The 60,948-nt window shown below is 37.8% G+C and overlaps 1 long non-coding RNA gene across 1 annotated transcript; it reads left to right on the forward strand.

The window, feature by feature from the left end:
- Positions 1-27,759: 27,759 nt before the first annotated feature.
- Positions 27,760-60,726, forward strand: LOC129657165 (uncharacterized). Its single transcript, XR_008716569.1, has 3 exons — positions 27,760-27,807; positions 59,986-60,116; positions 60,427-60,726. It is a non-coding gene; the product is annotated as an uncharacterized LOC129657165 (long non-coding RNA).
- Positions 60,727-60,948: the final 222 nt, after the last annotated feature.

Consider the following 60,948-nt stretch of genomic DNA (forward strand, 5'->3'; position numbering starts at 1 on the left):
TTTAATCATAATTACCAAAACTTGGAAGCAACAAAGATGTCCTTCAGTAGGTAAATGGACAAATTCCAGCCAAGGGAATATTGTTCAGTGGTAACAAGAAATGAGCTATTAAGTAATGAAAAAACATGGATGAATCTTAAATGCATATTGCTAAGTGAAAGAAGCCAGTCTGAAAAGACCACATACTGTGTGATATCAACTATGTGACATTCTGGAAGATGCAAAACTATAGAGACAGGAAAAATGTCAGTGGCTGGCAGAGGTTAGAGGAGGAATAAATAGATGTATCACAAAGGATGTTTAAGGCAGTGAAAATACTCTGTATGATACCATAATGAAGACTCATGTTATTTTAGATTGTTCAAATGCATGGAATGTATTGCACCAAAAATGAACTTTCATGTAAACTGTGGCCTTTGGGTGTTTGTGATGTGTCAGTGTGGGTTCATCAATAGTAACAAATGTACCAGCCTTGAGGGGAATGTTGATAATGCAAGAGGCTATGCTTATATGGGAACAGGAGGTATATGGGAAATGTCTGTACTTTCCTCTTACTTTTGCTGTGAATCTAATGCAACTTTTTGTTTTTTAAAAAAAGTCTTAATAAAAACAAGTATGCTATGAAAGGAGAACCTGGGACATTCATTCATTTACTCAGCATGCAGGCATTAGATGAATGAGTACTATGTGTCAGACACAGAATAAAGTGCACAATAACGATCTTTGCTATAAAACATCTTACTGTCTAGCAAGGTTCAGAAAATTAGTGCACAAAAATAAAGTAATATGATTCAACACATACACAGAACTGGTATAGTCCAATGAGTGCTATTCCATCAAAGGTGAAGTCTGGGAAAATTACCAATTTATTTGTGGGATGCTATTTCCTCAAACCATTTTGAGAAATTATCTTCTGAAACTTCCTTTAGAGGCTTTGACACATCGTAAACATTTTTAGTGGGATAGATTTACAGTTTTAGAATGAATAAATGAAATGACTTTTCAAAATAGTCAACTACTTCTCTATTATTAATTTTTTTGGACAAGATTAAATTATTATGCTCTGACTATAGATTTGTTCATGTTTTCTGTTTATTTTCCATTTATATATTCCCAGACTGTGTTATTGGTATCATGCAACTTCATATTTTCTACAAATTCTTGAAGAGTTAAATCATTTTATGAAACTTACACAGTGTTATATGTCAATTATATCTCAATAAGGCTTTAAAAAATATGGATGGATTATCTCCTTTTTTGGTGTGAAATATCCGTCTCTCTCCCTTTTAAGGCTTAACTTGCTTTGTGCATATTAATTATTATTGTATGCCAACAACCATGGATTCAAACAAATGCCAACCAAAAATATTTGGAAAAAAATTCTCCAGAAACTTCCAAAAAGCAAAACTTGAATTTACTGAGTGCCAGCAACTATTTATGTACCATTTATATTGTATTAGGTGTTATCAATGGTCTAGAGATAACTTAAAATATATGGAATGAACAAGGTAGAGATTGTTGTCTTAAAAATACTGCCTAGATAATAGGGGCAACTTGGGAAAGGAATATATGGGAACTTTCTATATTATCTTTGCAAGTTTTTTGTCAATGTAAAACTATCCTAAAATTAGTGTTTGTTTAATAAAACAGAAAAAATAAAGTATATGGGAGGATGTATATAAGTTATATGCAAATACTATACCATTTTATATAAAGGACTTGACCATCCACAGATTTTGGTATATGAGGGATCCTGCAACCAGTTCCCCAAGGATATTGAGGGATGAATCAATATAGTATAATTTATTGTTTTATATTTGTTTTAAAAATAGCCATAGCTGACCTTTACACTTTTTAGTTAGCTATAGAGTTGCCATCTTTTAATTGGAGGTTTTGGCCCACGGGGATTTTTTAATCTGTAGATCTATTGAGATTGTTATCTGCAGTTTTATATTGTGCTTTATATTTGATGTATTATTCTTTTGTATCTTTTCTTTATTCCCTTTGTTTCTCCTTTGTTCCCTTTGTTTCTTGCAAGCATGCTAAGTCACTTCAGTCATGTCTGACTCTTTGTGACACTATGGACTATAGCCCTCCAGGCTTCACTGTCTATGGATTCTCCAGGCAAGAATACTGGAGTAGGTTGCCGTGCCCTCCTCCCGGGTGTCTTCCCAACCCAGGGATCGAACCTGAGTCTCTTATGTCTCCTGCATAGGCAGGCAGATTGTTTACTACCAGTACCACCTGGGAAACTCTTTCTCCTTTTACAGTTGGCTTAATTTTACAAAATATTTTCATTCTTTTACTGGTTACCTCTAACTTTTACAGTATAAATATTTAAATTGATATTTTCCTACCCAAATCCAAAGTTTATATCCTCTTCCTGAATGAGATACCTTAGCAATAAAGTTTGGGGACTTTAAATTGAGACATCTCTGAAGAAACATCTCAGCTTCCAGGCTTTTTTTGACATTGACTGAAATTGGGTAGCTGTTGCAACTGCACCTCAGTCCAGGTTCTCCCTCTGCCCAAATTCCACTTTCCTTGCTTCCTCGTAGCATCTGCAGAAAGTTTCCTGAACACAAATCATAGCAACTCAGAATGTGCTCCTGGAGAAGCTAACCCACAACACTAAGGTTGTCCTCTGAGCAGTTTTATATAGTTTATAATGGTTTTAAAACAATGGACAGAGGATGAGATGGTTAGATCATATCACTGACTCAATGGACATGAGTCTGAGCAAACTCCAGGAGAGAGTGAAGGACGGGGAAGCCTGGTGTGCTGCAGTCCATGGAATCACAAAGAATTGGACACAACTTGTCAACTGAACAACAAATAATGGTCTTCACCTATTTGAGCATAAGCGGAGTCTTTACATAATTGACTGTCCCTCAGTTTGATTTGGGCTTCCCTGGTGGCTCAGATGGTAAAGTGTCTGCCTATAACACAGGAGACCCGGGTTCAGTCCCTGGGTCGGGAAGATCCCCTGGAGAAGGAAATGGCATTTTGATTTGACATAAATTCTCCCTTCAGATTTGATGGTCTTACAGCATGAACAAAAAACAGTAAAAGTCCAATTTAAATGGCCAAATTTCTAACAGATTGTTTAAAGATTAAGTTCATTTTTGTGTTTAACATTATTTACAGAGATTTCATGTTCTGCACAAAGTACACATAACAAGGGCAAATCAGCAATGATACAAAGTGAAATAATTTGATTTTCAACAATAACAGACGGTGGCCACCTACTGTTTGTGTTAAATAAGGATCGTGTTCAGTAATGCCATCATTTACGAAACGAGAGATAGTTCCCCATTTTCCACAATATGCAGAATAAGCATAAATGAATAAAGACATGACAGGTTTGGTGATTAAAGGAATGGCAAAGTTCCAAATTCACCACCTGAGTGAGTTCATTATAAGTTGTCGCTCTGTATCCTAGTGGTACAGGGACGTCAGTATAGATTAAACACAGCTATTTATAGTTACTGTCCTTTTGACATAAGGACTACCTAGTGGGACAATACCTGCTTGACTTTACAAAAGAAAATGTAAAAGAATAGGCATAAAAACATACTGAAAATTAAAAAGTAGATTAAATATTATTTTACTATATTACATAGTCCAGCACCAGTTGTAACTAAGATGTCGGAATAATGGATGCTTAACAAAGGTCCATCTAGTCAAGGTTATGGTTTTTCCAGTGGTCATGTATGGATGTGAGAGTTGGACTGTGAAGAAAGCTGAGCGCCTAAGAATTGGTGCTTTTGAACTGTGGTGTTGGAGAAGACTCTTGAGAGTCCTTTGGACTGCAAGGAGATCCAACCAGTCCATTCTGAAGGAGATCAGCCCTGGGATTTCTTTGGAGGGAATGATGCTAAAGCTGAAACTCCAGCTGAAACTGCTTTGGTCACCTCATGTGAAGAGTTGACTCATTGGAAAAGACTCTGATGCTGGGAGGGATTGGGGGCAGGAGGAGAAGGGGACGACAGAGGATGAGATGGCTGGATGGCATCACTGACTCGATGGACGTGAGTCTGAGTGAACTCTGGGAGTTGGTGATGGACAGGGAGGCCTGGTGTGCTGCGATTCATGGGGTCGCAAAGAGTCGGACACGACTGAGTGACTGAACTGAACTGAACTGAATTCTCCATAACCTAAAAAATGTCTTCTAAACCTAAGTAAATTATTTCTGAAATAAACCTGAATTATTATGCAAATATAATGTGAATCTGAATTCATTCCAAAGGAAGCTATGAATTGAGTGACAAGAATACTGGACTTTGAGATTCTGTTTACCAAGGATACAGTACTGTTCCCCAAAGGCAAGTTACTTAACATCCTTGACACTGAATTTCTTCACTGTAAAATATGTGATACCTAAATTATTGTGTTATTTTAGTGGATCTAGTAAAATTTAGTAAAAGTCTTTCTTCCTAGAACAAACTGGGTGCCTAGCAAATACTTGTTTAAATAGCAACATTATTTAAAATAAGGAAATATTTATTTATTGCCAATTTTCTTCCAAAACAAGAGTGTACTTTACAGTGATGCATAAAATATGACAAAAGAGAATACAGTGGGTCAGAGACGATAGAGACTTTAAACAACCAGGTAGAAAAAAGAGGAGTCAAGATAAGACTACAGTGATAACTAAAAGGGCCTACTAGAGACCTCAAATTTAGCTCTTTCTGGAACTCACATACAAAAGTAGATATCACTCGGTACACAGATCTTTGCTCAGTAACAGTAATGATCACCCGTTCTTGGTATTAAGAGCTGGCAAAGATTTCTCTTGAGGTTGTTCATAAAGAGGACAATGTTGGAAGTAATAAACAGCCTCCTCAATGGTATCCTTAAAATAGATGCAGTGACAACAACTTTATAGAACAGTTTCTAGGTGGGTCCCTTTCATTACTCCAAGGAGTAACTCAGTAAACATACTTCTGTGGAGGACAAGCCAAGGGCAAGGCCATTAAGTCTTGCTTATTTTCTGAAGGGCACTGAGAAATATAGGGGCAAACGAAGCAATTGCATTCTAGGTAACTGGCTTAACATGGGGATATGTTTTAGGATATCTGAGAGCAGGAAGGGCCTGTGCCCTTCACGTCAGTTATCTTGAACACTGTTTTTCTTACAAAAAAATTTTAAACAGGTGAAAAGAGAAGTCAGCTTAAATTGTAATCCTTGGAAAATGCAACAGAAGCTATTTTTTCTTACTCGTTCTTCTCATTTCACAAATGTTTGAGCACTGATTAAGAGCCACATTAAGGGGCTTCCCTGGTGGCTCAGAGGTTAAAGCGTCTGCCTCCAATGCGGGAGACCCAGGTTTGATCCCTGGGTCAGGAAGATCCCCTGGAGAAGGAAATGGTAACCCACTCCAGTATTCTTGCCTGGAGAATCCCATGGATGGAGAAGCCTGGTAGGCTACAGTCCATGGGGTCGCAAAGAGTCGGACACGACTGAGCGACTTCACTTAAGAGCCACATATTGTACTGGGGATACACACTTTAGTATTGTAGTTCTGAAAACTATGTTAATGTGTATGTATATGTATATGTCTACATCTGACTCTACATCTGCATTTATGCCTGTGCCTATTTCTATATCTATATATCTCCCCCAACACATAGATTTCTGGGTAGAAATATCAACTGTTGGTATCTGTCATCATCAAATTTAATACAGATAAAGAGGCAATGGCAATTGAGTTCCATAAATTTATGAAATTATCAGTCTGTACTGTATTAACATTCTTATAAGGACCTGTAAATAGTGTGACTGGCTTCCCAGGTGGCTCACTGGTAAAGAACCGCCTGCCAGTGCAGAGGTCGCAGGAGACACAGGTTTGATCCCTGGGTAGGAGAGATCCCTTGTAGAAGGAAATGGCAACCCACTTGAGTATTCTTGCCTGGGAAATCCCATGGACAGAGGAGCCTGGAGGGCTGCAGTCCATAGGATTGCAAAGAGTCGAACACAACTGAGTGATTGAGCACAAAACAGTTTAACAGAATACGTGCATCAGTGGAAAGTTATTGTGTTTGGTACAAAGAAGAGAGATGGCTACTGTTTCTTTCTCTTGCAGTATTATCAAAATTCACCCCACCATTCTAGACAGATAGTTTCTTTCAGGTCAATTAAACATGAAATATTTTAAGAAGTGGCTTTCTAGGAAGTGAAGCTTATCCCTTTAATTTATAATGAAAGTGAATTCCCTTAGACGTAAACATTTATAAAATGGGATAGATGTGTTATGTGGACAACATTAAACATGTGAAAATTTCTAATGACTTGTTTCAGCAATATCTGCCAAGACCACTTAGGTGAGTTGATGTTTTATCCTCATCTATGTTGTGCAAAAATAATGAAATTTTGTATACTTGGTCTACCTTAAGTCTGTTGTCTTATTTTTTACTCCTATCATATGAGTCTAATTATAGCCCCTATTAGTTGGGAAGTCAGTCCAGCCTTTTAAAAACTATACAAAATGGGTTAAGAAGATCTGAGAGAGTATGGAACAGACTCCCTTATGAGGGCTGCATGTGTTTAGTGCATAGATTCAATTGCATCAATTTCAACTATTCAAAACAAAATTCTGTCTTTTTTCACTTGATGGGCTTCACACAGATAGTTGGATGTATTGGTTAAAGGAAATTTGGATAAATTAAGCTCCATCGTAGTCATACTTCCAATTTTTTCTTATTGAACTTAGAGTCTTGCTACTTATTTTACCAAGGAATAAAACAAGTAAACTAATAGAACTTTTTAAGAAGTAGAAGTTACTAAGGGAGATAAAGATTCTTAATATAGTAATTATAATGATAATAGTTACCATAATTACATTGAAGTCAATAATGGTAGCTTGTTGGCTAGCATGTATCAGACACAATGTTAAGCACTTTATCATAAAAAGTTCATTTTCAGTTCAGTTCATTTGCTCAGTCATGTCTGACTCTTTTCAACCCCGAGTGCAGCACACCAGGCTTCCCTGTCCATCATCAACTCCCAGAGCTGGCTCAAACTCATGTCCATCGAGTCAGTAATGCCATCCAACCATCTCATCCTCTGTCATCCCTTTCTCCTCCTGCCTTCAATCTTTCCCAGCATCAGGGTCTTTCAGATCAGATCAGTCGCTCAGTCGTGTCCGACTCTTTGCAACCCCATGAATCGCAGCACACCAGGCCTCCCTGTCCATCACCAACTCCCGGAGTTCACTCAGACTCATGTCCATCGAGTCCGTGATGCCATCCAGCCATCTCATCCTCTGTCGTCCCCTTCTCCTCTTGCCCCCAATCCCTCCCAGCATCAGAGTCTTTTCCAATGAGTCAACTCTTCGCATGAGGTGGCCAAAGTATTGGAGTTTCAGCTTTAGCATCATTCCTTCCAAAGAAATCCCAGGGCTCATCTCCTTCAGAATGGACTGGTTGGATCTCCTTGCAGTCCAAGGAACTCTCAAGAGTCTTCTCCAACACCACAGTTCAAAAGCATCAATTCTTTGGTGCTCAGCCTTCTTCACAGTCCAACTCTCACATCCATAAATGACCACAGGAAAAACCATAGCCTTGACAAGACTTTAATCCTCCACAAATACATAGGGTCGAAACCATTTGTCTAAAAATGTCGTTAGAGTTTTAAAGAATTTTAAAGAATGAGACCATTTTATTCAGTATAAAATTCTAGGGGCAAGTTGTACAGTTTTACTGATGATAAAATGTAAATATCACTTTAAAGATGGTTGATGTGTCTTATTTTCCATTTAAAAGAATGTGTACACCTGGCTTCTTTCATTTGGTACAATGTGAGATTCATATATCTTTCATATATCTATATATCTTGTAGCATAAGAATATGCTACAAATTGTTTGCTTTATAATTCATTTTCTTGCGTGATAGGTATTCGAGTAGGTTTTAGCATCTAAAACCCTTGAGAAATTTGTATGCAGGCCAGGAAGCAACAGTTAGAACTGGACATGGAACAACAGACTGGTTCCAAATAGGAAAAGGAGTTCGTCAAGGCTGTATATTGTCACCCTGTTTATTTAACTTACATGCAGAGTACATCATGAGAAATTCTGGGCTGGAAGAAACACAAGCTGGAATCAAGATTGCCGGGAGAAATATCAATAACCTCAGATATGCAGATGACACCACCCTTATGGCAGAAAGTGAAGAGGAACTCAAAAGCCTCTTGATGAAAGTGAAAGAGGAGAGTGAAAAAGTTGTCTTAAAGCTCAACATTCAGAAAACGAAGACCATGGCATCCGGTCCCATCACTTCATGGGAAATAGATGGGGAAACAGGGGAAACAGTGTCAGACTTTATTTTTCTGGGCTCCAAAATCACTGCAGATGGTGACTGCAGCCATGAAATTAAAAGACGCTTACTCCTTGGAAGGAAAGTTATGACCAACCTAGATAGCATATTCAAAAGCAGAGACATTACTTTGCCAACAAAGGTTCGTCTAGTCAAGGCTATGGTTTTTCCTGTGGTCATGTATGGATGTGAGAGTTGGACTGTGAAGAAGGCCGAGCGCCGAAGAATTGATGTTTTTGAACTGTGGTGTTGGAGAAGACTCTTGAGAGTCCCTTGGACTGCAAGGAGATCCAACCAGTCCATTCTGAAGGAGATGAGCCCTGGGATTTCTTTGGAAGGAATGATGCTAAAGCTGAAACTCCAATACTTTGGCCACCTCATGCGAAGAGTTGACTCATTGGAAAAGACTCTGATGCTGGGAGGGATTGGGGGCAAGAGGAGAAGGGGATGATAGAGGATGAGATGGCTGGATGGCATCACGGACTCGATGGACGTGAGTCTGAGTGAACTCCGGGAGTTGGTGATGGACAGGGAGGCCTGGCGTGCTGCGATTCATGGGGTTGCAAAGAGTCGGACACGACTGAGCGACTGATCTGAATCTGAATCTGAGTAAAATTTCTATGAACATTCTCATGCAATTCTGTTAATGGATATAGGTTTTCATTTCTCTATGCCAAACCTAGCAATACAGTTGATGAGTTCTAGAGGAGGTGTGGGCTTCCCTGCTGGCTCAGTGGTAAAGAATCCACCTGCCAATGCAGGAGACATGGGTTCAATCCTTGGATCAGGAGATCCCCTGAAGAAGGAAATGGCAACCCACTCCAATATTTTTGCCTGGGAAATCACATGGACAGAGGAGCCTGACGGGCTATAGTCCATGGGCTCACAAAAGAGTCAGACACGACTTAGTGACTAAATAACAATAAGGGTGGGTTTATGTTTTACATTAAAAAACAAACTGTTGATACTTTTCCCAAAGAGATCATACCATTTTACACTCCTATCAATGTATAAGTTTCAACTGCCATATATCCTCACCAATATTTAGGACCATCAATCTTTAACTTTAGCCACTCTACTGGATATGTTTGGTGTTTCTTTGTTTTTAATTTGCATTTATCTGATGACTTACAATGTAGATATACTTTCCTGTGCTTCTGCTGTGCTGTACTCAGTCACTTCAGTTGTATCTGACTCTTTGCGACCTAGGGACTGTAGCCTGTCAGGCTCCTCTGTCCATTGGATTCCATGGTATTTTTAGATAAAAATTGAGGGAATTTATTGCCAGCATATATTCTTTAATCTTTGAATGTCAAGGAAATTTATTGATTTTTTAATATCTCTTTTGGGATGTTTGTTTGAATATCTTGCCCTCTTTTAGTTTCGTTGATTGTTTCTTTTTTATTATTGAATGGTGAGAATTTTTTTAATGGTTTCTATTGACTGGCTGAATTTTTAATTTGGATGAAATTATTTATCATTTTCTTCCTTTAGGATTGGTGCTTTCTGTGTCCCCTTTAAGAATTTGCCTATGCTCAGGTCATGAAGATATTCTCTGATTCCTGTCTTCTAGTATGTTTACAGTTTGGCCTTTATGTTTAGTTTTTTTTAGGTCTAGGTCCATAATCCATTTTGAATAATTTTTTGTATAATGTAAGGTAGACATTGAAGTTTTTTCCCATACAGATACCTAGTTGTATCAGCAACATTTATTGAGACCTCTGTTTCCATTGCTTTGGTTTCTGTCAAATATCAACTGAACATATAAATGAGGGTCTATTTCTGGTGTCTCTTTTCTGTTTCATTGATCAAATTTTCTGTTCTCATGCCAATATCATTATGCAGTTTTGATTATTATAAATTTATACTAAGCAACATTTTACCTAGAGTCAGAAGCCATTTCACATAACATGTAAGGCTCTTTCAACAATAAAATTCCATTTACCTCTTTCTTTTGTCCTGTTATCATTTCTTCTAAGGGATTCTTGCCCACAATAGTAGATATAATGCTTATCTGAGTTAGATTCACCCATTCCAGTCCATTTTAGGTCACTGATTCTAAAATGTTGTTCACTCTTGCCATCTTCTATTTAACCACTTCCAATTTACCTTGATTCATGGACCTAAATTCCAGGTACCTATGCAATACTGTTATTTACAGCCTCAGACTTGACTTCCATCACCAGTCACATCTTGGGTGCAATCTCAAAAATGACAGAATGATCTCCATTTATTTCCAAGGCAATCCATTCAATACCACAGTAATCCAACCAGTAATGCTGAGGACGCTGAAATTGAATGGTTCTAAGAAGATCTACAAGAATTTCTAGAACTAATACTCCAAAAAAGACGTCCTTTTCATTATAGGGAACTGGAGTACAAAAGCAGGAAGTTAAGAGATACCTGGAGTAACAAGCAAATTTGGCCTTGGAGTACAAAATGAAGCAGGGCAAAGGCTAACAGAGTTTTGCCAAGAGAACACACTGGTCATAGCAAACACCCTCTTCCAACAACACAAGAGAACACTACACACATGGACATCACCAGGCAGTCAATACCAAAACGAGATTGATTATTTTCTTTGCAGCCAAAGATGGAGAAGCTCTATACAGTCAGCAAAAACAAGACCGGGAGTGGACTGTGGCTCAGATCATGAACTCCTTATTGCCAAATTCAGACTTAAATTGAAGAAAGTAGGGAAACCACTAGACCATTCAGGTATATGACCTAAATCAAATCCCTTATGATTATACAGTCGAGGTGAGAGATAGATTCAAGGGATTAGATCTCATAGAGTGCCTGAAGAACTATGGAAAGAATCATGACATTGTACAGGAGGCATTGATCAAAACCATCCCCAAGAAAAAGAAACACAAAAAAGGCAAAATGGTAGTCTGAGGAGGCCTTACAAATAGCTGAGAAAAGAAGAGAAGCTAAAGGCAAGGAGAAAAGGAAATATATACTCACTTGAATGCAGAGTTCCAAAGAAGAGCAGAGAGAGATAAGAAAGCCTTCCTCAGTGATCAAAGCAAACAAATAGAGGAAAACAATAGAATGGGAAAGACTAGAGAACTCCTCAAGAAAATTAGAGATACCAAGAGAAAATTTCATGCAAAGATGGGCACAATAAAGGACAGAAATGGTGTGGACCTAACAGAAGCAGAAGAGACTAAGAAGAGGTGGCAACAATATATAGAAGAACTACACACAAAAAAAATCTTCATGACCCAGATAACCATGATGGTGTGATCACTCACCTAGAGCCAGACATCCTGGAGTCCAAAGTCAGGTGGGCCTTAGGAAGCATCACTGCAAACAGAGCTAGTGGAGATGGAATTCCAGTTGAGCGATTTCAAATCCTAAAAGATGATGCTGTGAAAGTGCTGCACTCAACATGCCAGCAAATTTGGAAAACTCAGCAGTGGCCACAGGACAGGAAAAAGTCAGTTTTCATTCCAATCCCAAAGAAAGGCAATATCAAAGAATGTTCAAACTACTGCACAGTTGCACTCTTCTCACATGCTAATAAAGTAATGACAAATTCTTGTCATTTATTTGTAAAGACAAATTCTTGTCTTTATTTGTAATGACAAATTACAAATGAAGTAATGTCAAACTTCAACAGTATGTGAACCGTGAACTTCCAGATGTTCAAGTTGGATTTAGAAAAGGCAGAGGAACGAGAGATCAAATTTCCAACATCTGTTGGATCATAGAAAAAGCAAGAGAGTTCCAGAAAAAACATCTACTTCTGCTTTATTGACTACACCAAAGGCTTTGACTATGTGGATCACAAAAAACTGTGGAAAATTCTTCAGGATATGAGAATACCAGGCCACCTTACCTGCCTCCTGAGAAATCTGTACAGGTCTAGAAGCAACAGTTAGAACTGGACATGGACAACAGACTGGTTCCAAATAGGGAAAGGATTACATCAAAGCTGTATATTGTCACCTTGCTTATTTAATTATATGCAGAGTACATCATACAAAATGCCAGGCTGTATTAAGCACAAGCTGGAATCCGGATTGCTGGGAGAAATACCAATAACCTCAGATATGCAGACGACACCACCATTATGGCTGAAAGTGAAGAAGAACTAAAGAGCCTCTTGATGAAAGTGAAAGAGATAGTGAAAAAGTTGGCTTAAAGCTCAACATTCAGAAGACTAAGATCATGGTATTTGGTCCCATCACTTCGTGGCAAATAGATGGGGAAACAATGTAAATAGTGGCAGACTTTATTTTTAGGGGCTCCAAAATCACTGCAGATGGTGACTGAAGCGATGAAATTTAAAGACACTTGCTCCTTGGAAGAAAAGCACAGACATTAATTACTTTGCCAGCAAAAGTCTGTCTAGTCAAAGCTATGGTTTTTCCAGGAGTTGTGTGGATGTGAGAGTTGGACCAAAAGAAAGCTGAGCACCGAAGAACTGATGCTTTTGAACTGTGGTGTTGGAGAAGACTCTCAACAGTCCCTTGAACTGCAAGGAGATCCAAACAGTCAATCCTAAAGGAATCAGTCCTGAGTATTACTTGGAAGGACTGATACAGAAGCTGAAACTCCAATAATTTGGCCACCTGATGCAAAGAACTGACTCCTTGGAAAAGACCCCGATGCTGAGAAAGACTGAAGGCAGGAGAAGGGGATGACAGAGGATGAGATGGTTGTATGGCATCACCGACTCGATGGAAATGAGTTTTAGCAAGCTCCAGGAGTTGGTGATGGACAGGGAAGCCTGGCATTTTGCCGTCCATGGGGTCGCGAAGAGTCAGACACGACTGAACGACTGAACTGAGCTGAACTGTTGTCATATATATTACATCATTATGTTTAAGCCCCACAATTCAGTGATAATTTTATTTTTAAAAAGCATGTATCCTGTAATGAATAAGGAAATTAAAAAATGGTTCAGTTCTCTATATTTCCTCAGGTACCATCTCATGTGCTCTTTATTCCTTCCTATAAATGTGACTTGTGGTCTTGCTTCATTTTCTTTCAGCCTGAAGAATTTTCCTTGTAATTTTAGAGAATATATGCTGGCAATAATTCCCTCAATTTTTATCTAAAATTACCTTTATTTTGCCAATATTTTTGAAATATATTTTGCTAGATATATAATCCTGGCATAACAGTTTTTTCTTTTAACATATAAAATTATTCCATTATTAGCCCTGTTCTCACTTATGTAATGTGTCATTATTGGCTGCTATTATCATAATTATCTTTTTGTCTGGTTTTTAGTAGTTCTGTTGTGTTCTATTCATGTATGATTAGTTTTTTAACTTATTCTTGGAGTTTACTTTGTTTCTTGGGTATTTAAGATTATATTTCTTGGACTAAATATGAATAATTAAGATCATTTTTTCTTTGATATTATTTCTATCCTATTTTCTCTCTCTTCTTTTTCTCTGAGATTCTAATTATACATAAATTAGTGTGCTTGATATTACTAATATTAGGATCTGTTATTTTTGGTTTGAATATTTTTCTCTGGGTTCTTTTGGTTGAATATTTTCTTGATCAGTCCTCTGATGATTTACTACGTCATCTTTAATCTGCCAGTAAGTCATCTATTATATTTTTTTATTTCAATGTTTTACATATTAGTTCTTTAATTTTCACTTAGTTCTTCTTTGTAGTTTTCATTTTCTGCTAATATTTCTCACTCATTTTTTTAAAATATTTTCTTGAACATATAATGCCTGCTAATTCCAACACCTGCATAATCTCTAGGTTGTTTTATAGTGACTATTTTTAATTACGTGCCTTGTTTTCCTCTTTTATTCACATTTCTCTGAAAAAAATTTAACTTACATTCTAGAAATTGAGGATCTTCTATACAGACACTGGATTTTGTTATCTTCCTCTAAGGAGTGTTTATTTTTGTTCTATCAGGTATCTTTACTGGACTCAAATTCCAAACTGAATCTCTTCTGTAGAGGGCAGCAGAAGAAATTTCTACTATTCTTTCAGCCTTCTAGATGATACTTTTCCCTGTGATCTCTGGGTTCTCTCTGTCTCCCTCAAGCGCATTCCAGGTGCCAGCCAAGGATTTTGCAAAAGTGTACTTAAAGAGTTTGGGTCTTCCCCTTCTGTGGTTTATTCATTTTGAACCTTTTTATCTAACAACTCTGAATTCCATCCTCTGACTCTTTGAGACAGTAAAGCTGTGGTTCTCTGCTCTTGTATTCTAGCTACCCCATGCCACACTCTCATGAGAAAAGGATTTTTTTTACATGTGTATATAGTATATATTCAAGAGTGGATAATTGTTACTGTGAGAGGTTCCGTCCAATACAACATCTCTATCTTATTTGAAGCAAAAATTCTCACTTTGTGGCCTCTGAATATATTTATTTACTTATTCTTGGTATTCAGAAATACATTTTTAAACTACTCGTTTTTATATTGGCAGAAGTTTTATAATGTCCAGAATATTCTGAAAATAAAAGTTTCTAAACTACTTTTAGCTTGATAATATGGTATGGCAGTATTATAATGTACTTACCTCAGGAAAAAATTAAATTTCTATAAAGCATTCCTATAACTTGATTTGAACATTACTATGTTCTAGAGTGAGCACCAAGGTAAACTATTTGTGAAGCAGACAATCAACTACATGTCGAAGGTGTTTCAGAGTAAGTTCTCTCTAACATTGCATTTCCTACCTTATAGCCCCTTCATGATCTAGAGACAAAAACCTTTCCATAAATACTGACTAACAGTAATAATGGAAACCTTAAACTTGTAAAATGTAGACATCTGTGGAAATGTGTGCCTTCTACTTACTTATAGATATAAAACCAAAATATACTGTGATTATTCACAACAAATGAGTTTAACACTGAATTTTTGAAACTTGAAACCCAGTTTTATTTTAAAGCAGATTGTAGGAACAAATCTAAGAGATATCAGTAGTTAAAAATTGAAAAGACCAAATCCTTTGAGTGCCACTTTAATCCCAGATCAAACGAGGACGGCTGGTCCAAGAACTATAATCGATTTCATTTAAACACATCAGAGCAGTGTCGTGATTATTTCCATACTTTGCTGAAAGAGGAGGGAATGTGTAGAACATAAATGTTCTTCTTAGAGCTAATTGTACCATGCCCAGATTGAATCAGCATTTCCAACAATTTCTGTATTTATTTTCCACGTTTTTAATACTCTTTGTCCCCCAGGGCTAGAGTTACCCAGCATAACTCGTCTTACTTTACTGCAAGAATGCGTCTACTGTTGCATAGGAAAAGATTTCTCCTCACAACAGCACTACTCATTTACATGCTCCCTTGTTCTGGAAAGAGTTGTGTGGTAGCTTGGTGTAAGGGGACATTGCAGCCATGTAATAGGAGCCTAGGTGTACTGACGCAATCTGGGTTGCAGACCTCAGAGCACATGGGGTGGGAGGTTGTGAGCAATGGCAGATCAACACTGGAATGGGCAGGACACCTCCTCCCATTCCCCTTTTCCTGACACCCTTTGAGAGCCACAGTGGGGCTGCCAAAGTCAAGGCACTGTTCAGCAGTCTGAAGAAGGAGCGCCAGTGCCGTGTTGTCAGGAAAACCAAGCTGTCTCCTCTGGAGCTGACTCAGATACTGTAAGCTCCTTTAGAAAATGAGAGCTCAACTCTCGCCTGTCATTCAGTAAGAATGGTTTCTTCAAATTCTGTCAGTCAGGAGTGATGTCAGGAATGCAAACTCAGCCCTTTCTCTGCCTGTGTGGTTACGAGACAGATGTGGAGGGAGGTCTGTGAACAAGGCAGCTCTGTGCAGAGCTGTGAATTAGAAGCTCATCTTCAGAACAGTTTCCTCAAGCTCCTAACACTGTGTGTTCCAGTGTTCTCCCTGGCAAAGCCCAACTCAGGCTTATTTCCCACCCTGTCAAAACTGACCTTGATCATTTCCCAATTCCTGGAGCCCTTCTCCCTTCCCTGTTCTCTACATAAGGCTGATTAACCTGTTTGGAAAAAAAAATTTTTTTCCCATGGCAGCACTATTTATAATAACAAAGACATAGAAATAATCCAAGTGCCCATCAACAGACGACTAGCTTAAGAAGAAGTGATATATATAATATACATATGTATATTATAGAATATCACTCAGCCATAGCAAAGAATGAAATATTGCCATTTGCAGCAACATGGATGAACCTAGAGAATATCATACTAAGTTTAAGTAAGTCAGACAGAGAAAGACAAATATTATATGATATCATACTGGATGCTTGGGGCTGGTGCACTGGGACGACCCAGAGGAATGGAATGGGGAGGGAGGAGGGAGGAGGGTTCAGGATGGGGAACACATGTATACCTGTGGCAGATTCATTTTGATATTTGGCAAAACTAATACAATTATGTAAAGTTTAAAAATAAAATAAAATAAATAAAAAAATAAAAAATAATACGAATGGATCTGTATACAAAACAGAAACAGACTTATAGAAACCTAACAGGGTTACCAAAGGGGACAAGCAATAGGGGTGGGATAAATTAGAAGTATGAGATTAACAAACTGCTACACATAAAACAAGTAAATAACATTTACTGTAGAGTTCAGTGAACTATACTCAATATCTTACAATAACCCATAATGAAAAATAATCTGAAAAAGTATATATATAACTGGATCACCCTGCTCTATATCCAAAAATGACACAGCATTGTAAATCAATCACATCTCAATTAAAAATTATGTTACTTTAGCACCATCATTATCATTTTAATTCTCATGAGTTAAATATCATGTATATTTGCAAAAAAGTATTTTGAGCCTGTCATTTTTGGTATCTTAACCATAAGACTTGTGTGTGTTTGGGGTCCAATGTGAATTGTTCATGGCCCTAAAGGGACTAAAACAAACATTTATGGTCCTCCCTCACTTTCTCCTAACCCCTCTTTTTTTTTTTTAATTGAATTATAGCTGATTTGCAATGTTGTGTTAACTTCAGCAAAGTGATTCAGTTATACATACATTTTGTTTTTCGTATTCTTTCCCACTATGGTTTGTCACAGACTCTTCAGTATAGTTGTTTAGAAAATTATTAATAAAGATTTATATTCATGGTTATGTAAGCATTGGAAGGGAACTTAGAGCCTCTTTATCTTCACAGTCTCATTTTACAGATTACAGACCTTGTCTGCATGTGACCATGTAATTACATGAGAGGGGAGGGCAATAGGTTATGTTTATTACAATTACTATGAAATCATATGTAATTAAACAATTAGTTGAAATTGAAAAATGGCAGATAGTGAGAGTTATTACTAGGGAACATTGATAGAATAGCTACCCAGAGACCTCTCTCATACCTGATATATTTTTTAAATTATTATGGCAATACAGACTGTTCTTAGCTTGCATAATCTCATTGCTACAAGTATCAAACAGTTAACTAAATTCAGGGCTTACAGAAGACTCAAGTGGAAAGCTGAGTGTCAGTGTGTTAATTAATAAAGAGAAACATAACTGTCAAGTAGACTGGGAAGAATCATCGATGTTGTAAAGAGTATGATATAGCTGAAATTAATAACAGTAATAATAAAATTTAAACATTAATAGAACATTATGTGCCAGGAACTGATTGATATACTTTACAAAACATGTCATCTAAGCTTCTCAACAATGTTATAAAGTAGATACTATCATTGTTCCCATTCCAGAAATAAGGAAGTCAAGAAACTTGACCATGACCATATAGCTAGTAAATGGTATAGTTGGGTTGTGAACCCAGGTAATCTGGTTTTACCCACTCTTTAATAGTGCCTTAGTAATGGTTCAGTAAGCACAAAAGAGGAACATATATTTAGACACCTGATTTACATTTTTTGGTGGTTGGGATAAGGAGCAAACCAACCCTAGTCTATCCCAGGAAGGGGGGCATTTGCCAACATCTGCAGGCATTTTCTTGAGAAACCTATATGCAGGTCAGGAAGCAATACTTAGAGCTGGACATGGAACAACAGACTGGTTCCAAATAGGAAAAGGAGTACGTCAAGGCTGTGTATTGTCACCCTGCTTATTTAACTCATATGCAGAGTACATCATGAAAAACGCTGGGCTGGAAGAAGCCCAAGCTGGAATCAAGATTGCCAGGAGAAATATCAATCACCTCAGATATGCAGATGACACCACCCTTATGGCAGAAAGTGAAGAGGAACTCAAAAGCCTCTTGATGAAAGTGAAAGAGAAGAGTGAAAAAGTTGGCTTAAAGCTCAACATTCAGTAAATGAAGATCATGGCATCTGGTCCCATCACTTCATGGCAAATAGATGGGGAAACAGTGGAAACAGTGTCAGACTTTATTTTTCTGGGCTCCAAAATCATTGCTGATGGTGATTGCAGCCATGAAATTAAAAGATGCTTACTCCTTGGAAGAAAATTTATGACCAACCTAGATAGCATATTGAAAAGCAGAGACATTACTTTGCCAACAAAGGTCCATCTAGTCAAGGCTATGGTTTTTCCTGTGGTCATGTATGGATGTGAGAGTTGGACTGTGAAGAAAGCTGAGCGCCGAAGAATTGATGCTTTTGAACTGTGGTGTTGGAGAAGACTCTTGAGAGTCCCTTGGACTGCAAGGAGATCCAACCAGTCCATTCTGAAGGAGATGAGCCCTGGGATTTCTTTGGAAGGAATGATGCTAAAGCTGAAACTCCAGTGCTTTGGCCACCTCATGTGAAGAGTTGACTCATTGGAAAAGACTCTGATGCTGGGAGGGATTGGGGGCAGGAGGAGAAGGGGACGACAGAAGATGAGATGGCTGGATGGCATCACTGACTCAATGAACATGAGTCTGAGTGAACTCTGGGAGTTGGTGATGGACAGGGAGGCCTGGAGTGCTGAGATTCATGGGGTCGCAAAGAGTCAGACACTACTGAGCGACTGAACTGAACTGAACTGCAGACGTTTTGTGTTGTCATTACTGGAAGATGAGCTACTACTGGAATCTAGTAGGAAGAGTCCTGGAACGGTGTTAAACACCCTGCAAAGCACAGGATATCTGCCAACAAAAAAGAATTACCCAGTCTAAAATGTCAGTAGTCCTGGAGCGGAGAAACCCTAGTATAAGGCAGTGGGAGCTGTATCCCACTCCACAATGGAAATCGTGCCCCATTGGGTCATTCTTGAGGGGTTCTTGGGTCCAGGTGCTCTGTTGTTTATAGCACTGCGCTTGGATGTGCATTTCAAATTTGCCTTTCTGACTTGCATTTTTCCATATTCTAAAATGGTTAATTCCCAATATATTCAATAATTTGTCTCATTAGATATAATTTAAAAAATTGTGTGCCCTTTCCATTCGCTCCCAAAGTTATTTGCAACTCTAATGCTGAAACTATCAAATTAGTTACAAATACTGAATCCATCTACATGTTTCATGTGATTTAAGCCAGAATTCTGTTTTTTCATAGGCAAAGGTCACATTTTTTTCACTGGGATTGAAAATTGAAAACAAAACTCAGAATGATCATGAGCACCTTACTAACATTTAACCTAGGATATTTCACTCATGTAATCTATTCCATGCTACTTTTTCTTATCCAGACTGCAGATAAACTTTTCTGATTAACTCAGAGCCAAATCCCAGAGAGTTTCTGAATATCATTTCTTGAAATTAGAAGAGTCTCTAGTGTGGAGCAGAGGTATCATGGTCTGGGGATTTCTGCCTCTGACCCAGAACTATGATATGAAAAAGAAATATACAGATTTGGGTGTTTTTTTTAATCCTTTTAGATACCAAAGTATGAATTCTTCTGATGAAAGCTGCTAACTTTCACTTCTCTTGTGTGTTGAAAGAGGGTGTTTATAAACAGTGCATTTTCTTGGCAAAACTCTGCTAGCCTTTGCCCTGCTTCATTTTGTACTCAAAGGTCAAATTTGCCTGTTACTCCCGATATCTCTTGACATCCTACTTTTGCATTCCAGTCCCCTATAATGAAAAGGACATATTTTTTTGGAGTGTTAGTTCTAGAAGGTCTTGTAGGTCTTCATAGAAACATTCAACTTCAGCATCTTCAGTATTGCTGGTTGGGGCATAGACTTGGATTGCTGTGATATTGAATGGATTGTCTTGGAAATGAACAGAGATTATTCTGTCATTTTTGAGATTACATCCAAGTACTTAATTTCTGACTCTTTTGTTGACTATGATGGCTACTCATTTCTTCTAAGGGATTCTTACCCACAGTAGTAGATATAATGTTCATCTAAGTTAAATTCACCCATTCCAATACATTTTCTCTTCTCTTCTCTTCAACACACAAGAGAAGACTCTACACATGGACATCACCAGATGTCAATACCAAATCAGATTGATTTTATTCTTTGCAGCCAAAGATGGAGATACTCTATACAGTCAGCAAAAACAAGACTGGGAGCTGACTGTGGGTCAGATCACGAACTCCTTATTTCCAAATTCAGATTTAATTTCTAAAAAGTAGTGGAAACCACTAGACCATTCAAGTATGACCTAATTCAAATCCTTATGATTATACAGTGGAAGTGACAAATAGATTCAAAGGATTAGTTCTGAGAGTGCCTGAAGAACTATGGACGGAGGTTCACGACATTGTACAAGAGGCAGTGATCAAGACCATTCCCAAGAAAAAGAAATGCAAAAAGGCAAAATGGTTGTCTGAGAAGACCTTACAAATAGCTGAGAAAACAGGAGAAGCCAAAGGCAAAGGAGAAAAGGAAAGATATGCCAATTTGAATGCAGAATACCAAAGAACAGCAAGGAGAGATAAGAAAGCCTTCCTCAGTGATCAATGCAAAGAAATAGAGGAAAATAATAGAATGGGAAAGACTAGAGAGCTCTTCAAGAAAATTGATACCAAGGGAACATTTCATGCAAGTTCAGTTCAGTCATGTAGTCATATCTGACTCTTCAATCCCATGGGCTTCAGCACACCAGGCTTCCCTGTCCATCACCAACTCCCAGAGCTTACTCAAACTCATGTCCATCTAGTCAGTGATGCATCCAACCATCTCTTCCTCTGTCATGCCCTTCTCCTCCTTCCTTCAATCTTTCCCAGCATCATGCAATGATGGGCACAATAAAGGACAGAAATGCTATGGACCTAAGAGAAGCAGAAGAAATTAAGAAGAGGTGGCAAGAATACACAGAAGAACTGTACAAAAAAGGTCTTCATGACCCAGATAACCATGATGGTGTGATCACTCACCTAGAGCCAGACATCCTAGAGTCCAAAGACAAGTAGGCCTTAGGAAGCATCACTGTGAACAAAGCTAGTGGAGGTGGTGGAATTCCGGTTGAGCTAAATCCTAAAAGATGATGCTGTGAAAGTGCTGCACTCAACATGCCAGCAAATTTGGAAAACTCAGCAGTGGCCACAGGACAGGAAAAGTTCAGTTTTCATTCCAATCCCAAAGAAAGGCAATGCCAAAGAATGCTCAAACTACTGCACAATTGCACTCATCTCGCATGCTAGTAAAGTAATGCTCAAAATTCTCCAAGCCAGGCTTCAACAGTATGTGAAGCGTGAACTTCCAGATGTTCAAGTTGGATTTAGAAAAGGCAGAGGAACCAGAGATCAAATTTCCAACATCCTTTGGATCATAAAGAAAGCAAGAGAGTTCCCGAAAAACATCTATTTCTGCTTTATTGACTATGCCCAAGCCTTTGACTGTGTGGATCACAAGAAATGTGAAAAATTCTTAAAGAGATGGGAATACTAAACCACCTTACCTGCCTCCTGAGAAATCCATGTGCAGGTCAAGAAGCAACAATTAGAACTGGACATGGACAAAAGACTGGTTCCAAATAGGGAAAGGAGTACATCAAGACTGTGTATTGTCACCCTGCTTATTTAATTATATGCAAAGTACATCATGTGAAATGCCAGGGTGGATGAAGCACAAGCTGGATTCAGGATTGCTGGGAGAAATATCAATAACCTCAGATATGCAGATGACACCACTCTTATGGCAGAAAGTGAAGAAGAACTAAAGAGCCTCTTGATTAAAGTGAAAGAGGAGAGTAAAAAAGTTGGCTTACAACTCAACATTCAGACAACTAAGATCATGGCATTCAGTCCTATCACTTCATGGCAAATAGATGGGGAACAATGCAAACAGTTACAGACTTTATATTTTGGGCGCTCTAAAATCACTGGTGACTGCAGCCATGAAAGTAAAAGACACTTGCTCCTTGGAAGAAAAGCTATGACCAACCTAGAGAGCATATTAAAAAGCAGGGACATTACCTTGCCAGCAAAGGTCCATCTAGTCAAAGCTATGGTTTTTCCAGTAGTGTTGTATGTATATGAGAGTTGGACCATAAAGAAAGCTTAGTGCCAAAGATTTGATGCTTTTGAACTGTTGTGTCGGAGAAGACTCTTAAGAGTCCCTTGAACTACAAGGAGATCAACCAGTCATCCTAAGGAAAATCAGTCCTGAATGTTCATTGGAAGGACTGATGCTGAAACTCCAATACTTTGGCCACCTGATGCAAAGAACTGACTCCTTGGAAAAGACCCTGATGCTGGGAAAGATTGAAGGCAGGAACGGAAGGGGATGGCAGAGGATGAGATGGTTGGATAGCATCACTGACTCAATGGACATGAGTTTTAGCAAGCCCCGGGAGTTGGTGATGGACAGGGAAGCCTGGCATGCTGCAGTGCATGGGGTCACAAAGAGTCAGACACAACTGAGCGACTGAACTGAACTTTCCTAGCAAACACAAGCTTGTTACCAAGTTTTCTATGGGTTTTATTTAAGTGGAACTCGGGTGTCAAGGCTGTTTGACTTATATACTGGTTTACAATATCGTAGCCTTACATTTGTATAATATGTTTATATTTCTTAAGTTCTATTTTATTTAATTTCTATCATAATCCTTGGAAATAGGTATGAATTACCATCTGTATTTTCATATGTTTTCCTTATAAGCATATTTAAAGAACTCAGAAATACAAGAGTAAAACATAACACCAATCAGAGATATCACATTAGCTACTGGTTACATATGCAATGTGTGTGATAGTGTGTTAGTTGCTTAGTTGTGTCTGACTCTTTGGGACCCAATGAACTGTAACCCACCAGGCTTCCCTGGGCTTTCCTGGTGGCTCAGACAGTAAAGAATCTGCCTGCAATGCGGGAGACCCAGGTTCAATCCCTGGGTCGGGATGATCCCCTGGAGAAGGGAATGGCAACATGCTGCAGCATTCTTGCCTGGAGAATCCCATGGACAGAGGAGCCTGGTGGGCTACAGTCCATGTGGTCGCAAAGAGTCGGACACGATTGAGCGACTCCCACACACAAACACACAGGCTCCTCTGTCCATGGACTTCTCTAGGCAATAATACTGGAGTGTGTTTCCATTCCCCTCTCCAGAGGCTTCCTTCCATTCCCTTCTCCAGTGGCTTCCAGCAACTAAATTTTTCACGTTTTCACATATGCAATACTTTGTATTTTTAGCAAAAGTGAAGTCAAATGAATATAATTAATTGTAGCATATCTTTACTTAATAATATACAGTCTCTTTCCTATGTCAATATTAATTTTCTATTCAATTTATTGAATAGATGTTTAGTATCCTATTGTAGGGACTTACTTATATTGATTTAGCCAATCCCTTAATGAAGAACAGTTGATTTTTGGTACAGCTTGTCTTTCATTTAAAGAAATGTAATTATGAACCAATACTTTATGCATACATTTTTATGTATTTGTCTTGTTTCTTCGGTTTCTTATGTTTAAAATTAAGACCATGTTACCAAATTGCACTGAGAAAAGACTTAATCAAGAGTCTTAGCTGTTTTTGGTTCATTTCTTTATTCCCTTTCTAATACTAGAAATTATTAATCATGTAAATATTGGCCAATTGATATTTCCTATTACTTATCTTTTTCTTAATAATGTTGAACAACACTTCTTTTTTATAGGCAGTCTACACTTACACTTTTTGAAATTAACTTCCTAATCATTCCCAAATTTCTTCAGATTTTTCTTTCCCATTAATTTGATTTGTTTTCTTGACTGGTTTACAGGAGTTCTTTGTATCTTGCTGTGCTATCCTTAGTTGCTCAGTCATGTCCAACTCTTTGTGACCCCATGGACTGTAGCCCTCCAGGCTCTTCTGTCCATGGGGATTCTCCAAGCAAGAATACTGGGGTGGGTTTCCGTTCCCTCCTCCAGAGGATCTTTGCAACCCAGGGATCGAACCCAGGTCTCCTGCATTGCGGGCAGATTTTTATTGTCTGAGCCACCTGAGAAACCCAAGAATACTGGAGTGGATAGCCTATGCCTTCTCTAGGGGAATCTTCCTGACCCAGGAATTGAACTGGGGTCTCCAGCATTGCAGGTGGATTCTTTACCAGCTGAGCTACCAGGGAAGCCCCTTTATATCTTAGGGACAGTAAAATCTTTCTTATTATATGTTTCTAATAGCATCTTTGTCTTATAGAAAACAAGTAAGGTTTGAGGGGGTTAACTTAGGTATCCAAGGTACAAGTGTCAAAATCTTGACTAAATGCTAGATCTGATGCTATTTTTTTAACTCACCTTTGTCATTGTCTTTCTTAAATGAAGCAATTAGAAATACAATAGTTGCAAGAATAATTGCATTTTGAGGATGAATTCCTCCTGAGATATTTTTAGAGTGATTACTAGAATAATTATATGCTGCCCTATGGGAAACTAATATTTCTTGCTTTCTCCTGAAGACCATGTGCCTGATATAATTCCTGACACATAGTAGACATCCTATAAATATTTGTGAATGGATGAATTAGTATGCTGTATCCTGTGGTTTGAGAGATAAAAGACACAGTCTCCTCATTCAAAGAACTCCCAGTCTTGTGGAGGTGACGGATGAAAGACAGACAAAATGATCCAATATGGGATGCATGCTATCATGGAAATGAGCACATAGTCAATATGATACCTAAGTGAAAGTTAGAAATAATTGACAATGACTCTCAAATCCCCTTCTGCACATATATTAGCTAAGAGCACACTGTCTTACAATGTGACATTTTTCTTTAGAGAAAAGTAATGAAGTAATAAAAAGCACAGAGTCTTTAGAGTCAGATGCAGCTGAACTTAAGGTCTAGCTGTACTACTTTCTATCTGAATAAGATCCCTTCTGTGAACCTGAACATTTTTACCTATTGACATCAATTTGTTGTTTAGTCGCTAAGTCGTGTCTGACTCTTTTGCCACCCATGGACTGTAGCACACTAGGCTCCTCTGTCCATGGGATTTCCCAGGCAAGAATACTGGAGAGGGTTGCCATTTCCTTCTCCACAGAATCTTCCTGACCCAGGGATTGAATCAGTGTCTCCTGCATTGGCAGGCAGCTTCTTTACCACTGAACCACCAGGGAGGCCCTTGATATCAATAACAACGTCTATATCCTAGGTTATTAGGAGGACTAAACGACAATATATTCAAATGGCTTAGCTCTTAAAAAATGCTCTAGAGACACTGATTCTTTCACCTGTTCCTCAAACACATTGTGTTAAAAATCACCCATTTGAAAGGTAACCTGCTGCTTTATGTCAAAGTTTATACCTTTTAAAAAACTATTAATAGTTCATTATCTTATATTGGTCTCTTCTTAGCAGAACTTTGGACAGTCTGCAACAGACTTTTACCATGAGACTTCTGTCTTGCACAGAACAATTTAGAGACATAAAGTATATACTAAGAGTTTAAATTCTTCAAAAATATAAATAGTCTGTGACTTTGATGTTCCCAAGAACGTTCAGTTCAGTTCAGTCGCTCAGTTGTGTCTGACTATTTGTGACCCCATGAATCGCAGCACGCCAGGCCTCCCTGACCATCATCAACTCCTGGAGTTCACTCAGACTTACGTCCATCGAGTCAGTGATATCATCCAGCCATCTCATCCTCTGTCGTCCCCTTCTCCTCGTGCCCCCAATCCCTCCCAGCACCAGAGTCTTTTTCAATGAGTCAACTCTTCACATGAGGTGGCCAAAGTAGGAGTTTCAGCTTTAGCATCATTCCTTCCAAAGAAATCCCAGGACTGATCTCCTTCAGAATGGACTGGTTGGATCTCCTTGCAGTCCAAGGGACTCTCAAGAGTCTTCTCCAACACCACAGTTCAAAAGCATCAATTCTTCGGCACTCAGCTTTCTTCACAGTCCAACTCTCACATCCATACATGACCACTGGAAAAACCATAGCCTTGACTACATGGACCTTTGTTGGCAAAGTAATGTCTCTGCTTTTCAATATGCTATCTAGGTTGGTCACAACTTTTCTTCCAAGGAGTAAGTGTCTTTTAATTTCATAGCTGTAGTCACCATCTGCAGTGATTTTGGAGCCCAGAAAAATAAAGTCAGCCACTGTTTCCACTGTTTCCCCATCTGTTTGCCATGAAGTGATGGGACCAGATGCCATGATCTTCGTTTACTGAATGTTGAGCTTTAAGCCAACTTTTTCACTCTCCACTTTCACTTTCATCAAGAGGCTTTTGAGTTCCTCTTCACTTTCTGCCATAAGGGTGGTATCATCTGCATATCTGAGGTTATTGATATTTCTCCTGGCAATCTTGCCTTGGAATACGGAATGAAGCAGGGCAAAGACTAATAGAGTTTTGCCAAGAAAATGCACTGGTCATAGCAAACACACTCTTCCAACAACACAAGAGAAGACTCTATACATGCACATCACCAGATGGTCAACACCAAAATCAGATTGATTATATTCTTTGCAGCCAAAGATGGAGAAGCTGTATACAGTCAACAAAAACAAGACCAGGAGCTGACTATGGCTCAGATCATGAACTCCTTATTGCCAAATTTAGACTGAAATTGAAGAAAGTAGGGAAAACCACTAGACCATTCAGGTATGACCTAAATCAAATCCCTTATGATTATACAGTGGAAGTGAGAAATAGATTTAAGGGCCTAGATCTGATAGATAGAGTGCCTGATGAACTATCGTCGGAGGTTCGTGACATTGTACAGGAGACAGGGATCAAGACCATCCCCATGGAAAAGAAATGCAAAAAAGCAAAATGGCTATCTGAGGAGGACTTACAAATAGCTGTGAAAATAAGAGAAGTGAAAAGCAAAGGAGAAAAGGAAAGATATAAGCATCTGAATGCAGAGTTCCAAAGAATAGCAAGAAGAGATAAAAAAGCCTTCCCAAGAACGTAGAAAGCATTAAGTAATAACATAAAATACTGAAACGTTGTTTAATGAAAGCTATGCTTATGCTGAAGAGATGGATTTCAATAAAGATTACATGATATTGTATTGCCTGTTCTTAAAAATCATAACCTGACTTTCTAAGTGGGTGATTGAGATATATTCTTTTTTTAAAAAAAATACAACTTTAAAACTGGTACATTTATTTCTAAAACATCAGTGCATTTCTGTGGTCACCAAAACAATCATTATTAATGTATTAATTCATTTTTCTCCTTCATCTCTAGGAAAAAGAGAATTACAAAGCCTTCTGACTCTGACCCACTGCTTGCTGAACACAGCATGCAATTAAGGTACAAATGGATACAACAAATTATGCTATTTATTTGTTTATACTTCTCATTCCAGACAAGATTTTAGACAGCTTACTGTTCATTATGATAGAGAATGCCTAGGAACAATTCGATCTTAGTTTGTTCAGCCTGTTTAAAATGTGAGCTCTGGAAGGAAGGGGCCATCCTCCTGAGGTGCCATGTATATGCTAGTGGATGCTCAAGAGGAAGATTTTCATCAGCAAAGATTGGGAATGTTTGAGTGTTAGTCATTCAGTCGTGTCTGACTCTGTGCAACCCCCTGGGCTGTCCATGGAATTCTCCAGACAAGAATACTGGAGTGGATTGCCATACCAGAAATATTGAGTGAGAGAAACAAAAATTTAGACTAAAAACAAATATCTTTGATATTCAAGAGCTGTGTGAACTTTTAAATTTTATTCTTGTAAGAGCCATGGTACACTCCACCCTCTGCTAATTGACATTATATGTTCCTGTTTCCTTCTCTAGCCGGTATTAGGCATGTTGTATTGGGTTCAGATGTAGTTGTCCCTTTGACTCAGTGGCATAATGAGCTACCTTCTGGTGGAGGGTGAGGCCCTCTGAAGAAAGTAGAGGGTTTTATTATCAATCACTAAAGAAAGAGGCCAGTTTCAGAACTTGGATGACTAACCTGGACAGGAGGGAGCAGAGACACCAGACACGTGACACCAGAACACCCTCTGTTCTGGATCACTCCCTCAGGGTCTAGATGACAGGAGAGTGGAGGGCCAGGCTGGACATAGATCGTGATGGGCTCTTGGAACCTCAGGTCCTAAACTTACAGACAGATCCTATTTACTAGTATACTAGTCTCTCAGTTTATTTCTTCCCTCTATTTTTTTCTAAGATGAATGTTCTTGATTTGGGTACACTATGCAGAATATTTAACCACTGGCAATTCACAGAAGCTTGTTTGCATTGAAATCTCATGTATATCCTGCCATGAGAGTGTGACAAGATGGCCCTTGGAGGCCTATGTTCACATTTCCCAATTATTCTAACTTCACAAGGAGCTGGTAGCCTTCCTCCTTTGGTACCTGATAGCAACTGATATCTAACTAATAAGATCTCTTCTTATTTTTATCACTTTTCCAGGAAAATTTGGACAACTCTTATCTATTTTATCAATTACATATGCTTCATGCTGTCAATCAAAAGAGAAATTTCAATAATGCTACTTTTAGCAAGTTTACTGAGTGTTTCTAAAATCACTAGTTGACTAATTTAATGGTAGAATAAAGATGATTTTAAGGGAAAAGCTATCCCTGGAAGAAAAGCTATGACCAACCTAGACAGCATATTAAAAAGCAGAGACATTACTTTGCTAGTAAAGGTCCATCTAGTCAAAGCTATGGTTTTTCCAATAGTCATGTATGGATGTGAGAGTTGGACCATAAAGAAAGCTGAACACTGAAGAATTGATGCTTTTGAACTGTGGTGCTAGAGAAGACTCTTGAGAGTCCCTTGGACTGCAAGGAGATCAAACCAGCCAATCCTAAAGGAAATCAGTACTGAATATTCATTGGAAGGACTGATGCTGAAGCTGAAACTCCAATACTTTGGCCACCTGATGTGAAGAGCTGACTCATTAGAAAAGACCCTGGGATACTGGAAAAGATTGAAGGCAGGAGGAGAAGGGGATGACAGAGGATGAGATGGTTGGATGGCATCACCGACTTGATGGACATGAGTTTTAGCAAGCCCTGAGAGTTGTTGATGGACAGGGAAGCCTGGCATGCTGCAGTGCATGGGGTCACAAAGACTCAGACATGATTGAGTGGCTGAACTAAACTGATAATCTTTTCATTTAAACTGAACTAGTATAATCAAATATTCCATAATGTTTTGTTAAGCTTCAGAAGCCTGATTCTTCAGATTATCTTCTTCTTTACTAGAGGAGAATTATTTTGGATTTCTTTCCCTAATACAGTGTGATTAAAGAGCGACAACAGGATCTAGAGCTAAAGATATATTTCTACAATTGTATTTTCAAATATAAAAATATGGCAGGCTATCTTTTCTTACCTCTGAAATATTTTTCCTCAGGAAATTCCATTTTATGGTTCAGACTAATTTAATTGACAATCGCCTCAATGCCTCAAATTTGTGAAGACTGTGCTGATATTTATGAAACAAGATAATATTATGAAACTTTCCTTCAAAAAGAAGTTAGAAACTTCTTATGATTCTTTTATTTGAAGGCAACAAAATGCATTCCTCTCATGATATAAAATGAAAAAAACTCAATTACTGAAGCAAATGACAAGGTTTTCTCTATAATTCTGATAAAGAGTTTCAGAAGTAGAAATAGAATATAACATTTCTTTTTCTTGAACTATTACCAAAAAATAGTACAAAGAAATATAAAAAAGTAATAAATCATAATGCAATCATTCAAAACAGTGCAGAGACTGTTTATCCATATGTAAATTTTCCTCTCTTATTCAGAATCAAAAGCTGCAGTATGAAAATTATCTTTTCCTCATATTTTATTTGTCTTTCTTGCATCTCACCTGGAATCCCTTTTTCGTGAATTAAAAAGGTAGATAAGAATGGAAAGGGGGCTTCCTTTGTGTCTCAGCAGTAAAGAATCCTCCTGCAATGCAGGAGACCCAGGTTTCATCCTTGGGTGGGGAAAATCCCCTGGAGAAAATACGGCAACCCACTCCAGTATTCTTGCCTGGGAAATCCCATGAACAGAGGAGCCTGGCAGGCTACAGTCCACCAGGTCACAAAAGAGTCAGACATGACTTAGTGACTAAACAAAATAAAGAATGGAAAAGAGCCAAATTTCAATATATAGCATTTGTCTTATCCCAGATACTAACAAGAGTTAGTTAGTAGTTAGTAGTAGTTAGTTAGTAGTGTTGCAAAAACTTCTGAAAACTTTGCAAGAGAAACTCTCAAAAGTCAAATACAAAGAGAAATACAGCCAAAAATTAAGAGCTCAGTGACCTGGAAGACAGTATCAAGTTGTCTGCATATATGCAGTTTGAGTCCCAGGAGATGAAGTGGGAGAAAGGGAGTCATAAAAATGTATCTGCAGAAATAATGAAAAGCTAGAAATAAATTTCTAAATTTTATGAAATCTATAAACCCACAAATCCAAGAAACTCACCAAACGTCAAGAAGAGTATCTTTTAGTGATAAAAAGAAAAAATTTAAAACATCCAGAAAAAATGGTATATTACATGTAGAAGCATAAAGGAAATAATGACCACAGACCTTACATCAGAAACCATACAAGCCAGAAACATAATATCATTCAAGCCCTGAAGGAAACTGTCAAATCATAATTCTATTCCTACAGTTTCTTACAAAGTTTAATAGTTTTACCATATGATCCATCAATCATGATGCTAGATATAAATGTTTGACTCAACCCAATTGAGTCAAACATTTGTATCAACATAAAAACCTGCTCACCAGTACTTACAGCAGCTTTATTCATAAGCACCTAAGCCTGGAAGAAACCAAGATGCTCTTTAATAGATGAATGGATAACCAAACTGTGATACATCCAGTGGAATATTATTTATAGCTATTTATTTAGACAAAAAGAAATAATTTATCAAGCCATGGAAGAAACTTAAATGCATATTGTTAAGTGAAAAAAGCCAATCTTAAAGACTACATACTGAATTATTGCAACTACATGATATTCTGAAAAAGGCAGAACTATAAAGACTAATGATCAGTGTTTGCTAGGTGTTTTATGAGTAGGGTGGGCTTCCCTTGTGGCTCAGATGGTAATGCGTCTGTGTACAATGCGGGAGACCCAGGTTCGATCCCTGGGTCAGGGAGATCCTCTGCAGAAGGAAATAGCAACCCACTCCAGTACTCTTGCCTGGAAAATCCCATGGACGGAGGAGCCCGGTAGGCTACAGTCTATGCGGTCACAAAGAGTCAGACATGACTGAGCGACTTCACTTCACTTATGAGTAGGGGAGGGTAGACTAAGGATGAATAGGTAACTAAGCATAGGATGGGGAAACTGTTTTGTGTGACACTATAATGGCAGATACAAAACATTATGCACTTGTTAAAACCCATAAAACTGTATAACACAGAAGTGGCCCTTTACGTTGGCTCTTTACGTAAATTATGGACTTTGGGAGTGATAGCATATCAATATTGCTTTATTAGTTGTAATGAATGTACCACTAATGCAAACTGTTAATATTAAGGACAGCTGTATATTGGGGGGGCATATATGAGAATTCTCCATACAATATGCTTTTACTTTAAATACATTTCAAAACTACATGGAAATGAAATTTATAGGTTCACTGCACTAGAATGGAAAAGATAAGGATAATGACTCCCTTTAAAGTTTAATAGAACTTTTCCATAAACCCACTAGAGTATGATTTCTATGCTTAATTTGATTATAGACCCAAAATCTTTGAAAATCATTTACCTGTTAGATTTTTCTATGATAAAAATTTTTGGTGATCTATACTTTTCAAAAATTAAAAAAAAAAAAACCCACAAAATAAGAAACTTCTATTGACACTTACTCCTTGGAAGGAAAGTTATGACCAACCTAGATAGCATATTCAAAAGCAGAGACATTACTTTGCCAACAAAGGTCCGTCTAGTCAAGGCTATGGTTTTTCTAGTGGTCATGTATGGATGTGAGAGTTGGACTGTGAAGAAGGCCGAGCGCCGAAGAATTGATGCTTTTGAACTGAGGTGTTGGAGAAGACTCTTGCGAGTCCCTTGGACTGCAAGGAGATCCAACCAGTCCATTCTGAAGGAGATCAGCCCTGGGATTTCTTTGGAAGGAATGATGCTAAAGCTGAAACTCCAGTACTTTGGCCACCTCATGCGAAGAGTTGACTCATTGGAAAAGACTCTGATGCTGAGAGGGATTGGGGGCAGGAGGAGAAGGGGACGACAGAGGATAAGATGGCTGGATGGCATCACTGACTCGATGGACATGAGTCTGAGTGAACTCCGGGAGTTGGTAACTGAGGAGTAGTCTCAGACTTAAAATAATGGCTGGATGAAAAAACAAACCCCAGCACATGGAGCTTTAACCTTCAAGTCTGGAAAGCAAAGGCACTCTAGCTATTAGAAAGTGTGATGATTTATATAGATATAGACAAACTTAGGAAAAAACTCTCCAGTACTCCATCACCCTTTTGATTAAACTGAGTTCTGGTTTTTTATAAATAATAATAGTAAATTCAACAATATAAATCATAAACAATAAATCATAAATAGGAAAAGGAGTATGTCAAAGCTGTATATTGTCACCCTGCTTATTTAACTCATATGCAGAGTACATCATGAAAAACGCTGGGCTGGAAGAAGCACAAGCTGGAATCAAGATTGCCAGGAGAAATATCAATAACCTCAGATATGCAGATGACACCACCCTTATGGCAGAAAGTGAAGAGGAACTCAAAAGCCTCTTGATGAACGTGAAAGAGGAGAGTGAAAAAGTTGGCTTAAAGCTCAACATTCAGAAAACGAAGATCATGGCATCCGGTCCCATCACTTCATGGCAAATAGATGGGGAAACAGTGGAAACAGTGTCAGACTTTATTTTTTGGGGCTCCAAAATCACTGCAGATGGTGACTGCAGCCATGAAATTAAAAGACACTTACTCCTTGGAAGATAAGTTATGACCAACTTAGATGGCATATTGAAAAGCAGAGACATTACTTTGCCAACAAAGGTCTGTCTAGTCAAGGCTATGGTTTTCCAGTAGTCATGTATGGATGTGAGAGTTGGACTGTGAAGAAAGCTGAGTGCCAAAGAATTGATGCTTTTGAACTGTGGTGTTGGAGAAGACTCTTGAGAGTCCCTTGGAAGATCAGTCCTGGGATTTCTTTGGAAGGAATGATGCTAAAGCTGAAACTCCAGTACTTTGGCCACCTCATGTGAAGAGTTGACTCATTGGAAAAGACTCTGATGCTGGGAGGGATTGGGGGCAGGAGGAGAAGGGGACGACAGAGGTTGAGATGGTTGGATGGCATCACCGACTCGATGGACATGAGTTTGAGTGAACTCCAGGAGTTGGTGATGGACAGGGAGGCCTGGCATGCTGCGATTCATGGGGTCGCAAAGAGTCGGACACAACTGAGCAACTGAACTGAACTGAACTAAATTGAATCTGTATAGTTACTTGAAACAGGTACTATTCTAATGATTTAAATGCATGCTTGCCTTAACCAATTTTATTCCTACAATTTTATAAAATACCCACTATATTATTGCACCTATTTTGTGGATGAGAAATGGAACTTTATTTTAAATTAGAACAGAAGGCTTGAATTAACATATACACACTACTATATATAAATAGGTAACCAACAAGACCTACTGTACAGTGTAGGGAACTATACTCAGTATTTTGTAATAAACTACAATGGAAAAGAATCTGAATCACTGTACACCTAAAACTGCCTTGATACTGTAAATCATCTATGCTTCAATTAAAAAAAGAAGTGGAGCTTTAGAGATGTTCTATAATGTGTCTAAGAAACACATTGATAAAAGTAGTAGAGCTGTCTTTCAAGACTAGGATGGCTGAGCCTGAACCCACTGTCTCTAAATGACAGTGCATTGCTACCATTTCTTATCTTAAATGATCAGGCTTGCTCACTTGAGACACTAAGTGGTTGAAATAGAGAGTTTATTTTTTAATTTTTATTTTATACTAGAATACAGTTGATTTACAATGTTGTGTTAATTTCAGGTGTACAACAAAAAAATTCAGTTACACATTTCAGTTCAGTTCAGTTACTCAGTCCTGTCCGACTCTTTGTGACCCATGGACTGCAGCAAGCCAGACCTCCTTGACCATCACCAACTCCCGGAGCTTGCTAAAACTCATGTCCATTGAGTCAGTGATGCCATCCAACCATCTCATCCTCTGTCGTCCCCTTCTCCTCCTGCGTTCACTCTTTCCCAGCATCAGGGTCTTTTCCAAGGAGTCAGTTCTTCACATCAGGTAGCCAAAGTATCGGAGTTTCAGCTTCAGCATCAGTCCTTCCAATGAATATTCAGTACTGATTTCCTTTAGGATTGACTAGTTTGATCTCCTTGCAGTCCAAGGGACTCTCAAGGGTCTTCTCCAACACCACAGTTCAAAAGCATCAATTCTTTGGCACTCAGCTTTCTTCACAGTCCAACTCTCACATCCATACATGACCACTGGAAAAACCATAGCTTTGACTATATGAACCTTTGTTGGCAAAGTAATGTCTCTGCTTTTTAATATACTGTCTAGGTTGGTCATAGCTTTTCTTCCAAGGAGCAAGTGTCTTTTAATTTCCGGGCTGAAATCACCATTTGCAGTGATTTTGGAGCCCAGAAAAATAAAGTCTGTCACTGTTTCCATTGTTTCCCCATCTGTTTGCCATGAAGTGATGGGACCAGATGTCATAATCTTCATTTTTTGAATGTTGAGTTTTACACCAGCTTTTTCACTCTCTTCTCTCACTTGCATCAAGAGGCTCTTCAGTTCCTCTTCACTTTCTGCCATAAGAGTGGTATCATCTGCATATCTGAGGTTATTGATATTTCTCCCAGCAATCTTGATTCCAGCTTGTGCTCCATCCAGCCTGGCATTTGGCATGATGTACTCTGCATAGAAGTTAAATAAGCATGGTAACAATATACAGCCTTGACATACTCCTTTGACAATTTGGAACCAGTCTGTTGTTCCATGTCCAGTTCTAACTGTTGCTTCTTGACCTGCATACAGATTTCTCAGGAGACAGGTCAGGTGGTCTGGTATTCTCACTTCCTGAAGAATTTTCCTCAGTTTGTTGGGATCCACACAGTCAAAGGCTTTGGGGTAGTCATTAAAGCAGAAGTAGATGTTTTTCTGGATCTCTTGCTTTTTCTATGATCCGAAGGATGTTGGCAATTTGATCTCTGGTTCCTCTGCCTTTTCTAAATCCAGCTTGAACAACTGGCATTTATACATTTACATGTATCTATTCTTTTTCAAGTTCTTTTCCCATTTAGGTTATTACAGAGTATTGAATAGAGTTCTCTGTGCTATACATTAGTCCTTGTTGGTTATCTATTTTAAGTGTATCAGTCTGTACAGTCCTAAATCCCAATTTATCCCTTCCCCTACTTTTCCCCACTGGTAACCATAAATTTGTCCTCCAAGTTTGCGAGTCTGTTTCTGTTTTGTAAATAAGTTTATCTGTATCATTTTTTAAGATTCCGCATATAAGCAGTATCATATGATATTTGTCTTCTCTGATCTTACTTCACTTATTACGATAATCTCCAGGTCCATCCATGTTGCTGGAAATGCCATAACTTCATTCTTTTAATGGCTCAGTAATATTCTATTGTGTATATATACCACATCTTCTTTAGCAATTCATCTTTCATGTACATGTACATCTTTCATTCATGTACATTTAGGTTGCTTCCATGTCTTGGCTATTGTAAACAGCACTGCAATGAACATTTGGGTGCATGTATCTTTTAGAAAAGTGTTTTTCTCTGAATATATGCCCAGGAGTATTATTGCAGGATCATATGGTAGCTCTATTTTCGATTTCTTAAGGAACCAGCATACTATTCATCATAGTGGCTGTACCAGTTTACATTTCCACCAACAGTGTAGGAGGGTAACCTTTCCTCCACACCACCAGTATTTATCATTGGTAGGTTTTTTGATGATGGCCATTCTGACTGGTATGAGGTTATAGCTCAGTGTAATTTTGATTTGCATTTCTTTAATAATTTGTGATATTGAGTATATTTCATGTGCCTCTTGGCCATCTATCTGTATGTCTTCTTTGGAGAAATGCCTCTTTAGATCTTCTGTCAATTTTTGATTAGGTTTTTTGTTTTCTTTAATATTAAACCACATGACCTGTTTGTATTTTTTGGAGACTATCCCTCATCAGTTGCTTCACTTGCAAATATTCCTACCATTCTGTGGTTTGTTTTCCCATTTTGTTTATGGTTTCCCTTAATATGCAAAAATTTTCAAGTTTAATTAGGCCCAATTTATTTTTGTTTTTATTTACAATACACTCTAGGTGATCGATTGAAAAAGATGTTACTTCGATTTATGTTGAAGAGTATTTCTGCCTATATTTTCCTCTCAGAGTTTATAGTATCTGGTCTCGCATTTAGTGAGGTCTCTCTTTAATTCATTTTGAGTTTATTCTTGTGTTGTAAAAAGAATGTTCTAAAGTCATTTTTTTACATGTTGCTGTCCAGTTTTTCTAGGATCATTTATTGAAGAGACTGTCTTTTCTCCATTGTATACTCTTGCCTCTTTTGTAGTAGATAAATTGACCATAGGTACACAGGTTTATTTCTGGGCTTTCTGTCATATTCCCTTGATCTATATTTCTGTTTTTGTGTCAGTACCATACTGTCCTGATGACAGCACCTTTGTAGTATGACTGTGGCTTTTAAGTCTGAGAGCCTGATTCCTCCAGCTCTGTTTTTCTTTCTCAAGATTGCATTGACTATTCAGGGTCTTTTGTTTTGCCATGTAAATTTTAAAATTTGTTTGTTCTAGTTCTGTGAAAAATGCCATGGTAATTTGATAGGAACACAACAAACACACATTAATTGTTTTGGGAAATGGTGTTCAGGATTACTTTTGGTTTTCGTTTTTAATCCTGGTTCTTAAGCCAGGATTTCCTCTAAAGCGTCATTGGTTAAAAAGTGTTAACTGATTGATTGGGCAGCTTTCTCACATGCACACAGTGAACAATATGCAGTGAAGACTTGGGGACTTGTTACAGAATCCTGGAACTGTTTTTCTGTGCAACTCTCTCCGCTTCAGTATTCCACTCTACAAATGTGATCACACTGGCCACCATGGGCTGAAGTTCAATTTCTGAATATCGGTCTGTCCTATATTTTGTCTAGTTTTAGTTGTTCCAAGTGGAAATATAAATTCATTTCCTGTCCAGAACCACTAATATTTTTATTTTGTTTTGTCTAAATGCCTTGGCATATTCCATTGACTACAAATTGGGAAGGGCATTGTTTTATTATAAATGCTACACTGAAGTAAGCAAAGAACATTGTGAAATCTAGATTAAAAGAGTATGTGTGGGGCTAGGTGGAGAGAGGATAAGAGATAGACTAGTTAGCTAGAAAGATAGATAGATAGGTGAAATACTTTCTCAATGGAGAATATTTCTTTACTGATTAAAATTTCTTTCCCATCTAGATTAGGTCTGATAGTGTTAGAAAAACAATAAACAAGAAAGCTTGGTAAACATATAGCACATTAGGAGAGAAGTCGGGGAAATGAAACCGATGATGCAGAGGGCAGGTGGAGTGGTAGACATGTTATAATTTAAACAGAATGACCAAAGATATCAATGAAATAACATTTGAGTGATGTCCTCAAAAAGGTGCATGTGGTGCATTTTGCCATGCAGTAGCATTTTAATTTTTATGCAGTCAAAATTATCAATCCAGTTTCATTTCATCTTTAAAAAGGTCTTCTCTACTCTGAAATTTTTTTTAAAGTCTTCCATAACATTTTCTAAGAATTTGATGACATTTTCTATCCCAGTCTTTGAATGTGTAAACATTTAACTTCTCTGAAATTAATATTGAAGAAAGTTATGGAGACACAGATGCAACAGTTTTATTTCCCCAAATATTCAATTAGTTTATTCAGCACCAAAATTTCATGTATGAAACAACCCTAATTTCCTGATTGGGAAGTTATCTTTTTCATAAAATCCATAATGACTTAGATCTACTTCTGGTTTTCCTTTAATAGCTCATTTATTTGCCCATGATATGAGTGTGCGTGTTTAGGCATCTCCTCAGCTTACTACTTTAATCACTTAACATTTTTCCACAGATATCTTGCTGATTTTTCCAAATATAACACAATAAATGGCATATAAATACCAAAAAAAAAAAAGTGTTAACTGATACTTCTAGATGACACTCTAGATCCAAAGGTATAAAACTAGTTAGCTTTATCAGATTACTAAAATAAAATTTAGTATTGACACATATACAATCAAACACGTTGTATTTAAGGTCTATTTCAATCATCTTTGATTGTTCTGGCTTTGTAAATTTCCATCACCTATAATTTTATGGTTGCTGCAGCTAAGTCGCTTCAGTCATGGCCAACTCTGTGCGACCCCAGAGACGGAAGCCCACCGGGCTCCCCCATCCCTGGGATTCTCCAGGCAAGAACACTGGAGTGGGTTGCCATTTCCTTCTCCAATGCATGAAAGTGAAAAGTGAAAGTGAAGTCGCTCAGTCGTGTCCGACTCCTAGCGACCCCATGGACTACAGCCTACCAGGCTCCTCCATCCATGGGATTTTCCAGGCAAGAGTAATGGAGTGGGGTGCCATTGCCTTCTCCGAATTTTATGGTATATCATGATAATTCATAACACAAAGGGTCCCAAAGTTGGTAGTAATTGGTTTGCCACTAATGAAGATTGAATGTATTTACTTGGTTTTCTCCAGACTGATAATAAAAAGTAGAATAATAACTACTGTGAATAAAGTCCTAATAAATAAGAGACTTGGCAACTTTCTGTGCAAGTAGTTGAATTTTAAAATTATTTTTTTGCAGTGCTCAGCAAATAATTAGATTTTATTAGATCCATCAAAATCTTGATTGCCAAGAAGGATTATTGGACAAACTTGCATATTATTAACTTTGTAAAGAATATTTTATCTGTTTTCTGATTAGAAAAAGTAATAATTTCAACAAAATTTTCAGTTCAGAGGTAATGAAATAACTCATTTTAAAAATCCTTTAATTTAAAAAAATGCTATGTATCTTCCATAAAAATTACTTTTCCCTTAACTTTCATTGTTTCTAATTATGCTGAAAATGAAATTTTCCACTTCTCCTGCTTTCATTTGCTTGTTCAATCGCTCTGTTGTGTCCAGCTCTTTGAGGGCCCATGAACTGTAGCCTGCCAGGCTCCTCTGTCCATGGAATTTTCCAGCAAGGATACTGGAGCGGGTTGCCATTTCCTCCACCAGGGGATCTTCCCAACCCAGAGATTGCACCTGCATCTCTTGTGCCTCTTGCATTAGCAGGCAGATTCTTTACCACTCTGCCACCTGGAAAGCTTCACACCTTCACTAAGAGTCATCTTTTATGTTCAGTCAGGATAACACCTTCCGGTAGCTTAGATATCAAATAATATGCATGAAATACTGATATAATCAAGGTGTCAGAAAACCTAAGCAAATGTAACCTGTATAATTTTAAGTATTTGGAAACTGTTATATTTCTGGATTCTTAAGAGCCCTGGCCTTAACTTCCTCTCCCTTATTTGCTGCCCTCTGTCCAGGAGCAGATATATGAGGTGAAACCCAAATCCATCCATTTTTTTCAGGATTCTCTTTTTCTTACCAGTTCATTGTTTTTTCCAGCCATGTTACCTGCTTTTATCTGTAAACCCTGGGTAGTTAATTTCTGAAAGAAAGTACATTATCTTCACTGAGTTTTTATCACCATGGATTTTTTGTCTGCCCTGATTTCATGCCTTCATTCTGATATCTGGTGGCCTCAGCCTGGATTTACTCTTCTTTTTGACTCCTACATCCTGTACTTCTGTCTACAGCTTGACTTTCCCCCTTCTTCCCCTCTTCTGTTGGATGCTCATAGTAATTGACTACATGCTTATGACTTTTTCTGTTCCTCTGCACATAGTATCTGTGTTTGCCCAAATTCTGAACCTTTGCTTCTGTTTCAACCACTGAGCTTCTGACTCTTTCTTGCTGGTTTCCTTTCTTGGATGCTCCCTTTGCCATTACTTGCTGTCTCTTTACTCTTAGAAATTACATTTTTTGAGAGATCCTAGCAAAATATTTAATGGGATAAAAGGAAGGTTGAAAGTAAGAATTATCACAAATAAAAGAACTGTCTGATTTTGAAAAGTGAAACTTTGTGACTTTGGAAGACAATGATGCCAGTTGAAATTATACTCATTTTCACCTCACCTGGAAGCCCCAGACTCCTGATCATGTCCCATGGTAGCAAAACACACAGCTGGGAAATACAAGAACTTATGAGGAAAATCAACAGTAAGGGATCAGACATCATACATGAAAACTTTCAGAATATTAAAATATTTATATTCATTAAAAGATAACTTGCTAAACTAATGTTGGTGACATTTTATGCATATAAGATGACAAAAACTTTCCACTCATCTTCTCTTACCTTCTAGAAAATCCAAGGATTTATTCTCCTGAAGTCTACATAGGCTCTTCATAAAATTCTATTTTTATGTTGTTTTCATCTTACGTTGAAAGATTCTATTATTTTTTCCTATATCTTTTATCTAGATATTCAGTGCTTGTGCCAGCCCTGATCATCATAAATTGCCATTATCAATAGTCCAATGATTCAGTCTTTAAGCCAGTTTTACTGTTTCTTATTATGAATTTATCTTCCAATTCAACAGTATAATCCTACCTTCATTTTGTGATCATACCCTCAAATAAAATTCTCAGTAGATGGATTAACTTCCTACCTTATTACCCTTCTGCATGATTCTGGACTGTAATAACCTACTTGTAGACTGTTTTTTCAAAATGTGGTTTATCTTGCTTTCTCTAGACTCTTCCTGGGGCTTCTCTCTGCTGTCACATGTCCTGTTTCCCAACTGCCTCCATGACGGCTGAGCCATTCACACGTCTTCGCTACCAAGACTCCACGACCTTCCTTCCTCATTGTTATCTCTTACCCTGATGCAAGTCTTTTCCCAGCGAATGCTTAAGCACCGCCCAGTGTCTTCAGGTCACCCTAGATATAGCCTGTGGCCGTGAAGGAACACAGGCTCCACCCAGAGGGAAGACAGGATGAAAAATGAGTCACCCTCTCAGATTTCCAACATGTGCTGGATCCTCAGATAGGAGCTGAGGCTGGCTTTCATCATATTTCAGTGATGTGGTAATGGCAAAGAGAGAAGAGGACAAATTCAACTTTTATTTAAGAGGGTCATCTGACAGAACTTAGTGACAGTTTCAGTGGGGCAGAGGGAGAAGTTGAGGATGACTCGGGTTTCTGGTTTGGGGAAGTGGGTAGCTCACCGTTTTTCATATGGACTGTTGCAATGACTTCCTAATTAGTTTTGGCCTCTTGTAGCTTTCTATTATCTTCCTGTATTGTTACTTCTCCTCTCTGGTTTGAACCTTTCCATGACCTCATATTAACTGCAGGATAAGGTCTATCAATTTTGCAGTGTCTGAGTTTCCCCACAGTCCTATCCTCAACTCAATGTCCTATCACACATGCAGTATCATGCTCTGACCAGCCCTGTGCTAGCTATACGCTCACATCTCTTCTGTCTTTGAAGGTGACATTCTGTCTGGAATGTCCTTACCACTATCACTGCCTAGAAAAGTCCTGATCATCTTTCAAGGTCTAGCTGATGTACCACCTTTCATATACAAGTGGAGTCTTCACTGTGCTCTAAAATCACTATGTGTAAGCAATATATATTTCCACCATTAAGAGGCAATGTAATTCATGCAATAAATTTCCAATCTTATTCTACAAAGGAAATTGTGGACAATTTTTAGGTCTGCTAGTGAGGTGCCATCTTTTACTAATGATTTCAAATATATACTTTTATGACTGGTCCAAAATCCTCAAAAATTAAGCGATGTATAATTTAATGTATGAATAAAATTTAGAGACTTATTTATTGTCCTAAAATAATTGTGTTTAGGATGTTTTCTAAAGAGCACAGGAATAGAGACACTGATGTGGGGGAGGGGATATTCTCTGGATATTTTAAAGAGAAGCCTCCAGAGGAGACTGGTAGAACACTGACTTTGTTTTGTGTGGCTGGATGAGAAGTAATTGGATTAATTTACACTTGCACAAGGTGAAGTAAAGCAAAGAATTCATGTCCAAGAAAGACATGAAGCAAAAATTTATGTCTAAGAAAAACAAGCAAAGAATTAAGAAGAACAATGAAGGGCAGAGTTTGCAACTGAGCTGAAAATTGGAGCAAGTGGCTTTAAAAGTGAAAGTGAAGGTCGTTCAGTAGCCCCTGACTCTTTGCGACTTCCAGGCCAGAATACTGGAGTGGGTAGCCTTTCCCTTCTCCAGGGGATCTTCCCAATCCAGGGATGGAACCCAGGTCTCCTGCATTGCAAGAGGATTCTTAACCAGCTGAGCAACAAGGGAAGCCCAAGAATACTGGAGTGGCTAGCCTATTCCTTCTCCAGCGGATCTTCCCGACCCAGAAAGCAAACCAGGGGTCTCCTGCATTGTATGCAGCTTCTTTACCAACTGAGCTATCAGGGAAGCCCTATAAAAATATAAAAACCTGAGTTTGTGCTATGAGAGACTCCCTGGAACTTTTGGCAAAGGAGACAGACCCATTTATGGCCAGTCTGTGGCCCTGTTCATGGGTGCAACCGATTAGGCTATGATGTGACCCTGTAGTTAGTATCAGGTCAAGGTGACACTTCTCTGGATCTTGTTGCAGGTAGTAGGCTTCATTTCTAATGACAAAGTGTGCTCTGACCACTATGATTTTCGGTCAGTTTCACATATGTGTACATATAAGTACAGAGGGAGCGAGAGAGACAGACACAGGGAGAGATTGACTGATTGAAAGGAATCAGCTCACGCAGTTAACAAAAGCTGGCAAGTCTGGAATCTGTAGGGCAGGCCCACAAGGTAGAAGCTCTCCAGCTTCAGTTCTGCTAGAGTCTTGAGACAGAATTTCTTATTCTCTGGGAATCCTCAGTGTTTGCCTGTAAAGTTAGCCAACTAATTGGGTGAGATCCACCCACATCGTTGAGGATAATTTCCTTTTCTTAAATTCAGTTAATGTAGATGTCAACAGCATATATGGAATACCTTCACCAGCACCTATATGAGTGTTCAATTAGATAATTGGTAGCCTACCTAAGTGAACACATTAAACCATCACAGTTCACCCTTCATCAAATTTGCACCCATACACATATCCTTAAACCAATACAATCTCCAATTAGTGTAACACAGTCATATGCCTGCCTAACATGAGAAAGTTCAGTTCAGTCGCTCAGTTGTGTCCAACACAATCTCCAATTAGCGTAACACAGTCATACGCCTGCCTAACATGAAAAAGTTCAGTTCAGTCGCTCAGTTGTGTCCAACTCTTTGTGATGGACTGCAGGACGCCAAGCCTCCCTGTCCATCACCAACTCCTGGAGTTTACTCAAACTCATGCCCATTGAGTTGGTGATGCCATTCAACCATCTCATCCTCTGTTGTCCCCTTCTCTTCCCGCCTTCAATCTTTCCCAGCATCAGGGTCTTTTCAAATGAGTCAGCTCTTCACATCAGGTGGCAAACATGAAAAAACTATCCTAAATATAGCCCTAAACAAACACTTTTTCTCTACAAAATGATATAAAGTCCTTGGGTGGGGTTTCTTCTTCTCAGTATCTTGTAACTTAATGCTATGATTAATACATCTTGCATTATATGATAAGGGACAAGAGAAGAAAGAAAACAGCCTAATATATATGTATCAATACTGGGTAAGATCTCAGATTTATTGTCTGATTTAGCAATCCAATGCTTTGTGTGAGCTCAAATATTAATCTTAATCTGTGGTCAGACATGGTATTTCTTTTCCTCATTAGTTAGGTAAGTAAATGGAGAAGGCAATGGCACCCCACTCCAGTACTCTTGCCTGGAGAATCCCATGGACGGAGGAGCCTGGTGGGCTGCAGTCCATGGGGTCGCTAAGAGTTGGACATGACTGAGCAACTTCACTTTCACTTTTCACTTTCATTCATTGGAGAAGGAAATGGCAACCCACTCCAGTGTTCTTGCCTGGAGAATCCCAGGGACGGGGGAGCCTGGTGGGCTGCCATCTATGGGATCACACAGAGTCGGATACAACTGAAGTGACTTAGCAGTAGGTAAGTAAATAAGACATAAGACTGTATTGTCAGGTTTCTTTCAAGAATAGTTTGCATATTACATATCAAACAGGAAACTGCAGTCAATTAAAATGTGTAGCAGTAAATAGTAAGTCTGTTTCCAGAAATTAAACAACTCAGCCTCATGAGATGTGAAAAAGAAACAGACAATAACAAGCAAGGATACAACAGTGGGCAAGACAGATTTGGTCTTGTGAAGTTCTGCCAATAGGATGGGAGTAGAGGGCTTTTTGGAGCGCATACGGATAAAGAAAAGGCTTGTGAGTCTTGGAGGCAAATTAAATTTTGTTAGTATCACCACCATTGTTTGTAAGTCTGACTCTTACTGACTGTATTTTCCCTTTGGTAATCCCTTGGAGTTTATAGAGCTACTCAGAATACTCCAGAATTTTTCAGAGGTGAGGAATATAAGAGTTTATTCACACTTAGACTGGAGATGTTTAGAGAACATCACTTACCTTGAGACTCAGGGTGACAGGGGGCAGTCACTGTCACTGTAAGAAACTACCCATGTTCAGAAATAGAATTAAATTAGGTTATGGTCTTAGCATGCAGTGGACACATTCGAGTGAGACTTACTGGAGGAATGTTACCTGAAAGAGTGAATTCTGAGGCCAGTTTTTAGAGAGGTATATGTATTCCTGAAAGGAAGGGAATATTCAAAGGCCCGAAGCCATCATGAATGTGATAAAAGGTCACTTCATTGCCTATAAAATGTAATCCCCACTGTTAAGACACATTATAGCCTAGATACCATGATGTATTTTTCAGTGTAGATCTGATCTTTATTTTTTAATTAATAATACATGGTAGCAATGCTGGAGAGCTGATCTATTATTTATGTGTCTCTTTCAAAAAGTGATTCATACATTATATATTCAGACAGAAAATTCCTTTTATTTTATCTGAAGTTAGTTTTCAATAGAAAATATACTAAGATTTTATTGTATAACCTGCAATGGAAAATAGGTATGCTAAAATTCGCAACTCTCCCAGATATATGCATGCTCTGCATACTAATTTTTTAACCATGCATACTGATAGTTAATGGCAGTTAAGTGGCCTAGATTGAGTTTTTCTTAGTGTTAAAGATTTTATTTAAAGATAAGAGGCTGTTTCATGTGTTAATTTAGAGCTAGAAACAAAAATTAAGGAAGAAATAAAGACAGGTTTTTCAAAAAGCTTATTTCCATAAGTTACTTGTGTACTTTTCCAGCCAAAGCTAATATGATTACCCAAACACTGTGCACTTGTAAAAAATGTTGTAACAAGATATTCTATAAAAGTTCAATTCAAATTATGTTTTCTAGCACTTAAAATGTGAACTACTTCACCCAATTTTGTCAATACACAAAGAAAGCATCTGCCAGGCTCTTCAATAACTTATAACCTTCTTTTAAACAATCATGTAGCATTATTATTAACCTCTCTTCTTATCAAGTCTCCTCAGTAACAATAGAAATTAAATTAAATTGGGAACGAACATAAAACTGAAAACTGGAGTAAAACAGTGGGGAAAGTATGCTGAGAGAGGGAGAGGAACTTAGCAAGTACCAATCTTCATGCTCCTGAAACTACATCATTCAGTCAACACTTATGTAGCTCTGCTGCTGCTGCTGCTGCTAAGTCACTTCAGTCGTGTCCGACTCTGTGCGACCCCATAGACGGCAGCCCACCAGGCTCCCCCGTCCCTGGGATTCTCCAGGCAAGAACATTGGAGTGGGGTGCCATTTCCTTCTCCAATGCACGAAAGTGAAAAGTGAAAGTGAAGTCGCTCAGTCGTGTCCAACTCCTCGAGACCCCATGGACTGCAGCCTACCAGGCTCCTCTGTCCATGGGATTTTCCAGGCAAGAGTACTGGAGTGGGGTGCCATCGCCTTCTCCTATGTAGCCCTAACCATGGGCAAATTATTATTCTAGGCACTCAGGATACATCCTTGAACAAAACAACATCTACCTGTCTCAGAGCTTTCATTCTATTTCCACATAACTGAAACTTTTAATAGCAATAAAAACCAAAAGAAAATCGGGAAATCTTTAGTTCTAATATAAGTAGTAGGACAATGTTGAGTGTCTTTTGTATTAATTATAATCACTTTTCAAAAGGTTATTGAATGGAGGCTTTTCAGAAAGTACTATATATTAAATATCTTGAATTTCCCCTACAAAATGAGGAAGGCTTATTTTGGTTGACATTTCCAGTAAGTAAGCTCTTCTTTTAACACTGTGTCTACAATACCAAATATCAAATCGAAAACTGAAGTATTCAATCAGTTGAGACATTTCTTAGACTCAAACTAGATACAAGAGAAATAGTTTCCTTCATTATTTTAAGCTAGAATGGAGCAGTTGGGCAATTACTATTTGGGTTGTTGAAGAAGCCCTGCTGCTGCTGCTGCTGCTGCTAAGTCACTTCAGTCGTGTCCGACTCGGTGCGACCCCATAGACAGCAGCCCACCAGGCTCCCCGGTCCCTGGGATTCTCCAGGCAAGAACAATGGAGTGGGTTGCCATTTCCTTCTCCAATGCATGAAAGTGAAAAGTGAAAGTGAAGTTGCTCAGTCGTGTCCAACTCTAGCGACCCCATGGACTGCAGCCTACCCGGCTCCTCCATCCATGGGATTTTTTAGGCAAAAGTACTGGAGTGGGGTGCCATTGCCTTCTCTGTGAAGAAGCCCTATATGACATTAAAAAAAATTAAGATTTTTTTCACAAATATATTTCTGCTTTCATTTATTTATTTTTCCATATGATCAGAGAGTGAGTCAGCCTTCTGATGTTTCATAGGGAAAAAAATGTCTCTTTAAAAAAATATCTTTATATTGAAGATTTGTGCCATTTCATTCTTTGAGCAGGTCTTAATCTGTATCTAAATTATTCAATCAAAATAACATTTACCCTTAATTACTGAAGTAATATATGCTCAAATCAGAAAATTTAGAAAATGCTGAAAAGCAGAAAAGATAAAACTCTGAATGCTCAGAGTTTTGGTGTTTCTTTCCTATCATTTTTTGTCATATAACATATATAATTCCATATTATATCATATAGCACATATAGTTTCAAACTCTAATTTACTTTCTTCCTTTTTCCTTAGCAATAACAAATCTTCCTATGTCAATAAATATTCATCTGTTTGTGGCATTTAAATTTTTCCAGAAGTATAAAAATGCATTGAAATGTGCAAAAATGTTGTAGCTACTTCTGTTTATTTTCTAAGGGTAAATGGCTAAAATTGAGAGATTGCAGATGAGCGGTTTGCTCAGTGGTAAAGGTTTCGTGTGCGTGTGTGTGTCCGTGTGTATGTTCCCATTTTATTCTCCAGAAAATCATCCGTTGCTTCACCCGCCTCTTCATCCCCCCAGGACTATGACTCTCCAATGTCTTTCTATACCTTCAAAACTTAGGTCAAGTTTTTTTCTACTCACTTCATTTAACATTATCATGCTTTCCCTCTCTCAGAGGAAAAAGAAGCCATTAGGAAAACTCCCTCAACGTCACTTCCTCAACTGCAAAGTTATTTATTTATTTGCCTATCAATTTTCCTGCTTGCTGAGAGTTTTCACTGTGAGTGATTTTTCCATATGTTCTAAACCCCATCACCATGGTATCATATCTGAGTCCACATGTCAGCATTTATCAAGGAATTTGTTTCTTTATCTACCTGGTTGCATTTCTTGGCAAAATGTTTTTCTCATAATGTTTTTACTGTTATTAAATATTGATTCAATTTCTACTGATTTTCCATTTAAATTTCTGAAATTAGTAATTTATGTTCTCTAATTTTTTTATCACTTATGCTAATTATTTATCAAATAGATAAGTAATCTATTATACTAGTTTTTTTGAGTAAACTAATTTTGGTTTGGAAAGCTTTCCTTTCATAATTTTGTATTTTGCTTTGATTGATTTCTGTTCTTATCATTGTTATTTTCTGTTTTAAATATTCTTTGAATTTAATTTACTGTTTTGTTTCTTGAAATAGATGTTTGAATTACTAAATTTCAGTTTTTGTTTATTTCCAGTATTTAGAAATTAAAGTTTTAACTGCATCCTATAAGTTTTGATATATCATATTATCATTTTCTTTCCATTTAAAATATTTTCTAATTACTTTTGTGGTTCTTTGCTGACCTATGTGTTACTTACATGTGTGTCACTAAATTTCTCCCAAATTTGGGGAGTTTACTCTACTTACTGTCTCTCATTCATTTTATAGCTCAACTCCACTGTTGTCAGAGAAAAGCCTCTGAATTATGTAAATCCATTGATAATTTTTAAAAATTGTTTTATGGCCAGCACATGCTCCATTTTGGAAAATAATCATGTGGGTTTGAAAATGCAGTGTGTTCTGCAGCTCCTTGGTTTATATTGGATTTATGTAAATTAGGTCAAAATTGTGTTTCTGTTAATTGCATTTTTCAAAAATTTTATATTCTTAGTAATTTTTGATTTGCTTGTGCCATCAGTAACAAGAGATTGTGCTCAAATTTCTTGTGTTTGTGGATTTGACAATGTCTCCTGCCTATTTTGCTTTATATTTTTTTCTCTGAAGCTAGAAAACTCCACACAAGCAAATTAAAGATTGTTATATCTTCCTGCTCAACTGATCCTATTATCATTATGAAATATCTTTCTTGATCTTGTATAGTGCTTCTTCCTTTAAAGGCAACTTTGCTAGATAGTGCATCCAGGCTCAGTCACTCAGTCATGTCCAACGCTTTGTGACCCCATGATGATAGCCTGCCAGGCTCCCCTCTCTATGGGATTCTCTAGGCAAGAATACTGGACTGGGTTGCCATGCCCTCCTCCAGGGAATCTACCCAACCCAGAGATCGAACCAGTGTCTCCTGCATCTCCTTCATTGCAGGAGGATTATTTACCAGTGAGCCACCAGGGAAGCCTGGTAGAAATTAGTACTATAGATTAAATACTTTCCTTTTGTTAGTGCTTGCATGGTATTTATATTTCCATCTTTTTATTGTCAATCTGCCTGTGTCCTCAAACATAAGGTTAATTCATTGTAATTAGCAAAATGTTGTTATTTTGAGATCCTTCTGTGTTAGTCATTCAGTCGTGTCCAACTCTTTGCCACCCCATGGCTGTAGCCGGCCAGGCTCCTCTCTCCATGGGATTTCCCAGGCAAGAATACTGGAATGGGTCGTCAGTCCCTTCTCCAGGGGATCTTGACAACCCAGGGATCAAACCAGGTCTTCCGCAATGCAGGCAGATTCTTTACCATCTGAGCCACCCAGGAAGCAGTCTAACAGTTCATTTATTTTATTGGGCTATTATACAATTTACATTTAGCTACAATTTAAAGCACATTCATTTGTGTTTAAATCTAAATTTTTGTTTCTTACTTTTTGCATCTGTTTTTAAAATTAATTACAAAAATATTCTATTTCATCCCCTTATTTGGTTTACAGCTAAGTATGCTACACAGTTTTTGCTATTTTATTAGTGCAATCTGCGGTAATCAAACTATGGCACATGGCTGAAGTCTACGTGAAGTCCATATTCATCATCATTTCAGTTCAGTTCAGTCGCTCAGTCGCGTCCGACTCTTTGCGACCCCATGAATCTCAGCACGCCAGGCCTCCCTGTCCATCACCAACTCCCGGAGTTCACTCAGACTCACGTCCATCGAGTCAGTGATGCCATCCAGCCATCTCATCCTCTGTCATCCCCTTCTCCTCCTGCCCCCAGTCCCTCCCATCATCAGAGTCTTTTCCAATGAGTCAACTCTTCGCATGAGGTGGCCAAAGCACTGGAGTTTCAGCTTTTGCATCATTCCTTCCCAAGAACACCCAGGGCTGATCTCCTTCAGAATGGACTGGTTGTATCTCCTTGCAGTCCAAGGGACTCTCAAGAGTCTTCTCCAACACCACAGTTCAAAAACATCGATTCTTCGGCGCTCAGCTTTCTTTATAATCCAACTCTCACGTCCATACATGACCACTGGAAAAACCATAGCCTTGATTAGATGGACCTTTGTTGGCAAAGTAATGTCTCTGCTTTTCAATATGCTATCTAAGTTGGTCATAACTTTCCTTCCAAGGAGTAAGTGTCTTTTAATTTCATAGCTGCAGTCACCATCTGCAGTGATTTTGGAGCCCAAAAAAAGAAAGTCTGGCACTGTTTCCCCTGTTTCCCCATCTATTTGCCATGAAGTGATGGGACCGGATACCATGATCTTCGTTTTCTGAATGTTGAGCTTTAAGCCAACTTTTTTACTCTTCACTTTCACTTTCATCAAGAGGCTTTTTAGCTGCTCTTCACTTTCTGCCATAAGGGTGGTGTCATCTGCATATCTGAGGTTACTGATATTTCTCCTGGCAATCTTGATTCCAGTTTGTGTTTCTTCCAGTCCAGTGTTTCTCATGATGTACTCTGCATATAGTCCATCATAAATTGGTATTATCACTCCATGGACAAGGCAAGGTTATCAGAACATTTTAATCCTACTTATCTTCTCTTGTTTCTTGTATTTATATGTTTTTTTCCATACATATTTGAAACTTCAAAAGATATTACAATTGCTATTTTACATATTCATTTATATTTACATAAATTATTATACTCTCTGATCATCTTTATTTACCTTCTTTCATTGCTGTAGTTTTATCTAGGATAATTATATTTCTCCCTAAAGAACTCTCTTTGTACATATATTTATTGGGGATCTACTGGTGAGAAAACTAGGGTTTTTTTTTTCTTTTTTACCTGAAAATATATTTATTTGCCTTTATTTTGAATGATATTTTTGTTGATTATATTGTTCTGGACTGACAAAAATGTTCTATTAACATTTAAAAAATAATACTTCATTATCATGAAGCTTCCATATTTTCTGTTATATAATCAGCTGTTGAAATACAGTTGTTGTTTTGAAAGTGTTGTGTCTTTTTTCCCCCTCAGGTGCTTTTGTATTTTGTTTCAAGCAGTTTTTCCCATGATGTGGCGCTCTGAGTAATTTTTTTTGTTTGTTTTTCATGATTGATTTATAGAAGTTCTTGAATTTGTGGTTTGATATTTTTCATTTGTTTTCGGAAATTCTCAACCATCATTATCTCCTCAAATATTGTTTCTTCTTTCCTCTCTTTTGTCATTTCCTGGGACTCCAATGACTTTTAGGAAGTATTATTGTCTCTATGTCACTTCTGTTCCTTTATTTTGCTTATATTTCAATTTCCTAATAACCTTTCTTCTTCCTTTTTGCTGAAACCTTAATCTTAATAGTTAAATCTATTTATTTATTTTAGATAATTTTGAATTTTATGATTTAATATTTTTCAGCTTTAACATTTTTTTAACATTTTTAGAGATTTATTTTATAGACATTTGGCTATTCTGAGGAAAAATTTTATTTATTAATTTTTAAAACATATTAATTACAGGTATTTAAGATCCAACTCTATAATTCAAAAATGAGATTAATCATGCATGCATGCATGCAATCATATTGCCTCATGTGTATTGTCTATATATGTTTTCTCTTGGTTTTGGACATTCATTCCTATTTCTTGATGAGATTGTCAAACTTTATTAAATACATGGCATTGTTTATGAAAAATTGTAGAAATTCTGCTTGACACTATCTTCCAATGGATGGAATTTAGTATTTTTTTTAATGGTCAAACTGAGTAAAGTCAGCTTACCTTGAGATTCTTTTCTTCTTCAGAGCCTGAACTCTAATTTTTGACTCCTCAGCACTTGGAGACCACAAGAACTACTGCTTAAAGTTTTGCCACTTAGTAGCCAAACCGCCACATTCAGAAAACTAAGATCATGGCATCCAGTCCCATCACTTCATGGCAAATAGATGGGGAAACAGTGGAAACAGTGGCTGACTTTATTTTTGGGGGGCTCCAAAATCACTTCACATGGTGACTGCAGCCATGAAATCAAAAGACACTCCCTGGAAGGAGAGTTATGACCAACCTAGACAGCATATTAAAAAACAGAGACATTACTTTGTCAACAAAGGTCAAGGCTATGGTTTTTCCAGTAGTCATGTATGGATGTGAGAGTTGGACTATACAGAGAGTTGAGTGCCAAAGAATTGATGCTTTTGAACTGTGGTGTTGGAGAAGACTCTTGAGAGTCCCTTGGACTGCACGGAGATCCAACCAGCCCATCCGAAAGATCAGTCCTGGGTGTTCATTGGAAGGACTGATGTTGAAGCTGAAACTCCAATACTTTGGCCACCTGATGTGAAGCACTGACTCATTTGCAAAGACCCTGATACTGGGAAAGATTGAAGGCAGGAGGAGAAGGGGATGACAGAGGATAAGATAGTTGGATGGCATCACCAACTCAATGGACATGAGTTTGGGTAGGCTCCGGGAGTTGGCGATGGACAGGGAGGCCTAGCATGCTCCAGTCCATGGGGTCGCAAAGAGTCAGACACGACTGAGTAACTGAACTGAGCTGAACTGAGCCACTTTCTGCTTGATTTCCAGACATAAAGTTCTGTGAATTCACAGTTTAGGAATTTGCAAATGTATCTAGGAAAAATTGTGATCTGTCTGTTGGATTTGTTTTTCTGTGACTTGATTTTTCTGAAATTTTAGCCAGCAATCTTAGTGACCTTGATAACCTTGAATTTTGAATTCTCTTTCCCCAAGCCCAGTGAGACTCAGCTGCCAGCCCTAACCTACTTCCTGCTGTTCTCCACCTGTAGTGTAGGGTGAAAATAAGCCACTCCCCAAGACAGCGTGCATCTTGGCACCTAATATAGAGCTTATTGCTCTCATGCTTTTCCATTCTCCTAAGGATTTGGCTTCCCCTGTCCATATAGTGTTATTCTTTGATGTCTTGAGGAAGGGGAAAAGAAAGAAAAAAAAAACCTCAGCTTTTAAAATACTTAATTAAATTTGCAGTTGTAATTAGTCAGGAGTGGGGGTTAGTTTTATTTAGGTACTGTGACATGGCCAGAGGTGGTATTCCTATTTCAATAACTTTTACTTTAAAACTTCATCACTTCTGCTTTTTGGAGGTCCGTTATCTTGATCTTTTTCTTACTCATTACCTTGAAAGTTCTCTTCATCCATTTGCATTCTTTCTTGTATATTTTTCAAGGCTGTGCATTTCTTCTGAGCTTCACTTTAGCTATATTCCACGGGTTGTGGTTTCCAGTTTGTATCACCCACTTCTACCTGCCCATAAACCACCTCCCTGAGTGTTTTGGAATTTCCCTTTAGGTTTCTTATTTAAAGTAAGATTTTGTAAGAAAAGTTGTATTGTTTCAAAATTTCTAGATGCTAGAGAATTTTTATTTCTGGCTTTGTTAATAATTTTCAATCCCAGGTAATAAATATATTATTTACATTTTGGAATTTGTTGAGGTTCTTTTTTAGCCTAAGATATGAATTTTAATGAATTTTTTCATGACACTTGAAAAGAAAGTGCATTCTGTTTTCAGATTATTCTTCCCCACCTCCTGGCCCATCTCTCTGTCTCTCTTTATTTCTCTGTCTGTCTCATTGACTGGTTTCTGGCCTGAGTTCAACACTGTTATGATCCTTAGTTTCATTTTGTTTGTCCTTGTACTTTGCCCAATATTTTATTTTTAATCTTTCCAAATCAGATTTTTTTCATTGCATCTCATAAGTAGCTCACAATTTTGTTTTTCATTGTATTATTTTACTTTAAATAAGTTAGGCCACTTACTATCATTGATATTTTAGAGAAATTTGAGTTTAATGTGGCATATTATTTTATGCTATGCCTTCTGCTTATATAACTTTGTTTTTGAAAACTCTTTCACTCTGCAGTGATTTGCATTGTTTCTTCTGACAAGGACTTTTTATTTTATCTATAAGTTTATATATTACTAATATACACTACATATTTAGACTGCATTACTGCTGTATTATTAACAATGGTAACATTTCCATGTCCTTTCTTGATTCTCTCACAATCTAACAAATTGGATTTACTATATTATTTTTGGTTTTATCTACCTTTGTGCTACATATTTATGTTTTTAAAATCAACAGTAAATGATAGTATTGACTTCCAGGTACTATAAATTAGGATATAGTTTCATGTACATACATGCTAAGAACAAACACATGTTACTCCTTGCCTCTGGACATTTTCTGATTTCTTGGCAACCTCTGGCTGCCAGAAGTGAGTGCTTTTATTTTGAAAAATATTTGTTTATTGCATTTATATTCAAAGACAGTTTTTCTGTGTATAGCATTCTTGGGTCAAAATTAAATATATAACACCTTTGTATTCTTGTGTTTAATATTGCTGAGGAAAATGTAAAGGCAGCCTAATATTTCCACCTCTCCTTTTACATGTATTAAACTTTAAAGGAGTACTTCTATCTTTGAAGTTTAGAAACTTTATTGCAATGTATCTAATGGTTTTTTAAATTGAAGTATAGTTGATTTACAGTGTTGTATACATTTCTACTGTACAGCAAAATGATTCTGTTTTATATATATATATAAGGCAATGGCACCCCACTCCAGTACTCTTGCCTGGAAAATCCCATGGATGGAGGAGCCTGGTAGGCTGCAGTCCATGGGGTCGCTAAGAGTCGGACACGACTGAGTGACTTCACTTTCACTTTTCACTTTCATGCATTGGAGGAGGAAATGGCAACCCACTCCACTGTTCTTGCCTGGAGAATCCCAGGGACGGCAGGGCCTGGTGGGCTGCTGTCTATGGGGTCGCACAGAGTTGAACACGACTGAAGCGACTTAGCAGCAGCAGCATATACACATTATTTTTATACTTTTCCATCATGGTTTATCATAGGATACTAAATATAGTTATCTGGGCTATACAGTGGACCCTGGTGTTTATCCATCCCATATATAATAGCTTAGCCTCCCACTTCATCCCTCCTCTAACACTCCTCCCCCGACTTGGCGACCACAAATCTGTTTTCTATGTCTGTGAGTCTGTTTCTGTTCTGTAGATAGGTTCATTTGTGTCATATTTTAGATTCCACATATAAGTGATATCATATGATATTTGTCCTTCTCTTTCTGACTTACTTCACACGCTATGATGATAAACAAATGGGATGTAATGAAACTTACAAGCTTTTGCACAGCAAAAGAAACCACAAAAAAGAGAAAAGACAGCCTGCAGAATGGGAGAAAATATTTGCAAATGATGTGACCAACAAGGGCATAATTTACAAAATATGTGAATGGCTCATGCAACTTAACAACAAAACAAACAACCCAACTGAAAACTGGGCAGAAGAAATAGACATTTCTCCAAAGAAGAAATGTAAATGACCAACAGGGACATAAAAAGATGCTTGACATCACTAATTAGTAGAGAAATGCAAATCAAAGCTATAATGAAATATCATCTCATACCAGTCAGAAAGGCTACCATTAAGAAGTTACAAACAATAAATGCCAGAGAGGGTGTGGAGAAAAGGGAACCTTCCTACACTGTTGATGGGGATGTAAATTGGTACAACCACAATGGAAACCAGCATGGAGGTTCCTTAAGAAACTAAAAGTAGAGCTACCATATGATCCAGGAGTCCTATTCCTAGGCACATATATAGAGAAAAAACATGAAAAGGATACATGTACCTCAATGCATGTATGTGTGTTGTTCATTGCAACATGATTCACATTCACTATTCATATATACCACATTTTCTTTAGCCATTCATCTGTTGATGGACATTTAGGTTGTTTCCATGTCTTGCTTCTGTGTGTGTGTGTGTGTGTGTGTGTGTGTGTGTGTGTGTGTGATGGAATATAACTTAACCATTAAATTAACAAATTAATGCCAGTTATAGCAACATGGATGAATACAACTACAATATATCTAGTTTTAATTATTCTTACATATGGTATGCCATTTCAACATTAGCTTCAATACTTCTTTGATATCAGAAATTTTTCTTCAGTGAAATCTATTTCTTTGTTTATTTGGAACTTTGGAACTCTGAATATTTTTCTTCTGGCTTTCCTAGCTAAATATTTCCTTCTGTATTTTAACCTTTCATTTCCATTCTTTTCAGCTTCTTTTTTACTTATTTCTATTCTCTGTGTACCTTACATATATTCAGCAGTTTTAATTTTTATAGTGCTTCTAATTTTACTTTTATTTCAATTATGATTTAGTTTTTTCCTTTTACTTCTTTCCTTAGCTTTGATAATCTATGTTTTATTTTTTACTTGTTTGTTAGTATCTTTTCTGAGGTCTTGCGTCCATATTTTATATTCCTAATTAATAAGAGAATCACTACATTGAGATTCTGGAATAGGAATTCCAAGATATTTTGTTTCAATTTTCATTGTTTATTGGCAATATTTTTCTGATGCGTTTTCATTATCTGTCTTGTTTTCTGCTCCTTTCCTCCTGTTTTGCTAATTATTTTTGTATGTATGCATCCTTATATGAGGTGATTTTTCTCATTCATATATCTGAGGAATTTCACCTGGGAAAGGACCTGAGGTTGATGCAGGTTAATGGTTACTTTACATAAGATATAAGAGTAATCTTTATTTCTCCCAATCCAATACATAGGAGATATTTTGGCAGAACTTTTTATAGTACAAAAGTCCTATCTGCTCCTTCTTTTATTTACCATGTGCACAAACTGTTCCTTCTCAATGGGACTTTCTAGCTAATTCTCTGTTTGACCTTATGTTCTCTGCTTTTCAAATATATGACATATTCATGTCAGGGAAATTTTTGTTGCCAAATTTTGCTTCTATGTCCTACAGTTGCAAACAAGAGTAGTCTGCATTCAGTGTACTCTTTTTACCTTAAAAATAATATCTTATGGTTTTCTGGCAACCAACTGCAGTAAATACCTAATTTCTATCTTTTTCTTCATAGCTTATTTGTGGTTTTGGATTTTACTGACACTTAATTTATTTAAAACTGGGCTTTGCCTGTTTCTTACTTTCCTTGATGCATTGGTTTTTATGTAATTGGAGAAGGGGAAATTTAACTTTTCATCATCAATTTCAAATTGGATGGCTGAGCTGCATTTCAATCTTTGATATTAAGAACATAAAGGAAGTATAGAAAACTCCTATTTCAAGCAGAAGGTGAAATTCAGGCTACAGTAATATGACTCTGAAGGCAATACCAAACCTATTATAAACAGTGAAATAAAAACCCATCCCATATCTCTTAATTGTCAGTCTAATGCCATTTAAGCTGCACAAACTATTCCATTTCAAAACTTCTAGTGAAACGTGTCTCAAAGCAAGTAACTTTTTAGCAAGTTAGGAAAATATTTGCAAAAATTGGAACTCTGGATGAATTTTCTCAGTAAGCAAGAGACAACTTTCTTCTAACATTTCCACTAGAATAGGAAAAAAAGAAAGATATTTTGATGTAGGTCCGAATTAAATATTAAGGTAGTTTTAGGGATTAATGGTGTGATGATGTAAGTTTTGTAGATGATGGTGGAGTTATATTACTATTGAAGGCTGTGGTGGTCAGTGCACCAAGAATGCCTGATTCTGTACTGCCTGTGCTCTCATTCTTTTTCAGGAGTTATGTGAGGAAAGTAAAATCAAGGGCACTTAATTATTTTCTGACACTTAGCTTGATATACACATAGATTTATTCTGGACTTGTGGGCTACTGTGTGCTTTGAAATAAAACCTCATTTTTGTTTCTAAACCCAAATTTTAATTTATTATTTCATCAGTCTACATTTGCGCTACATGCAGTTCTGTACACGGGTTAGAGAGTGACTGGAAAAAAAAAAAGACAAAGTCTCAGCCTTCATAGTGCTAATACTTTGATACGGGAGATAGACAATAATCATATTTATAGGTAAATAGATTGAGAGCCAGATAACTGATTTTTGCCATGAAAGATGAAGTGCTGAGTGAATGTGGCTTCTTCATGTCCCTTCTGTTACTTAGTTCTTGTTTAGTCGCTAAGTCCTTTCTGACTCTTTTGTGAACCCATGGACTGTAGCCTGCCAGCTTCTCTGTCCACAGGATTTTCCAAGCAAGAATACTGGAGTGGGTTGCCATTTCCTTCTCCAGGGGATCTTCCCGACCCAGGGATCGAACCCATGTCTCCTGCGTTGGCAGGTGGATTCTTCACCACTAAGCCACCAGGGAAGCCTCATGTTACTTAGAGCTATGCCCATGTTTGAAGAACTCTAGGGGTTTAAGGGAATAGGTCTAAGGATTATAGAACTGCAGGCTCACCTGTATACCATTGCAGGTTGGAAGTAGCTGGTATTTTACACTTAAATGTCTACCTTATTAGCATAACATGAACTTCATCTTGTCCCATGGCTATATAATTTAAATTTTATTTCATAATGTATTTCTGTGCCATCAGATCTGATTAAGCTACCAGTTCAATTAGACTTCCATGAAGTACCACAGAGAGTGACAGGGGTGGGAACAACAGTATTATAGAAAAAAAGAACCTTCTGTAGTGACATTTGAGTTGAAATGTAATTGATGAGAAAATGAAGGCTTGCAAAGACTTCAGTGTAGAGTGTGGGAATAACAGGCTTGACATGTTTGAGGCATAGAAAGGAGGATAGTATGCTGAAAGATTAAATTTTGGTGACGGGCAGGAATCAAATCATAGAGACCCTGAAGGCCTGGAAGGACTAGGGATTTTACTCTCACTGTTATAGGATGCAATTGGTGGTTTTTTGTTTGCTTGTTTAGTAAAAGAGTAACAGTTTGGTTTATGTTTAGCTGCTGCATCGAGGATTAACTGTAAAGGACAGGATGGAAACAGGAAGCTCAGTTACGAGCCTTTTGTAGTAATCCAGGCTGGTCTTCATGGGATAGCAGTGGATGTGGAGCAGTGCAGATACAAACTGGATATTCACCAGTTTCAAAATATCTGAAAACATAAAGGAAGCATTCAATTATTTTTATTATACATTTTTCAGGTTAGTGGTTGTATTTATGACTTTAAAGTAAGTTTTTCACCTGAAAATTTCTCTAGAGGCTGAAGGAAATGGTTCTCCGATGAGGGAAATTTGGCTCTGGCCTCTGGCTTGAACTCTTCCACAAGCCCCCACCCTTAGCTCCTGCTGCAGGTGGTCCACCCATAGCCTTTTATTCTGGGGTCTACTGTTTCATGGGAATCTCTCCTGAGAATGATTGGAAAGATGGTTCAGTGTTACTCAGATTCATGTTGACTACCCAACTTCTGCAAAATTTTAGATATGCTTGTATGAAAAACAGTGTTCAGGAGGCTTCCTTGCTGCCCCTACTCCACTCTGTAATTCTGATCCTTTTTTTTCTCTACTTCACAGCTGAGTGGTATGCATCGCTCTGTAGGTTGAATTGTTGTTGTTCAGTCGCTCAGTCGTGTCCAACTCTGAGATCCATGGACTGCAGCCTGCCAGAATTCCGTCCTTCACTATCTCCCGGAGTAGGTGGGATGGTGAGTCAAACTTCAGAGATGAGATAGACATTTACTTTGACCTACTAGAGGGTGAAAAGAATCAGGGTTTTCACTTAATTTCTGGTGGGAGATGCAGCCCATGGGAAAAAGTAAGGGGAGGAGACGCAGCGATGTTCCCTCTCAGCTCTCTTTTACTGACTGACGTGATAGTGAGGTGGTAGTGAGGATCGCTTTTGGGTGTGAGGCTAGTTCCTTGCCCAAGCACACCTTAAAAAGCTGAAAAGGGCTTCTTTCTCAGTGTGCACTCATTAATTCAACAAATATTTACTGAGTATCTACTTTATTTCAGGTACTACAGCAGGCGCTAAAGTCAGAGAAATGAAAAGACGACCAGAGTCAACTGCCCTCAGTGTCTTAAAACATCAACTGCTTTATAGTATAAACCTTAATGTCTTATCATATTTCTACCTGAAATCAGATGTTTTAACTTTTTAATGATTGTATACGCTTATGTGGGTTAATTGGAATATGAAAATGAATTATTTCTTGTTCAGTGATTCCATTTTCTAGTTATCTATAATCATATTTACCCTATTTATTCAGCTTAACTTCTCCTCTTTTATCCTGTTTCTTTGGCCAGTACAAACTTTATCATCTTTTGAATGGAATTTTAACTCAGAACATCGAATAAATGATGACTGTGATCTTCTTATACACGGAAACTTTCTCATTTTCTAGGTCAGTCTCCTGGAAACCTATGCCATATTTTAGATTAGACTGTGAATTAAGTACCAGGCTTAAATGACTCCACTTTGTCAATAACCAGTTATGTTGTTTTTTTGTGCCTGCACTATGTGAAGATCTTTCTGAA

Source organism: Bubalus kerabau, chromosome 7 (genome assembly GCF_029407905.1).
Source record: "Bubalus kerabau isolate K-KA32 ecotype Philippines breed swamp buffalo chromosome 7, PCC_UOA_SB_1v2, whole genome shotgun sequence".
NCBI lineage: Eukaryota > Metazoa > Chordata > Mammalia > Artiodactyla > Bovidae > Bubalus > Bubalus kerabau.